This window comes from Gigantopelta aegis, chromosome 2 (genome assembly GCF_016097555.1).
Source record: "Gigantopelta aegis isolate Gae_Host chromosome 2, Gae_host_genome, whole genome shotgun sequence".
In the NCBI taxonomy this organism is placed as follows: domain Eukaryota; kingdom Metazoa; phylum Mollusca; class Gastropoda; order Neomphalida; family Peltospiridae; genus Gigantopelta; species Gigantopelta aegis.
In genome coordinates, this window is record NC_054700.1 from 36666146 (window position 1) to 36731154 (window position 65009).

General features: G+C 38.5%; 3 protein-coding genes across 4 annotated transcripts in view; 2 read left to right on the top strand and 1 right to left on the bottom strand.

Annotated features, from left to right (window-relative positions):
- LOC121384803 (protein IWS1 homolog A-like) overlaps positions 1-1204 on the top strand; it is a 12975-nt gene extending 11771 nt beyond the window's left edge. Inside the window, exon 5 of the mRNA XM_041515393.1 lies at positions 459-1204. Within this exon, the coding sequence (XP_041371327.1) occupies positions 459-1007 (549 nt within the window). The 3' untranslated portion in view covers positions 1008-1204. The remainder of the gene's footprint in view (positions 1-458) is intronic.
- A 4559-nt stretch (positions 1205-5763) lies between these two features.
- Positions 5764-16259, bottom strand: LOC121378003. Of its 2 annotated transcripts, XM_041506110.1 has the most exons (4): positions 15778-16259; positions 8937-9039; positions 8005-8353; positions 5764-6235 (listed from the first exon to the last, which is right to left on the bottom strand). In XM_041506110.1, exons 1-4 carry the CDS (start codon positions 15796-15798, stop codon positions 5998-6000), a joined length of 711 nt encoding a protein of 236 aa, XP_041362044.1. In that variant the 5' UTR covers positions 15799-16259; the 3' UTR covers positions 5764-5997. The 2 variants fall into 2 exon arrangements, with proteins under 2 accessions (XP_041362044.1, XP_041362037.1); XM_041506103.1 differs by lacking the exon at positions 15778-16259 and having other exon boundaries at positions 8937-9263.
- Positions 16260-21494: 5235 nt separating this feature from the next.
- LOC121384811 lies at positions 21495-60553 on the top strand. Its single transcript, XM_041515404.1, has 6 exons — positions 21495-21858; positions 37837-37967; positions 49406-51962; positions 52677-52891; positions 54659-54814; positions 56789-60553. Exons 1-6 carry the CDS (start codon positions 21786-21788, stop codon positions 57206-57208), a joined length of 3552 nt encoding a protein of 1183 aa, XP_041371338.1. The 5' UTR covers positions 21495-21785; the 3' UTR covers positions 57209-60553.
- The last annotated feature ends 4456 nt before the right edge of the window (positions 60554-65009 follow it).

Genomic DNA, 65009 nt, shown 5'->3' on the forward strand with positions numbered 1-65009 from the left:
TTTTTTCTTACATACGAAATTATTTGAAGACAAAATCCAGTTTGGGCTACTTACAAATATTAAGAAGACCAGAAACACATTGGATATACAGACACTGTAATTATAAACAAGAAAATATATTTAATATGTAAGTTTAATCGTAGAAATATTTTATTAGTCGGAAACATTTTACAATGCAGCAAACTCAGGAATGTCCCTTTAACAACTCAACGTAAAGGCCAAACTGTTGTGCCCCACTCACTTGGAAATCAAAACCTTTACTTTTTAGCTGTTCAGTAAAAATGCACTTCACACATTTCGTTCCTACTCTGGGTGGAAGCTGGTCCCTGGGTGCGAACCAAGTGCCTGGTGGCTTAACCACTATGGAAATCAAGGCCATTAGGTAGCGACCATATGCTATTTGGTATAATACTACTTACAACATATGTAGGTATACGTCTTATTATTTCTTTTTTCAGACGAGCGATTCAGAAATCCAGCAACCACACAGAGTGAAGAACTTGTTAAAAAGAAAATCGCGAAACAGAATCATTGAAAACCAGACATCGAGTGACAGTGATGAAGAGATCATCAAAAAAGACACTTTTAAAAAGACACAAGATTCCGCTGATCGCAACACTAACACTGTCAATGTGTCCGCGCAACAAGAGTCCAATACAGAACCTTGTTTTGAAAAGCATTCAGCGAATCATTGTGATGGCCGTGAAGACCGTAAATCTGACCACGGCTGTGGAAACCATCGTTCTGAACAAGAAGGTCAGTGTTCTGAATCCAAGACTTGCGGATCAGCAGAATCTTCCGACAGTTCATCAGACGACGACGACGACATCAAAGTGGTTAGAAAAAGACAGCTGTCGACGTCAGTGTTGGACAGCGATGAGTTCAGCTCCGAGGACAAAAGTGCTAGTGGTGGTCGGTGTCTGAGACAAATAAGAACTATCGAAAAGAGGAACCTGTTGTTTAAAAACTTGAAGGAAGCAAGAGCGAAACATTTGAAACCTACATAATGTTGAGAGCATGTCCTCCACCGAGTTGACTGCAGGTGTATCAAGCTAGTTCTTTCCATAATATGGCCACCATATTACTTAACAGACATGAACAATGGTGGAATAGTGAACAAAACTGAATTGATTTTAGTGACTGATTGTTTGTTTGCACAAATCGATCATTGATCGATTAATAATTAATTAAAATCCACGCAGGAGGTGTAGATCTTTTTATTTTAAACATTTTACATATTAAAGTTTTAAGAGTTAAAACAAACAAACAAACATAAACAACAAAATAATAACATTCCAATAGCGGGGAAGGTTGGTGCATTATTTGGTGAATTTTTTTTTTTTTTTAAAGCAAAATCCCCATAAACATCTACACGTATGTTCCGTGTTGTCACGATTTTTCAGTCGAATTAATAACTGTATTGTTAAAGGGACATTCCTGAGTTTGCTGCAATGTTTAAGATTGTATCGACTAACAGACTTTTTAACGGTCGTAATTACATATCAAATATATTTTTTCTACATAAAATATTAGTGGCTGTATACTAAACGTGTTTCTGATCGTTCTAATATTTGTACTATAAAGTTAGGTATAATTACATGTATCCCAAAAGCAAATAAACCAAAAGAATATCTTAAAAATTGGAGACCCTTAACATTATTAAACTGTATTTACAAAATGGCATCAGGTTGTATCGCTAACAGAATAAAACAGATAGTAGATTTAATAATAGATAAAGACCAAAATGGTTTCATAAAAGGAACATACATTGGAGAAAATATAAGACTAATATATGATATTATGCAGCATACCGAAACGCACAACATTTCCGGCCTACTGTTATTAATAGACTTTGAAAAAGCTTTTGATTCTATATCATGGCCATTCGTAGACCAAGTACTTGATATTTTTAATTTTAAACCATCTGTTAAAAACTGGATTAAAACGTTTTATAATAAGTCCTTTTCTAGGGTAATACAAAATGGATTCTTATCCGAACCAATTCTGTTAGAAAGGGGCTGCAGGCAGGGCGACCCGTTGTCGCCATATATCTTCATAATATGTGCTGAAATCCTTGCAATTATTATTAGAAATAATCCAACTATTAAAGGCATAAATATAGATGGTGAGGAATATCTAATATCGCAATACGCAGATGATACAAGTTTTATTTTAGATGGATCCCTCGAGTCCCTGTATAGTACACTTGCGGTATTAGATTATTATGAACATATTTCAGGTCTAAAAATAAACTACTTTAAGTCAAAAGCTATCTGGATAGGCAGTAAAAAGTTTTCTAAAGATGTTTATCACCATACACGATGGAAGTTAGAATGGGGCTCTACTCAATTCAGTTTACTTGGTATCAACTTTCCTGTCAACTTGGAAAATATTAATGAACTTAATTTTAACCCTAAGCTACTAGAAATTAAAAATTCATTGAAAAGATGGTCTATAAGAAAATTAACAGTTCTTAAAACATTAATAATACCAATTATTACATATCTTCTAATATCATTACCGAACCCAAGAGAAATGTTCTTAATAACTCTAAACACACTATTTTTTTAATTTATTTGGCAGAATAAACCTGAAAAGTTAAAACGTGATCTAATAACTCAAGACTATAAAGTAGGAGGACTCAAAATGTTAAATGTAAGTAACTTCATGATCGCTTTAAAAAGTTCGTGGATACGAAGATTGTTTGTAAGTAATTCAAAGTGGGTTTATCTCTTTAAGTCTGTTACAAACGTATCAACAAATGAATTAATAATACATGGAGATTATTTCATTACGGGAAAAGCCACCCAAATTCTAAATAAGTTTTGGAGAGATATATTACTTTGTTGGGTAAAGATAGAAAATAAACATAATCCTGAAAGTGTAAACGATATTTTATGTACGAACACCTGGCATAATAGTGAAATACTTATAGATCGAAAACCATTATATATAAAAATTATGCCAGCAAAGGTATTATTTTCATAAGTGACCTATCCGATGAACAAGGTGATATTTTGTCTTATGGTAAATTTATAAATATATATCATACAACAACAAATTTCTTGTACTATGTTTCACTGGTAAAAGCAGTAAAATCATACCTTAATAATTTAGATACTTTGAAAGATGATAGTTTCACAACAATAAATAAACCCATTCTTCCATTTAAACTAAAACTATTGTTAAAAAGCCAACGAGGATGTAAAGATATGTACGATATAATAAACTTCAAATCAGAAACGCCAAAATCACAAATTAAATACACGAATCAAGGATTTATTTTTACACCAAGTGATTGGGAACAGTACTATTTGCTACCTTTCCAATGCGTGAACGATTCAACTTTAGTATGGTTCCAATACAGATTATTTCAAAGAATTTTAGCTACTAATACATTTTTACATATGATTCGCTACGTCGATTCGAATATGTGCAATTTATGTAGTAATTATCCTGAAACCATATCACATTTATTTGTAGAGTGTAATGAGACCAAAAACTTATGGGATTCGGTACAAGCCTGGATATTAACTAAGACTGGGAATATAATTACTTTTAATAAAAATAATATCATGTTTGGTTTCATAAATAATGAAAAAGATAACTTTCTTAATTGGCTAATTATTAATATAAAATACTATATTTACTGTACAAAAATACAGAAAAAATGCTTAGAAATCACTGCCATTAAAAACATATTGCATAAAAAATTTGAAATAGAAAGATATATTATTCTATTTAAAAAATGCAATTATGAAAAATGTATTAAAGAATGGTCCCCATGGCTCAACCTCTTTAATGAGTGAGTGATAGTAATATAGAGATAATTAATATTAAGAAAATATAATGTATACATATATACATGTAGCAATAAATATTGTGACTGATTTAGTGTGTGGCCTGTTTGGAGATCGCAGAGTTTCATGTCTTATTTAATTCAAAACAACTTCTTTCCTTCTTCTTATGCCATCTATATCTGTCTTGTATTTTTCTTCTTCTTCTTCTTCTTCTTCTTCTTCTTCTTCTTCTTCTTCTTCTAAATCGTTTTCTGATTCTCATCCTTCTTATTCGATATTTTCTCTGTTCCGGTTTAAATCTCGGATCATAACAATAGTTATATTATAGATCACTGTCCATGTTCATCTGTATGCATGAATTGAACTTCACCCTGAATCAGTTTCCATTAGTTGTTGTTATTTTTAACACAGTTTGTTGCTGCTTAGATCATGGATACAAATGTAAAGCAGTGAGTCGGGGCTCCCAAACCCGACACTGCTATATGATCTGGGACAATAAATATGTATTAAAAAAAAAATAATAATAATAAAATTTAAAAAAAAAAATAAAAAAATTGTACTAGGTTAAATTTCATTTTAGTTCCTAAAATATTAGACAAAATCCAGTTTGTGCTTCTTACAAATATTAAGACGACCGGAAACACATTGAATATACAGATACTAATATTCTAAACAAGAAAATATATTTAATATGTAAGTTTAATCGTAGAAATATTTTATTAGTCGGAAACATCTTACAATGCAGCAAACTCGGGAATGTTACTTTAAAGGTACTTCGTCCTCAAAAGGAAACGTTTCATTCACGACCACTGACGATTGGAGAATGACAATCCTGTAGACGAAGCACTTGACAGTGATTCGTGAAAACAAACGACCTAAATTGTTAAAGGGATATTCCCAAGTTTGCTGCGTTGTAAGATGTTTCCGACTAATAAAACATTTCTACGATTAAACTTACATATTAAATATAGTTTCTTGTTTAGAATATCAGTGTCTTTATATTCAATATGTTTCTGGTCGTCTTAATATTTGTAAGAAGCTCAAACTGGATTTTGTCTTCAAATAATTTCTTACGTACGAAAAAAAAATATTTTAGGAAATAAAATGAAATTTAACCTACTACAAATATTAGAATGATCAGAAACACGTTTAATATACAGCCACTAATATTTTATGCAGAAAAACATATTTGGTATGTAATTACAATTGTTAAAAAGTCTCTGTTAGTTGATAACATCGTAAAAATTGCAGCAAACTCAGGAATGTCCCTTAAATATCCATTCAACTCTGCCTTGTATGGAGATACGATTTTGATTACCATAACGGTGTTGTCCTTATAATTTATCTACTCACCAATAATACGCAAAAACAATTTTTAAAGTATAAGAAGCCATAACATGCATGCCGATTGGCAATCTGTCATTAACATTCAGTACCGTATCTCTGTACGCGATTGATTCCAAAAGATGTTATGTTAGAGTCGTTAGGGTATATACCGCCATGACACATTGTTAGAGGATAGCTAATCAGACCACAATATAGGGTTCCAATTCTATCTAAAATGATTGGAACGGTGTAATTGCGAACAAGCTTCATGCTGTCAAGCCCGTCCTCGGATAGTGGCAGTCCTCTTATAGACAGTGCAGGAAGGATAAAATAGTCTTGTGTTGTGCTCGCATCGGTCATACCTACTTGACCCATTCATTTATCTTTAAGAAAGATCCTCCACCTCAGTGTGAGCACTGCCAGTGTACTCTGACGGTGCGCCACATTTTGATGGAGTGCCATTATTTCAAGGAAACAAAAAAATATATTTGGTCAAAGAAATATGATGGAATCCTTTGGATTCCATCCAGAACTTTTATTACATTTTTTACGTGATACTGACTTTTATTCTGAATTTTAATTTTATCCATCTGTGATATTTGTATTTTTTGCACAGTTCTTTACATTGTGTTGTAATTTAACTGTTCAAATTTTATATTGATGTGGTTCATCATTTAATGTTTACATTTACCATTGTTTGACGCCCAATAGCCGATGTATTTTTCGTGCTGGGGTGTCTTCTATTCTATTCCATCAGTAGGAGGAATGCCACTTTATAGAGCACAGGTGCCAAAAACCTTTTTCCAGCTTCCGTAAACAAAGACAAGAGACTCCTATAAGCTATATCATACGCTCGCTCAGTCCACTATCTTCAGAAACACCACCCATATCTAATCCCGCACGTGCGGTACGCCCTGTGCCCGTGCAGATGGAGTCTCTCCGAGGCCCACTCTGGGTTGACGGAATACTCCTTGTCGAATCCAGAAGAGTCTGTTCTTCGAAACACTCCACTGACGTTGGTCACAAAGGTGTCGTCTATGATGAAGTACGGCAGTTTCACCGACTTGTCTAGCGCCGAAACGGCAAACTTAGGCCTCCTTGGAACGTCTCTGAAAAATAAGAAAATAAAATGCAAGAAGGAAAGGAATGTAAGGAAATGTTTTATTTAACGACGCACTCGACACATTGTATTTACGGTTATATGGCGTTGGACATATGGTTAAGGACCACACAGATATTGAGAGAGGAAACCCGCTGTCCCCACTTCATGGGCTACTCTTAGCAGCAAGGGATCTTTTGTATGCACATCCCACAGACAGAATAGTACATACCACGACCTTTGTTACACCAGTTGTGGAGCACTGGCTGGAACGAGAAATAGCACAATTGGCCCACCGACGGCAAATTCAAGAAATTTGTTAAATTCGTTTTCTTTAACGACACCACTAGAGCACATTGATTTATTTTTTAAAGTTTGTTTTGTTTGACAACATCACTGGAGAATATTGATTTATTCATTGGCTATTAGATATCAAACATTTGGTAATTTTAAAGTACAGTCTTAGAGAGGAAACCCGTTACATTTGTCCATTAGTAGCCAGGAATCTTTTATATGCATCATCCCCCAGAGAGGCTAGCACATATCACGGCTTTGATATACCACTCGTGGTTCACTGGCTGGAACGAGAAATGGTCCAATGGCCCACTGACGAGTATCGATCCTATACCATCGCGCATCAAGTGAGCCCATTACCACTGGGCTACGTTCCGCCCCGATTTGGTGGTTAGTTGGTTTTGCTCTGATTTCCTAACGGAGACGTCCAAAGTGGAGCGGACACTAAAATCTGATTTCAATTAGATGGGCTGGTTGTAATTATTTATTGTAAAATGTTGGGGGGGGGGGGGGGGGGTTTAACACCTTGTACAGTAATGAGGTTTGTTATTGGAATATTTAACGAAGATGTGTTAAAAATTGGGAAGGATACAACTGACGTGGTTCACGTTTAAATGGATCCTGTGTTTGATTTTTCTTTTCGATTTTCCAATTATTGAGACAATATAATATACTCTAACGGGAAAAAAATTCCCGTGCATGCATTGCACAGGATTTGACCAGCCTCGGTGGCGTCGTGGTTTGGCCATCGGTCTACAGGCTGGTAGGTACTGGGTTCGGAACCCAGTCGAGTCATGGGATTTTTAATCCAGATACCAACTCCGAACCCTGAGTGAGTGCTCCGCAAGGCTCAATGGGTAGGTGTAAACCACTTGCACCGACCAGTGATCTATAACTGGTTCAACAAAGGCCATGGTTTGTGCTATCCTGACTGTGGGAAGTGCAAATAAAAGATCCCTTGCTGCCTGTCGTAAAAGAGTAGCCTATGAATGACCATATGTTTGACGTCCAATAGCCGATGATTAGATAAAAATCAATGTGCTCTAGTGGCGTCGTTAAATAAAACAAACTTTACTTTTGCACAGGATTTAACGTTTAACGGTAATGAAGACAAATTTATAAGGTTTTCAAGAAATTATTTTTGTTCATTCATAAATATAAGACGATTTGAACATCTGTGTAAAATTTCGACCATTTACAAACTTTACTGTTGGTTTGCGACCATTTTAATTGGCGCACAGGAACCTGTTTCCATGAGTAATCTTACTGTAACCTACATATTACTTAGAAGACAATATTAGGACCATTTTAGTCAAAGATTTAAAACAACTGGAACAAGCACAGGCATGTGGAATGACACTTTTACTTGGCGGTGGGTCGGGTTGCAGGTAAGAACGAATTCGCCCTTAAATTATTTAAGCCGAAATTAAGTTTATGCCTTGAAAAATGCTTAATCCCTACCGTAATTACAACGTTTAAACTAACTTTTTCACTTGATGCCACCAGCTGGATATGTCCGTCTTTGGGTGACATGTCGTCACGCTTCTGTCGTAGAGATGTGGGAGGGGTACCATGGTCCTGGTGAGAGCGTCAAACTTGGGGGTGTGGTTTCGCTTCGCTGGGGGTTGGGTAATGGCCGTGTGATACGGGATATCAACTGTGACTGGTCTAATTGCGTCACGTGTGCGTTCCGTGAACGATCTCGCCACAGAACGTTTAGGTTTGCAGGAAACGCTTCCATACTTCGCTGGTGTTACATTGCTTGGGCGCTCTGTGCATCTGGATTCTTCTCTATGTTTGGTTTTCGGCAGACTGTCGCGAATCTGTGCCTTGTCTATAAAACAAAGAATATGACATGCAGTAATATTTTTAATTAGTGCTATATTGCCCTCAAGTAACTGCAAAATACAGCTGTAGTCTTTATAAGATCATATATAAAAATATATAATAGTTTGTGACTAGCCCCGCCCATCCACACGAAAAGACCTGCACAAGATTATTTTACCATTTTTTTGGCAATGACCAACGGCACTCTTCAAGAACTAAGAACATTGTAGAAACGTCATCTGCCCAATGTTTTCGTTACTTTTGAGACTGGGCCAGTCATAAATAGTCATTTGCTTTGGCAAATTTTTTAATGTTGAGGGATCTACAACACGCGTTCATGCAAACTAGTACGTACCAAATCCCACCCTGCCTGCCTCTTCGTCCCCTTCCCACTCTCTGTCTATCTGTCTGCCTGTTTTCTTTTTCTTTTGTTCTTTCTTTCTTTTTCTTTCTTTCTTTCTTTCTTTCATTTTTTCTTTCTAGCTTCCTTTATTTCTGTATGTTTGCCTTTCTATCTATCCGTCCGTCTGTCAGTCCTCTGTTTACTGGTGTGTATCTGTTTGTATCTATCTCTACCTATTGCTAAATACCTCTCCTCCTCCATGGCTGGATGTATTCGCCGTCTAGCGTGTGGTCGTTACTGGGTGATATATTCAGTACTGGAAGATGCATGATTTTACCGAAATCACCTTTCTGTGGAGAGAAACAAAAGTACGTGCGCAGCATCCCGTGAGAGTAAAGAGGACCACTCGAGGAAGAGCAGTTGAAAGGTCAATTTGATAGAGATTTTAGAACATGAGTGTGCAGCTTCTGTGGCATGTTTCCAGCTATTAGAGCCTTTTTAAACGACCAAAGGAAGGAAATGTTTTACTTAACGACGGGGATCGATCCTAGGCCGACTGCGCACCAAGCGAGCGCTTTACCATTGGGCTACGTCCCGTCCCAAGGAAGGAAGGAAATGTTTTATTTGCCGACGCACTTAACACATTTTATTTACGGTTATATGGCGTCAGACATATGGTTAAGGACCACACAGATATTGAGAGAGGAAACCCGCTGTCGCCATTTCATGGGCTACTCGTTTCGATTAGCAGCAAGGGATCTTTTATATGCACCATGCCACAGGCAGGATAGCACATACCACGGCTTTTGATATACCAGTCGTGGTGCACTGGCTGGAATGAGAAATAGCCCAGTGGGCCCACCGACGGGGATCGATCCCAAACCGACCGCGCATCAAGCGAGCTCTTTACCACTGGGCTACGTCTCGCTCCTTTAAACGACCAAATCTGAACGATAAAACACCAATACGCGACCAGGGCCGTATCGCTGCACAGTGCAGAGTCGAATGCGCGTTTGGCAACATTGTGTTTGATTCCTTGATTTCTCTATCTAGTGCCTCATCTATAGGATGACAGCCACTCCCGAGGAGATCCTTTACTGGAGATTTCATCAGTCTTGCATCTCTATCTAGTGCCTCGTCTATAGGATGACAGCCACTCCCGAGGAGATCCTTTACTGGAGATTTCATCCCTCTTGCGTCTCTATCTAGTGCCTCGTCTATAGGATGACAGCCACTCCCGAGGAGATCCTTTACTGGAGATTTCATCCGTCTTGCATCTCTATCTAGTGCCTCGTCTATAGGATGACAGCCACTCCCGAGGAGATCCTTTACTGGAGATTTCATCCGTCTTGCATCTCTATCTAGTGCCCCGTCTATAGGATGACAGCCACTCCCGAGGAGATCCTTTACTGGAGATTTCATCCGTCTTGCATCTCTATCTAGTGCCCCGTCTATAGGATGACAGCCACTCCCGAGGAGATCCTTTACTGGAGATTTCATCCGTCTTGCATCTCTATCTAGTGCCCCGTCTATAGGATGACAGCCACTCCCGAGGAGATCCTTTACTGGAGATTTCATCCCTCTTGCATCTCTATCTAGTGCCCCGTCTATAGGATGACAGCCACTCCCGAGGAGATCCTTTACTGGAGATTTCATCCGTCTTGCATCTCTATCTAGTGCCCCGTCTATAGGATGACAGCCACTCCCGAGGAGATCCTTTACTGGAGATTTCATCCGTCTTGCATCTCTATCTAGTGCCCCGTCTATAGGATGACAGCCACTCCCGAGGAGATCCTTTACTGGAGATTTCATCCGTCTTGCATCTCTATCTAGTGCCCCGTCTATAGGATGACAGCCACTCCCGAGGAGATCCTTTACTGGAGATTTCATCCCTCTTGCATCTCTATCTAGTGCCTCGTCTATAGGATGACAGCCACTCCAGAGGAGATACTTTACTGGAGATTTTATCCCTCTTGCATCGCTACAAAGAGGACTGTCACTCCCAAACTAGTTTACTAAATAAAAACTAGCACCGGACAAATATCATTAGAACAAGTACATTTGTGCTATCATGAATCACTGTCTTGACAAAATGATAATAAAATTACATAATATCAAATACGCCATGCTGTTCGGCTATTGGATGTCTTAGAGAGAAAACTCGCTACATATATCCATTAGTAGTAAGGGGTGTTTTATATGTACCATTCCACAGACAAGATGGAACATACCACTGCCTTTGACATACCAGTCGTGGTTTAGTCATTCTAATATGTGCTACTAGTAGCCCAAACTGGATTTTAATAACATTAGGAAGTAAAGTGAATTTTGAGTTATTACAAATATTAAGACGATCACGGATCAGTCAAAAACGCCTTGCATATGGCCAATCAAAGTAGTAGGCTAGAAGAACTTGTCCTCTCCAAGTTTGTTGTATTTTGTGTTTGTTTGTTTGGCGGGGAGGGGGTGTTTGGGAGGTGTTGTTTTTGTTTGGGGGAGGGGGGTATGTGTGTGTGTGGTTTTTGTTTGTTGTGGGTTGGGGGGGGGGGGGAATCGGGGGTATGGAATGGCACACCTTTCATGGGGTTTCTGGAGACGATTTCATGCAGGTGCTTCAACATGTTAGCATATATACTGTACAGTATTTTCAGATTGTCGTTTGGTCTTTGGCAAGTAGTCCACCGGTAATCTTTCCTTGGAATCCCAAAATATTGAAGTTGCCCGCTATGGAACAATTTTGGTTTTCTTCACATTTGGGGCGAGATTTAGCACAGTCGGTTGAGTGCTCGTATGATGTGCTTGCGTCGCAGGATCGAGTCACCTCAATGGATCCATTCAGCTGATTGGGGTTTTTGCCTCGTTCCAAACAGTGCACTACAACTGGACAAAGGCCGTGGTATGTGCTTTCCTGTCTGTGAAAAAGTGCACATAAAAGATCCCTTGCTGCATTAGGAAAAATGTAACGTGTTTCCTCTGATGACTATGTGTCAGATTTACCAAATGTTTGACATCCAGTACTCGATGATTAATTAATCAATGTGCTCTAGAGGTCAATCTGATTAAAATCAGCTCCACTGGCCTATACTATAGCGTCTGGAAATTAAAGACCAGTGGAGCTGATTTTAATCAGATTGTCTAGAGGTGTTATAAAACAAAACAAACCTTTTTGGTTCTGTAATATTTAAAAAGGGACAGAGAAAACGGTCTAGTTTTGAGGGAGATGTTGCTTTACTTGAAAATAAATTAATCATTAATATTTAGTTCAGATACATTTGGTAACTTTCTAGAGTGTTGATCCGAATATACTGAATGCCAAAAGAAACTACACACTATTTTTTAAAATGCCATATTTTTAAAAATACTTAAAGACATTTACAAAATTTTGGTTATAAGTGGCTACTTCATACTGAATCAAACACTGAATGGTAGCCACTGAAACAAGTTGAAAAACACATCGGATATTGGAAAGTTTTAAGTGGCTAGGCTCTGTCAAATTCAGTGCAAACACACAACAGACATGTTTAAAATTCATTTGGAGTATCAAGGGACGGGACGTACCCAGTGGTAAAGCGCTCGCTTGATGCGCTGTCGGTTTGGGATCGATCTCCGTCGGCGGGCCCATTGGGCTATTTCTCGTGACAGCCAGTGCACCACAACTGGTATATCAAAGGCCGTGAAATGTGCTGTCCTATCTGTTGGGTGGTGCAGTTAAAAGATCCCTTGCTACTAATGGAAACAATGTAGCGGGTTTCCTCTCTAAGACTATAATATATGTCAAAATTACCAAATGTTTGAAATCCACTCCCGTTTGTTTTGATTAACAACACCACTAGAGCACATTGATTTATTAATCATCAGCTATTGGAATGAATGAATGAATGTTTAACGATACTCGTGCTGGGGTGTCGTTAAACATTCATTCACTCATTCCAATAGCTGATGATTAATAAATCAATGTGCTCTAGTGGTGTCGTTAATCAAAACAAACGGGAGTGTCAAATTAGTGCAAACACTGCGTGCACGCAGGTCAGCATTACCTAACAACCTCGTAACTTGCCGCATTGCAGATAGCGTTTGAACGTGAATGTCAAAATATATCAGCACATTTGGTTCAATGACTACGTTAACTTAATACGGAAAGGGGCGGGACGTAGCCCAGTGGTAAAGCGATCGCTTGATGCGCGGTCGGTTTAGGATCGATCCCCGTCAGTGGCCCCATTGGGCTATTTCTCGGTCCAGCCAGTGCTACACAACTGGTGTAACAAAGGCCGTGGTATGTACTGTCCTGTCTGTGGGATGGTGCATATAAAAGATCCCTTTCTGCTAATCAAAAAGAGTAGCCCATGAAGTGGCGACAGCGGGTTTTATCTCTATATATCTGTGTGTGTGGTCTGACACTATATAACCGTAAATAATGTGTGCTGAGCGCGTCGTTAAATAAAACATTTCCTTCCTTCCCTACTATGGTAACATCTAACATTGTTACATTGGGCTTCACGGCGGACAAACAAAAAAAAAGAGTAAAGTTTGTTTTATTTAACAACGCCACTAGAGCACATTGATTTTTTTTTTTATCTTATCATCGGCTATTGGACGTCAAACATATGGTCATTCTAATCCGCTATCGCCACATAGGCTACTCTTTTACGACAGGCAGCAAGGGATCTTTTATTTGCGCTTCCCACAGACAGGATAGCACAAACTATGCCCTTTGTTGAACCAGTTATGGATCACTGGTCGGTGCGGAGCACTCACTCAGGGTTTGAAGTCTGTATCTGGATTAAAATTCCCATGCCTCGACTAGGATCCGAACCCAGTACCTACCAGCCTGTAGACCGATGGCCTAACCACGACGCCACCGAGGCCGGTAATGGCGGACAAACACATTACTAAAGACATTGAAACGCCCGTTTAACTGAGCTATGACTATCTCCATATGAAATTGATTGAGAGTTTTCGATTTGTTAAATTGTGTTACAATTTTATGTATTTATTTATTTTTATACTCACCCACATCTTCACCCTTACGCCAGGATGAGTACGGTAACTGTTGTTTTTAGTTTTAAAATGTAATGATATTTTGTGACGTGATTTGCTTTTTAATGCAATATGGTTTCATATTATCATTGTCATGAATTTTTGTTCTCTTAAAAGAAGTAATGTAAAAAAACAAAAAAAAACAAAAAATAAAAAAAAAAATAAAAAGTGTATTGTTTCTTTTGGCGTTCAGTAGTCTATATAATATTATGTGTCAAGTTTTATTAGCGTATCTTATTCCGTTCCTTGTTGGGCTGAGACATTTTGAGTGACTCACCTCTCAAATTACAGACACTGATATCTAGACAATAAGATTCATTTGATATGTAATTGTCGTCGTTAAAAAGGCTTTGTTGTTTTGGGGGTTTGGGTGGGTTTTGTTTTTAAACATGTTAACGATGGCGACAAACGTTTTGCCGTGCTAATAAACTCAGTTCTTAACAGTCCGCAAGATTGAATTATCATATGAATCGATGTTATGCACACACACACACACACACACACACACACACACACACAACACACAACACACACACATACACACACATACACACACATACACACACACACACAAACACACAAACACACACATACACATATAACACACAACACACACACATACACACAACACACACAAACACACACACAAACACACACACACACATAAACACACAAACACATACACATACACACATACACACACACATACACATACACATACACACAACACACACATACACACACATACACACACACATACACACACAACACACACACACAAACACACACACAAACACACACACACACACATATAACACACAACACACACACACACACACATACACACACAACACACACACACAAACACACACACAAACACACACACACAAACACACACACAAACACACACACACATAAACACACAAACACACACACACACAACTCACACAAACACACACACAAACACACACACACACACAAACACACACACACACACAAATAAACTTTAATCTTAGCAAGACAATGTTTTAAAATTAAAAATATTCATTCCATCTTTGCCCTTGGTTTAGCTGAAATGTTTAATGGTGAAACCTTGGTGATTGTCATTTAAATCTTTTAAATGTGATTTCGGTCTGGGATCGATCCTTGTTGGTGGACTCATTGGGCTATTTCTCGTTGCAGCCAGTGCACCCCAACTGAACTGGTGTAACAATGGTCATGGTATGTACTATCCTGTTTGTGGATGCTGCATATAAAAGATATCTTGCTCATTGCGTGGTGAAAGCGGGTTTCCTCTCTTATTATCTGAGTGGTCATTAACCATATGTCTGATGCCATATAACCGTAGTTAAAATGTGTTGAGAGCGCCGTTAAATAAAACATTTTATCCTTTAAATGCAGGGACGGCAGAGTGTAAAAAATAGTGGTACGGCTCGAGGTCGCTAGACTCTCCTTTCAAATTCACCTGTGAAAGAGCTTTTCACAAATACAACAAATATAACACGCACACACAAATAAAAAAAAAGGGGTATGGCCATGCCGTACCTCTTTAAAAAGCCGCCACCGCTGAAATGTGATTTGGGCAGGCAGGCCGGGGAACTATTTTTGTAAATATAGTTTGAATTGAGTACTAATATAATACTTATTAATTATTACCAGAGCTGAGAAAATTATTTTAATGTACAAATTAAGCTCGTGGCCTACAAACTACATAATATATATTTCTGACATAATTGTCTTGTACCTGTAATAAAAGTTTCTATGCCTTTTTTCTTTCTTTCTTTTATTTTTTTATCAAGTAATTCACATCACCGTAATATTATACTATTACTTCTCAAAAAGAACAAAGACATATAAATGTCTCAATTGCAATCTGGGATACCTTTTTAGTGAAACGTTTAACTTTTGCAAAATAAAATATTTTAGGAACGATAAACTGTTAACTATTTACATTTACCTTAACTGATTACAGGTAAAAACAACAAACAAAAACACACGATGTGATATGACATATAAACATATACAACCTGATAATAACAAAACACACTTACCTTGTTAACCTGGCCTGCCATTAGTCTTTTGTTTTTATCTGAAAATTCAACTCTGAAATATCTCTATATTCCTCTGCAATTGCGTTTTCCCAAAATGAGAATATATTCACCTTCTAGGCAAAAAAATTATTCATATATGCAGTATATAAAAAAGCACGCTAGTTTTACTGATATCTGATCAAGTAACAGAATTCTAAGAGTACACAGATATGAAGGTTATAATTTGTTATGCTTCAGATGTCAAAGAATATAAGACCATTAAAGATGTGTAGCGTTGCGTGGTGTAAGACATGGGCGCAATTATTTCTGGCCAGCATGTTGACTATTAACAACAAAAGAACTAATTATCTTTCGCTAAAGACTACATTGTGTTATGAACTGTGTCCCGTCTTTCTCAACGTTTACTCTATGGGTGGCTGTAATCGTGTTTCTCGTTCTTTATAGTTGCCGATACTAGCGCTGTTATTGATAAGACACGCGGGTATAATCCATTCTTATTGGCTGTGCTAGCCAAAATGTGAATGACTCCGAGTAATGTGTGTGCGAGAGCGAACGAACTAACCAAAACAACAAAAACATGACCTGTTACAACAAAAAAAGCTTTTCGGCCTCTGTAGTGTCGTGGTTAAGCTATCGGACATAAGGCTGGTAGGTACAGGGTTCGCAGTCCGGTACCGGCTCCCACCCAGAGCGAGTTTTAACGACTCAATCGGTAGTTGTAAGACCACTACACCCTCTTCTCTCTCACTAACAACTAACCCTCTGTCCTGGACAGACAGCCCAGATAGCTGAGGTGTGTGCTCAGGACAGCGTGTTTGAACCTGAAGTACAAAAATAAGTTGAAAGAAGAAGAAAACCTTGGGAGCTGTGAGGAAGGCATATAGGCGCGAATTTAGTCGAGACTCAAGGAGCACGCACCCACCTCCTATTTTTGGTCGAATAATTAATTTTTGTCTTTGTATAATGTGATAAGTCTTGTGTATTAACATCTCCAAACCATATTACATTAATGTTACGCTCACACCCAGAAAAATTCCAGATTCGGGCCTGGTATTTCAAGGCCGTAGCTAGGGAAAAAAAGAAAAGAAATGTTTTATTTAACGACACACTCAACACATTTTATTTACGGTTATATGGCGTCAGACATATGGTTATGGACCACACAGATATTGAGAGAGGAAACCCGCTGTCGCCACTTCATGGGCTACTCTTTTCGATTAGCAGCAAGGGATCGTTTATATGCACCATCCCACAGATAGGGTAGTACATTCTACAGCCTTTGATATACCAGTAGTGGTGCACTGGCTGGAACGAGAAATAGCTCAATGGGCCCACAGACGGGGATCGATCCCAGGCCGTAGCTAGGATTTCTTTTGTTGGGAGGGGGGTGCGACTGAGTAGACTGAGAGTTTAAAACTCCTTAAACGGTTAAGAAGAGAATTTTCTTTAAGTTTCTATAATTTTTTCCGGCCCTGTATTTACAGAAATATATTCTTCGATACGGAATTAATATTATGATACACAATCAATGACACGTTGGGGTTTATTCTACCTGTGGAAAAGTGCGTATTAAAAAATCCCTTGCTGTAAATGGAAGAAAATGGTGCTGACTTCCTTTAAGGCTATTTTTGGAATTATCGCATGTTTAGTACCCGACAGCCGATGATGGTCCCGGTTTGTCTTGTTCCATTTTATTTTTATATGTACATTGTATAATGATTTAAGAATCAAATATTGGCCCCAAAAAAATACAGATATGAACCCAGCAAACATAAAATGATATTTGTTTTAATACAAAAAGTAATGTTTACGAATGGAATTTAAGTAAATTTGTCTGTGATGCTTTGAGAGCTCGATATGTATTCTATAATAATAACCCCCTGCAAACAGACTGAATTTAACTATTTTAGTAAATAGCTAAAGTCGATAATAAACAAAATCTTTACAACAAATTAATTACTTTTATTGTTTTGGCCCTTTTTGGTGCATTGATAAATGTGGGTTTTTTTATATAAAGAGGCAGTAAATTTTGTGCCGTCTTAAAAATAGTAGTTTGGCTTGTCTGTCTGTAGGAAGTAAATACCTATCGGTAATGACCGCATGTACATGCATGTATCAGGGCCGTACCCTGATCAAAATCCGGGGGGGGGGGGGCACTACTTTTTATAAACAAATGAAACATTATACAAATTAAACCCTGAGAAGTGTATGCTATTTTCTGGAGTAAAAAAAAAAGGTGAGATTCTCAGAGGGAGCAACTGCCCCTCTGCCCCCCCCCCCCCCCCGGAGAGTATATGTATATTGATCATTTGCTTTTTGATATATTATTTGTTATATTTTATGTTGTATACATGTTACGCGCCACTCATTGTTACGGGTAGGTCAACACTAGAACAAATAAACTATTTCGATTTTGATTTTTTAATATTTTAAGACTTTATAATTATCGCATGTTTAGTATCCGACAGCCGATGATTAAACCAACGTACTCTAGCAGGTGCGTGTGCCGAGGGGGGGGGGGGTTGAACCCACCCCTCCTGCTCCCAACGAATGGGTTTTTTTTTAATGGTGTTTCTTTTCGGGGGGGGGGGGGGGGGGGTCGGAAAAGCATGGCCCGATTCCCCCTAAAAACTTCGCTTGTCAGTCTAGAGTCCCCCTTCTCCCCCACTACCACCCCCACCCCCACCCCCCGCACAACTCCCTGCACACGCACCTGCCAAGAGGTGTCATTAAACAAAATAAATTAATTTTTTACATGGTCTCAGTGTCAATGTCACCATAAACGGGGACGTAACTCTTGAATGACTAATCGAAAACAATCCACAGCATAGCTATGTTGTTTCATAGGAAATCATGTGGGCCTTTTCTTTCTTTTGAACGGAGTGCAACGGCGAATTGCCTAAAATATGTTGTTGTTGAGTTTGGGGGGGGGGGGGGGTGTTTTTTTTTTTTTTTTTGTTTTTGTTTTTTTAAATTAATATAAAAGATCCCTTGCTACTAATGGAAAACTTTAGTGGGTTTTCTCTCTAAGACTATATGTCAAAATGACCAAATGTATCACATTCAATAGCCGATGATTAATAAATCAGCGTGCTCTAGTGGTGTCATTAAACAAAACAAACTGTATAATACCTCAAATTTGTATATGTTCTAAAGTGAAACGAGTGTTTGATTTTGTATTGAGGTTTACGTGTTTTATTAAACATGAGACTTTATTCTGAATAATTCAATTTTGTATGTATAGACTCTATTGCCAAACCCTGCGCGCCTTTCCAGTATTTGATTAAACTGAGGCATATCATCTTTCAGTACATTAACAGTAAAAACTTCATGTCGCCTCTCCCCTGCGCGTGCTGTAACCTCACCGTGGTGCAGGGGTGTAACATTCTCTTTGAGAATGGCCAATATAGCACAAATTGAAATTTAGAGTAAAATTCGGTGTCCGTAAAATTCTGTGATATTTGTATTTGTATTTTTGGCACAGTTCTTTACACTGTTTTTGTTTAAACCTTGATTTTTTATATTGATGTTGATCATCACTTTATTTATTTGCATTACCATAGTTTGACACCCAATAGCCGATGTATTTTTCGTGCTGGGGTGTCGTTAAACATTCATTCATTCATTCATTCATTCATTCATTCATGTCGCCTCAGGATTCCTGTATTAAATTGATTACCGTACTTCCTATTATTAATACTAAACGATCGTAGATGTAATTGGTTAAATAATATCTTTTTATATATGTGATTGAGAATGCACAAAGGCGCGTTTTAAAGGTGCAGTATAACCTTAATTTCCATCATATAATATATTTTACTAATTCAAAAATACAAACATAACCAGAGGCGGATCTGGGAGATACACGTAAGTTGAAACAAGAACTCGAGTCGAAATATATAAAATTCTGGTCAGATACTATTCAAAACAATGATTCTAAACTCAGAACATACAGTCTATTTAAATCAGAATTTAAATTAGAAAACTACTTGCTTTACACACCAAACTTCGAACAACGCAGACAATTTACCAAAATGAGAATCAGTGCGCACAATCTTCATACTGAACTTGGAAGATTCTGTAAACCTAAAAATCTAATTGAACATAGGACTTGTTTTGTTTGTAATTCTCAAGCTGTGGAAGATGAAAAACATTTTATTTTAGACTGCCCTATTTATTATGTTGAACGGCAACAACTATTTGATAAGTTAAACTCCTTTTCCGACTTCTCTACTCTAAATAGCAATTTACAATTTATATTTATCATGTCATACAATAATGGTGACATTGAATTCTCAACCATGTATTAACATTTATTGACGGTTTATTTCTAAACGTAAAGTTCTTGTTCTAGCTATCAGTGGGGCAGTAATTTAATTTAATTATTTCCAAGTACTTTAACAATTTATTTTTATAATATACTTATAATATACAAATATAATACAAACTTTGTTTCTCCGTCTGGCATGTACATTAATATTGTATTATTATTAATTCTTGTTGTTGTTATAGATGGTGTATGGTTGGGGTTTTTTAAATCTCTTTGCTGACACCAACTCGTTTGGTAATATGCAATAAATTGAATTGAATTGAATTGAATTGGTCCACGGAACCGGTATGTGCTGTCTTGTCTGTGGGAAAACTTAAAGTTTGTTCAACAACACCACTAGAGCATGTGTCTTGATGATTATCGGCTATTGGGTCAGTAGTCTAATTCTAACACGCAGTTTAAAGAAGAAACCGGCTACTTTTTACGTGCCTTATCTTCAAAAGGTTCACACACACACACACACACACACATGCACACACACACACGCACGCACGCACGCACGCATGCACGAACGCACGCACGCACGCATCACCACCACCACCACCCCGGTCCAATCTCTGAATATCAGGGATCGACCCCAGTCCTGGGACGTAATTTTTCCCATTAGCAGCAATGAATCTTGTATGCACTTTCTCACAAACAGGACTGCACATAACATGTAGTTGTGGGGCACTGGGCCCCGTTCCACGAAGCAATCTTAGCCCTAAGATTACCGTAAGCGCATAGCTACCCTATTGACTAAAGTTGATCTTAGGGCTAAGATCGCTTCGTGGAACGTGGCCCTGGTTAGGAAGGGGAAAAACAGTGGGTGTGTCGATGTGGTTCGATCCTTAGACCCAAGCACGCCAGGCAAGTCTTGTTCCCATCAGCAAAACCCGCCTGTCTCTGGGAAAGTGCGTAATTTATAAAGACTTCTTGTTGAGAATGTAAAATGTAGCGATGAAGGGTAGGAATCAAGCGGTTGTTCCCAGAACAATATAAGAAGTGCCCTTATTTTCTAACTAGAAAAGACCGTATTTTAAGGAGCCCTAAATAATGGGGGAAGGAGCTGGCGAAAGTCGACACCTGCGCCCATGACAGGCGTGTGCTACAACAGCTTGCTCTGAATGTGCACCTAAAACTATGACCTGATCTGACCTGTGCCCTAATTCAATTTGTATCCCCCCCCCCCCACCGTTATTTTTTAAATTAGGTTTATAAATTTCAAAGAAATCTATGCCTGTCGCGTTAAAAGAAGAGACAGAAAAAATTATACTCTATTCTAAATGCTTGTCTATCAAAAAATATACCCGAGAATCATATCATTACCGTTTTGAACTCAAATACAAGGAGACGGTTATTATTTAATTATGTGAACGGAAACTCCCGAGAACTACCGAGTTGTTTGACAGGTGAAATCAAACAGAAAGCGAGTAGAGATTTTGCAGACAGGGTCGAGTTGCCAATTAGGCCACGGAAATTCAAAACAGCGGACAGACTGTGTGTATGTAGATCATACCCCATTGTGCCCCGGGTTTATGATGAGTGGGTGTCTCGAACAATTCACTCGACATTAGTCGCTTATCTGGGATGGTCTTCAGGTGTGCTGTTTTAAAAAGCTAAATCGTGGATTTTTCGACTTCAACTTCTACTAGTAATGGCAGACGTAGATTCGGGCCGAGCTTGATGTTCTACGAAGATGTCAATCCGGCGACCGGGGGACTTGTTCCCGAGAATCGAGTTAGGCGGACAACAACTCTCCAATTCTTCAGGTAACTAAGTTAGAATCAGGTCGAGTCTTTGAAATGTCAAGGGGGTTTCAACATCCCTGCCGCTGGTGACTTTAAAAAGGGCTGTACCGAACTTGCACTTACTTACACCCGATATCATCTGTTGTCAACTCGGTTGATAGAAGATGTATCGACTATCAAGAGACATGTTAATATTTTCACATTTATTTATAAAGTAAATTCAAATTGTTGAATCCCATACATAATATGGTATAATATCCGCCTGGGTCTCCCCCCCCCCCCCCCTTTATTATTTTTAATTAGGGTTACGGGAGGGGGGGGGGGGGGGGGGGCGAGTGGATATTTTTTCCGAGAGAGGATACCCGCTGTCACCACTTCATGGGCTACTCTTTTCAATTAGCAGCAAGGGATCTTTTATATGCATCATCCCACAGACAGGATAGTACATACCATGGCATTTGTTACACCAGTTGTGGAGCACTGGCTGGAACGAAAATTAGCCCAATGGGTCCACCAACGGGGATCGATCCTAGATCGACCACACATCAAGAGAACACTTTATTACTGGGCTACATCCTGCCCCGTATCAGGAGGCAAACCCAGTACCTACCAGCCTTATGTCTGATGGTTTAACCACTAAACCATTGAGGCCGGTATCGCTTCACTGGAGGTAGAGTTATAAATACTTTTGACAGACCGAATCCAGTTCCAAGAGGTAACTGTTGATACACGGTTTGCTGGATGCCACTGAACATACAATTTGTATGTTATTATGACCCAGCTGGGAACTGACACTCATTACAAATTTATGCCAACATGTACTAAGCTTGGAATACTACCACAAAGTGTATGTACTCCCAGTATTTAGCGTGTATAATCTAATTTATATTCTGTGAGGCGATGAATCAGGGCACCCCAACCCTGGCATTGTCAAAATGAGCTGGGGACAATTTAAAAAAAAAAGAAAAAAAAAGAAGTTTGGAATCAAACATAGCTGAAGTTGATGTATCCACAGCTGTTAGTAGTGACAGTATGCATCATTTTGCATCAAAGTGTTTTTGGGTATTTGATGCGTCAGTGGCATTTATTTGTATATACACCGGCCTCGGTGGCGTCGTGGCAGGCCATCGGTCTACAGGCTGGTAGGTACTGGGTTCGGATCCCAGTCGAGGCATGGGATTTTTAATCCAGATACCGACTCCAAACCCTGAGTGAGTGCTCCGCAAGGCTCAATGGGTAGGTGTAAACCACTTGCACCGACCAGTGATCCATAACTGGTTCAACAAAGACCATGGTTTGTGCTATCCTGCCTGTGGGAAGCGCAAATAAAAGATCCCTTGCTGCCTGTCGAAAAAAGAGTAGCCTATGTGGCGACAGCAGGTTTCCTCTTCAAAACAGTGTCAAAACCTATTATAGATTATATAAGAATTTTTCATCATTTTTTGCAAGTTTATCAATGTTTAACGGTCACAAATTGTATAAAATCGTGTAGCATAGCAAAGTGATTTTATATTAAATTTGTGACTGTTATATATCAATAAATTTGTAAAAAATGACAAACAATTCATATAATTACAAACAGCACAACTTATTTATTTAAAACTACACATAATTCATAAATCAATTTCTAACGTTCTTCACATGATCTGCTTTACGTAATGACGTCCCCTTTGACGTAATGACGTCATTTTCTGAGGTGTTTAGTTTAAAATCCTTCACTACTCTACACAATTTTATGCAGTTTGTGACAGTTGTACATCAATATTTTCATTAAAGAGATATTCCTGAGTTTGCTGCATTGTAAGATGTTTCCTACTAATACAATATTTCTACGATTAAACTTATATATCAAATATATTTTCTTGTTTAAAATATCAGTGTCTGTATATTCAATGTGTTTCTGGTCGTAAGAAGCCCAAACTGGATTTTGTCTTCCAATAATTTTGTACGTACGAAAAAAACATATTTTAGGAAATAAAATGAAATTTAACCTAGTTCAAATACTAGAATGACCAGAAATATGTTTAATATACAGCCACTAATATTTTATGCAGAAAAATATATTTGATATGTAATTACAATCGTTAGTAAGTCTCTGTTAGTCGATAACATCTTAAAAATTGCATCAAACTCAGGAATGTCCCTTTAGAAAAATGACAAACAGATTTTATATAATTACAATGACAAGAGCTTGATCAAGCAAATGTTCTCCTTTTTAACAAAGGACTCTTAGGCTCTGCTAGACAGCAAAGCATCCTCTTTGCAAGTCTTTTTGCATTGCACTGCGATATCGCAAAGTTGTCAGAGTTCAGTGAATTAAGTCCCAGGGGCCCATTTCACTAAACATCTTAAGTTTACATCTGCGACTAGCAGTTATACTAGGCTTACATTTACATGTGTTTGACATATATTTCACGAAGAAATTTACATCACTATAGAAGATGGAGCATTTTAAGGACAAAAGAAAATGAAATGTGTATTTTTAACTATATTTGTTGTACTATAATAGTAAACAAAATTGTGGTTTAGTCGTAGATTTACGTTTACGTGCAAAACTAGGTTTACGATGTTTTGTGAAATTGGACCCAGGTTCTTATTTCAAATAAGTTGTATATATATTATAATAATTCAAAGTATTAAAGGAAAAAAAAGAAAGAAAGAAATGTTTTATTTAACGACGCACTCAACACATTTTATTTACAGTTATATGGCGTTAGACATATGGTTAAGGACCACACATATATTGAGAGGAAACCCGCTGTCGCCACTACATGGCCTACTCTTTCCGATTAGCAGCAAGGGATCTTTTATTTGTGCTTCCCACAGGCAGGATAGCACAAACCATGGCCTTTGTTTAACCAGTTATGGATCACTGGTCGGTGCAAGTGGTTTACACCTACCCATTGAGCCTTGCGGAGCACTCACTCAGGGTTTGGAGTCAGTATCTGGATTAAAAATCCCATGCCTCGACTGGGATCCGAACCCAGTACCTACCAGCCTGTAGACTGATGGCCTAACCACTACGCCACCGAGGCCAGTAAAAGGAAAAATAAATAAATAATAATAATAAAAAAATAAGGAAAAAAAATACAAGCAGTTAAAAATGCAGGATATGTCTCATTGAAAGCTTCCTGTTAGCAGCTCAGAGGGCAGAATTGTCTGACCCCTACTTGCAGTGACAGGAAGTTAAAAAGACTCACAGAGATGATTAGTATGTACCAGTACATCTGATTGCCTGGTGCATGATTGATCCTTGTTGGTGGACCAATTGGCTTCTTTCTTGTTGCGCACAGTCCTCTGCAGCTGGTGGCTTGGGACGTAGCCCAGTGGTAAAGCATTTGCTTGATGTGCGGTCGGTCTAGGATCGATTCCTGTCGGTGGACCCATTAGGCTATTTGTCGTTCCAGCCAGTGCTCCACAACTGGTGGCGTGGGACGTATCCCAGTGGTAAAGTGTTCACTTGATGTGTGGTCGGTCCAGGATCGATCCTCGTTGGGTTATTTCTTGTTCCAGCCAGTGCTCCACAACTGGTGTAACAAAGGCCGTGGTATGTACTGTTCTGTCTGTGGGATGGTGCATATAAAAGATCCCTTGCTGCTAATCAAAAAGAGTAGCCCATGAAGTGGCAACAATAGGTTTCCTCTCTCAATATGTGTGGTCCTTAATCATGTGTCTGATGCCATATAACTGAAAATAAAATGTGTCGAGTGCATCATTAAATAATAAAATAAAAAACCCCACACATTTCCGCAACTGGTGTAACAAATGCTATTGTATGTACTCAGGCCTCACTCTGGTACTAGCTCGCCAAGTTCACCAATTCTGAATTTTAAAAACAATTGGCTACTTTTATTTTAATTTGGCAAATAAATTGCATGTAATAATTGTTATTTTATTAGAAAATACCTGGTTCTTTTTGCAATTTTTGAAGTTTAAAAGCGATGATTTGGCAAAAATGTCTGATCATCTAGAGTTAGCCCTGGTCCTACCTGTGGGATGGTTCATATAAAATATACCTTGCCGCTATAGTAATCAACGATAACCCATAATGTGGTAGGAGTGGGTCTTGTTACAATGTGCCGGCCTTGGTGGCGTCGTGGTTAGGCCATCGATCTACAGGCTGGTAGGTACTGGGTTCGGATCCCAGTCGAGGCATGGGATTTTTAATCCAGATACCGACTCCAAACCCTGAGTGAGTGCTCCGCAAGGCTCAATGGGTAGGTGTAAACCACTTGCACCGACCAGTGATCCATAACTGGTTCAACAAAGGCCATGGTTTGTGCTATCCTGCCTGTGGGAAGCACAAATAAAAGATCCCTTGCTGCCAATCGGAAGAGTAGCCCATGTAGTGGCGACAGCGGGTTTCCTCTCAAAATCTGTGTGGTCCTTAACCATATGTCTGACGCCATATAACCATAAATAAAATGTGTTGAGTGCATCATTAAATAAAATAGTTCTTTCTTTCTTTCTGTTACAATGTATCTGTGTGGTTTTTGACCCATGTGTCCCATGCCAGATGTGACAGTAAATAAAAAATGTTTGAGTACATCATTAAATAAAGCATTTTTTAAAAACATTCATTCATCCATTAATTAATTAATTTGTTCATTCATTCATTCATTCAGTCAGTCAGTCAGTCAGTTATTTCCATCTTCTTTGGAAACCACATGCATTGCATTAGTGTGCATGGACGTAGCTAGGATTTTTTGTATAATGGGGGGGGGGGGGGGGGGGGGGGCAACTGAGTAATTAATAGTCTAAAACTCCTTACTTAAACAGTTAAGAAGAGAATTTTCTTTTAAGTTTCTATAATTTTTCCGAATTATTTTTTGGTGGAGGGGGCAACTGCCCCTTGCCGCCCGCCCCCCCCCCCCCCCTCCCCAGCTAGCTACGACCCTGGTGTGCATATTGACAGATCACAAAATAAATAGTGGGAGCCATCAGAACCTGCATCCATATTATCAGGAAGTTAACTGTTTTACTGACATTCAGTCCCACATTACATCTTTGTATTTTATACAGACATCACTATGGTAGAAGTGGAATAAAAGTGGTCTATAATACTGAAAAGTTTCTTCTTTTCATCTATATGTATGTGGACATGCGCGTGCACACACACATACACACACGCACACATACACCTACACACCCAAACACATTCACACACGCACACATACACCTACACACCCAAACACATATTCACATATGTACACCTACACACACAAACACACATTCACACACACAAACACACATTCACACACGTACTCACACATACTCACACACTCACACACATACACATACACCCACACATACACATACACCCACACATACACCCACACACACACATATACACTCACACACAAACACACATATACCCTCACACACACATACACACATGTACACCCCCCACACACACACACATATACCCCACACACCCACCCACCCATACACACACACACGTACACCACACACACACATACACCCCCACAAAACACCCACACACATACTCACACATACGTACACACACACATGTACACACACACACACACACACACGTACACCTCACACACACGCACACACACACACACACACAAAACACACATGTACACACACATTCACACAAATGCACATATATACAAACACCTGAGGTGCTTCAGTCATATAGGATCTAAATGCCCCACCCTCATATTTCTGATTTGTGTTCCATTCCATACCATGATTGGTATATCGAAGGTCATGATATGTGCTATCCTTGTGGTATAGTGCTGCGCATATAAGAGATTACTTGCTGTTAATAGAAAAAAGTAGCAGTTTTCTCTAAAACTCTTATCAAAACTATCAAATGTTTAACATCCAATAGCCGATGATGAATATATATATAATGTGCTCTAGTGGTGTCGTTAAACAAAACAAACTTTAAAAACACACCTACAGTGTGACATCAGGATTAAGATGGTGAAATCATACAATTAGAACCTTTCAGAGCCATGTTGTGTACACATTATGTGACATACCACCACTTGTACATTCCTTTCTGTTGTATGCATATGTATGAGGTCAGCCGTAATCGTTTGATAATTACCCATGTGTCATGGGGTGGGAGTTGTAAATAGGTGACAAGAATAAAGGTTGTGTGTAAATCTGATGTATACATTATGCAATATAAAATATATTATATACCTTACTACACAAATGACAAGAATAAAGGTTGTGTGTGAATCTGATGTATACATTATGTAATATAAAATATATTGTATACCTTACTACACAAAAGTCAGGACTGAAAGATTTTTAAAAATGTTTTGTAAATACCGTATGATTTAAATGTACTATTGGATGTCAAACATTTGGTAATGTTTTACACGTAGTCTTAGAACAAATAAAAACAAGTTATTAGTAGCAAAGGATTTTTTTGTATGCACTTTCCCACAGACAGGATAGCACATATCATGGCCTTTAAAACTGGCTGCAATGCACTGAGGTGGTTCAATTCTTCAACACATGCACCTACTGACTGAGCGGAAAGAGTCCAACCCATATCCCTCTATATTAAAGGCTCTAAACACTAATCCTAATCCTATCCCTAACCATTGAAAGGGGGATATGGATCGAACTGAGCTAGTTCCACATGTACTAACAAATCAGGTGCAATCAATCTGACATGTTCTGCTAAGTAACTATACTAACACACCATGTGAAATTAATCTTAACATATTTTAAGCTCAATATTGTTATCAAGGTGTGATAAGGATCATAAGGCACACCCACTGTTGGTACAGTTTTTAACCTTGGTCAGCTCATACAATATACAGGTATGTTTGTGTACTCTAGGCTGGGATACACATGCACAGGTAAAGGGGCACAGCTTTCGATAAGACCATTAAGTATGGATCACTGGTTGTAAACAGAAACGAGCTGAATTCAGCCGAAGTTAACCCAGTGAAGATTCGATGACCTCCTTATGAATTATGAGCAACCTCTAGCAGTCACTATAACATGAACTGGTTTCCCACGAGTGAGAGTGAATGAATGAACGTTTAACAACACACCCCAGCATGAAAAATATGCATCGGCTATTGGGTGTCAGACAGAGGTAGGTGCATGTATGTGAATGTGATTCAGTGTGCAATTTTGGTTTAAAAAATTTAAATGTCATTAGGACTGCCTGTTTACAAATCTTGAGAGCCCGCCACCAACTCAGCGAACCCTCCCACGTGTCTTCAGTAAAAGAATTGTTTTATTTAACGATGCACTCAACACATTTTATTTATGGTTATATGGCATCAAACATATGTTTAAGGACCACACATATAATGAGAGAGGAAACCCGCTGTCGCCACTTCGTGGCTACTCTTTTTGATTAGCAGCAAGGGATCTTTTATATGCACCATCCCACAGACAGGGTAGTACATACCACGGCCTTTGATATGTTGACTATGTCATTTCAAAGAATCAGTGTAATTTGTACAAATGTGGGCTCGTATGCTAGCCAAGCTAGAGAGTCCTATATGATTTTTGCGAGCTTCAGGCTCCCGGACTCTCCTCAAAATTGTACACTGTGATTATTTACATTTAAAATGAAAATTATGTAATTATGTAAAAACACAGTGTAAAGAGCTGTAGGGGGGAATATATTGCAATACAAATGTCAAGGTTGAAATGAAAATGTTTCAATAATCTTAAAATTAATTCCCACCACGAGTGAATGCAAATTGTATGCCTAGTCTACCGACAACTATGCATAAACTAATTTCCTGCCCCGAGTCAGACCACCGATCTTATCGGAGGCCGGACTCGGGATAGGCGTGCCCGAAACCATAGAGGTATATGGGCACATTGAAAACGTATCTAAGTCTATAAGCATAAACTAAAGCCCACCTTACACTAGCAGAGCATGTCAGCAGCAAGAAATCATAATCAATGAATTACCCTTTACATAGTCACACTAGTACATGGGGTGGGATGTAGCCCAGTGGTAAAGTGCTCGCTTGATGTGCAGTCGATCTAGGATTGATCCCCCCATCAGTGGGCCCATTTGGCTATTTCTCTTTCCAGCCAGTGCACCACGACTGGTATATCAAGGCTGTGGTATGTGCTGCTAATGGAAAAATGTAGCAGGTTTCCTCTCTAAGAATATATGTCAGAATTACCAATTGTTTTACATCCAATAGCCAATGATTAAAAAAATAATGTGCTCTAGTGGCGTCATTATGAAACAAACAAACAAACTTTTAACTGAAGTTGAACTGTTTTATTTATAGAACAAATATCTACAGTGGAAATTGAGTTGGTGGGAAGGAATCTACATGTTGTTTCTGCATAACAATGCCCATGTCTGTATGACACTTACGCAGTTGTTTTTCTGAGCTCTGACATTGAGTGCACAGTTTGTTTATTCTAATCATTTGGAAAGTGTTTACATCCATCTTCAGCGATATTGGTATTGACCGATGAGCTCAAACATTGTAGATCAAACATTGTTATCGTGGCACTAACAAGAAGTCAGTAAAGTACATGTGTGGTGGGGTTGTCACCTACCCACCCTTTGTGTACACACACTGACGGTACGGGGTCAGAATTGTATTGGCACTCCACACAAATATGATTGTGATAAAATAAATGAAAGAAGCTCATGAAAATTGAAAAAAATTCACTCAAGACATAAAGCTTGTTTAATATATATATATATATAAAATTTATAATTCATAATACAAATGTAACAATTAATTTAGTAGATTGTCGTAATGAATCTAAAATGTTCAAAATACATAGCTAATTTTAATAGATGTACTAAAACAGATTGGCTTCAAACTGAATAAATTTAAATAAATTAAGAAAACTAAATTAATAAACATATTTGTGTTTCTTTTGTTCTTCAGTATATATAGATAATAACTAGTTAATGACATCGGATATCTGCTTTATCCTGTAAAGGTAAGAATGAGAAATTAGCCTCACGGAATTTCTCATTCGTCCTGAACAGGATAAAGCAGATATCCCACGTCATTAACTAGTTATCTTTATCCTGCAGACCATAAAAATTAAGGGGAAAAGCTATTATTTCTGCTATTTCAGCCACATTGTACAATGACCTAGAGGTCAAATGAGCGATTTTTGTAATGTAGCTATGCGTGTGACGTCAGACATAGCTACATTACAAAAATCACTCATTTGACCTCTAGGTCATTGTACAATGTGGCTGAAATAGTAGAAATACACGTGATGTCACATGAGTGACGTCAAAAGTCATATCCTGCTACATTACAAAAATTACTTTGCTTTATCTTTTATCATATTTTGTCAATAGAAATGGTGGTTGCATGATAAATACTTATTCAATATTGCCAAGCATTAGGCATGAAGGCACATATGTTGGTGAAAAAAGGTGTTGGTCACTGTACTCTAAGCAAGATAAATAACAAGACTAACAACAGCGGGGGACTGGAATATGAGCTTAGATTTTGTAGCACATAAAAGAATACATTTAGATGAACATCAAGTGGCAGCTTTCATCTGCGAGTGAGAGGCCAGCATCTTTTATCTCTGTGCCAAGCCTGTTAGGTAGCCCCTACAGGTCTTTAAACTGTCTGAGGTGTGTAGGACAGGTATCTGTTGTTTAACCTGTTTATAGGTGTCTGAGTTATTTGTTGACAGTTCTTATGGTCATCCATCTGTCTTCAGGATCCGCCCATTTCCTGACAAAAAGAAAGTTTAAGAAAGTCTTCACTGATTTATATTTTCTCTCATGCAAAGATTTAGAAGAAACCACAGGAAAACTACAAATTTAAACTATTTGTATCACATAAGTTATAGGTACAGAAGAATAGTTAGTGTTGTTACTATTATTATATTTTTATTATTAAATTGGGGACACAGGGACGCAAAATGTCTGTGCTAAGACCTAGAATTTGGAGGGGTGGAACAAATAGGCCAGTGGCAAAATGCTCACTTGATGCATGGTCGGTCTAGGATCGATCCCCGCCAATGAGCCCATTGGTATAGTTTTTGTTCCAGCCAGTGCACCACAACTGGTGTAACAAAATGAATGAATGAATGAATGAATGTTTAACGACACCCCAGCACGAAAAATACATCGGCTATTGGGTGTCAAACTATGGTAATGCAAATAAATAAAGTGATGATCAACATCAATATAAAAATTCAAGACTTAAACAAAAACAGTGTAAAGAACTGTGCAAAAACACAAATATCACAGAATTTTACGGATACTGAATTTTACTCAAAACTTCAATTTTGTGCTGTATTGGCCATTCTCAAAGAGAATGTTACACCCCTGCACCACGGTGAGGTTACAGCACACGCAGGGGTGGTGTAACAAAGGCTGTGGTACATGTAATACTGTATGTACCTTTCTGTCTGTGGAATGCTACATATGAAAGATCCCTTGCTGCTAATCGGAAAGAGTAGCCGATTGCCTGACAGTAGCAACTTTTTGTGTTTTTTTTTTTCTTCTTCAAATTTGCAAACTTGCAGTGCACTGCAAAAATACGTACACGGACAATGTGTTTTGTGAACTAGGTCCCATTCACTAAACTCTCGCAACATTACAATCTCACGGTGTAATTAAAAAAGACTTGCATGGGTGATGCAAAGTTGCTTAAGATCTAGCTTTGTGTAACTGAGCCCCTGGCTGTGCAGTAGAGAAGGAAGGAAATGTTTTATTTAACAACGCACTGAACACATTTTATTTACGGTTATATGGCGTTGGACATATGGTAAAGGACCACACAGATATTGAGAAAGGAAACCCGCTGTCGCCACTTTATGGGCTACTCTTTTCGATTGGCAGCAAGGGATTTTTTATATGCACCATTCCACAGACAGGATAGTACATACCACGGCCTTTGTTACACTAGTTGTGGAGCACTGGCTAGAATGAGAAATAGCCCAATGGGTCCACCGACGGGGATCGATCCTACACCAACCACGCATCAAATGAACGCTTTACCACTGGGCTACGTACCACACCTGGCTGTGCAGTAGAGATGTCTGCTTATGCAGGTTTGACAGCACAAGTAAATATGGACCCAGCAGGTTGTTTGAAAAAGCTCACAAGAACAAACATTCTGGTATTGTGTAGTATAGTGACAACCAGTCTCTGGTTTTTCCAGTTTGGCTGCATGCTTATCTATGTCTATGTATCCATGTGATGGTCGCCAGGCTGTTGATGTATGTTGTCTTAGTGAAACTTAATAAACAGGAACAGTTACATTGTCTGAGGGGGTGGGTGGGACTTGGCCCAGTGGTAAAGTGCTCGGTTGATGCACGGTGATTATTTAATCAATCTGTTCTGGTGGTGTCGTTGAACAATTTTTTTGGTTGTGAAACCTAATAAACAGGGACATACAGTGTCTGAAAGACAATTTATATACAGTGAAACCCATCTAAACTGGACACCCATGGGACCACGTAAAACATCTGGTTTTAAGAAGGAAGGAAATGTTTTATTTAACGACACACTCAACACATTTTATTTACAGTTAGATGGCGTCGGATATATGGTTAAGGACCACACAGATATTGAGGGAGGAAACCGGCTGTTGCCATTATATGGTCTACTCTTTTCGATTTGCAGCAAGGGATCTTTTATATGCACCATCCCATAGACAGGACAGCACATACGACAGCCTTTGATGTACCAGTCGTGGTGCACTGGCTGGAGCGAGAAATAGCCCAATGGGGCCCACTGACAGGGATCGATCCCGAACTGACCGCTCATCAAGCGAGCGCTTTACCACAAGGCTACATCTTGTTTCAAGAGGTATCAGGTTTAAGCTGAGATTCCTTTTGTACGGTTGCGTTTGCAGCTCCATATGTATGCATTTATACAGCCTTTTGGTGCTAATCTACACGTGGGGGAAAATTACACATGGGATTCCCCTAAAATTACCGCACAGCAAAACGGATGAAACGCCCCACGGAGCGATTGAAATAAGCGCTTGCAGTTTCGGATAACTAAACGCAAACGGACCGCACTAATGGAATCACTCTCACCTGGAACAAGCTGGCTTGATTAAGCCGCACCGCAAACACAACTGGACAAAAGGAATCTCAGCTTTACTTCAGAAAGGTTCTGTTCTGTAATGGGAGCAGGATATAGCCCAGTGGTAAAGCTCTCACTTGATGTGTGGTTGGTCTAGGATCAATCACTGTCGGTGGGCCCATTGAGCTATTTCTCATTCCAGCCAGTGCACCACCACTGGTATATCAAAGGCTGTGGTATGTGCTATCCTGTCTGTGTGATGGGTTTCCTCTGATAACTGCGTGTCAGAATTACCAAATGTTTGACATACAATAGCCAATGATTAATTAATCAATGTTCTCTAGTGGTGTCGTTAAACAGAAATGAAGTTTTTTCTGAAACCTATTAAACAGAAACAGTTATACAGTGTCTGAGAGATAATTTATATACCGTGAAACCCCTCTAAACTGGACACCCTTTGCACCAAGTAAAAAGTCTTGTTTTAAGAGGTACCTGTATGAGGTTCTGTTCTGTAATAATGGACAAAGAAACAGAGAAAAAGGTCTAGTTTGAGTGTGAACAAATATTTGAGAAAGTCACTAACCTTCATGGAAGCGTTGACTAGTGTCTTGTGTATTATAGGGTGTATACTACCAAATCAAATCCTATAGACAACAATAGTAATATATGTGGCTAAAATTCCTACCTACAGCGGATCAATCGACATAAATGCCATGGATATAAATACTACCACCCCTCAGCTGCTCATTTCTGAGATAATGGGTAGTGTCTATGACTACCCTAGTTCTGCACAAAATTTGAGTACTTTTTTTCACAGGTATCCCATACATGTTTCAAGCACAAGACTACTTGGCAGTGGTACTAGATGAAATAAAATTGCATACATTTTTTGCCCAGATGAAACAGGTTTTTTTTACAACCAACACACTCACATTTATCACCAATCACAGGATTTGTGGTGTTCACTTCTCGATCAAAAGTTTGGTACACCTCGAACTTTGACCCAGCCAGAAGTTATTTGGTTCAGTACTACCTATAGTAATATAGTGAATAATTCCCACTAGCCCAGACCAGAAATTCTCATACGGGGACCAAGGGAACCCTGGTTTTCAGGGAGATATGGTTTACCGAGGGTCCAGTTTTTAGGGGTTTTACTGTACTTACATATTTGTTCATGTACATGTGTGTTGTACATGGGCAGATCCAGGATGTGTGTGTTCCTTTGAAGTGCCCCTTTTTAATAGTGTTTTGTTTTTGTTAAAAAAAAATAATCATCCACAATATCCACAACACAATAATGCCCTGGAAAATACATCTCTGAGCTTCTGTTTTTCTTTTCTTTTTTCTGGGGAGCATTTTCCCACCCATCCTCTATAGATCTAGCTCTTTTTACATTGGGTACTTCGCTCATTTTCCTTTGAGAAATTCAAATTTCCCTTTTTAGAATCCCCCCTTTACAAAATCCTAGATCCACCCCTGCAATCCATTTTATTAGTAAAGTCAGAACACTTCAAATACTTAAAAAATGACTGGTATTAAGTAACTAGTAATTAAAGTGTTATTGTTATGTTAAACTGAAAGTAATACCAGTAATTAGTATTTTCTGGCATTACAGACATGAATATGGTTGAGAACCAAACAACACTTGTGATTGCATGTGCATGGTTGACTGCAAACAATGCTTTATATTCATTGATGTACAGTTTTAGAATGGATCGATACTGGAAGGAAATGTTTTATTTAACAACGCACTCAGCACATTTTATTTACGGTATATATGGCGTCAGACATATGGTTACGGACCACACAGATATTGAGAGAGGAAACCCGCTGTCGCCACTTCATGGACTACTCTTTTCAATTAGCAACAAGGGATCTTTTATATGCACCATCCCACAGACAGGATAGTACATACCACAGCCTTTGCTACACCAGTTGTGGAGGACCGATACAGTGTTAAGCTAGCTATAATACTAACACGTCGTTGTCTTGATGTCTGTTGTGTGACTTTTAAAAAAAATTGAATTATGTCCAAAAGATTATGGTGACTTCAAATTTTCAACTGGCCTCTGTGGCGTAGTGGTTAGGCCATCGGTCTACAGGCTGGTAGGTACTGGTTTCGGATCCAGATACCGACTCCAAAACCCTGGGTAGGTGTAAACCACTTGCACCGACCAGTGATCCATAACTGGTTCAACAAAGGCCATGGTTTGTGCTATCCTACCTGTGGGAAGCGCAAATAAAAGATCCCTTGCTGCTAATAGGAAAGAGTAGCCGATGTAGTGGTGACAGCGGGTTTCCTCTCAAATTATGTGTGGTCCTTAACCATATGTCTGACACCATATAACCGTAAATAAAATGTGTTGAGTGCGTCGTTAAATAAAACATTTTTTTTTTTTTTTTTAAATTTTCTCTACAGCTAATAGCTTGGCAACTTGAGCTGATTTTCGGTTTAAAAAAACAGTTCCATTTTACTGGCTAGTTTATGGCCTGGCTGGGGGGTTTAGTTAAAAGACCAGCTGTCGATTGCTAAACACCACACCAAATATATCACAATAAATCTTGTACAGTAAGCCAGTTCCTTGTATAATTTTCTTGTAGTTTATTCACATTACAGTATATAGGTGTAGGTTATGATGACAAACACACACTAATTAATTAACTGAATTGGCAAGCAGTGTTCCAGGTGGCTAATACACCATTATATCAGGAATATATGGAATTATGGAGCAGGAATATCAGTGTACTATCATTAATACTGCATGTTATTATCTATATGGTTTACAGTAAATGGTTACATAAATATTGCATTTTCCCACGCTGTCTATACATTATCATAACACTACATTGACTATTGTCATGGCAGCTAGCTGCAAGCTTGTGGCAGTTTGGGTTTTTGAAATGAACTTCATTTAATGTCTTTATAACTGACCTCAATGTCATTGCATGTTAATAACATCAACCTTGAAGTGATTCCATTCATACACAACGTTTGTTATAAATTACAGCGTGGGGATAATAAATAAATTATCACATTTGCTTAAGTGCCACACAACATTTATGCAACTCGTTTTGGAATTGTTTTATACCCGAGCGAGATGTAGCCCAGTGGTAAAGCGCTTGCTTGATGCACGGTCGGTCTGGGATTGATCCCTGTTTATGGGCCCATTGTTCTAGCCAATGCCCTACAGCTGGTATATCAAAGGCCGTGGTATGTGCTATCCTGTGTGGGATGGTGCATACAAAAGATCCCTTGCTACTAATGACAAAATTTAGCAGGTTTCCTCTCTAAACTATATGACAAAATTACCAAATTTTTGACATCCAATAGCTGATGATTAATAAATCAATGTGCTCTAGTGTTGTTAAAAAAAACCCCAAAAAAACCCACCTTTTTTGTTTTATACCCCTCGCTCTCACTCGGGCAATAAAATAATTCCCAAGATCATTCCATGCAGTAATCTATATTTACATGTTCAAACATTGGACACTGCTACTACATGCTCTATCAAAACATTTATTAGCATCATTTCTAGTCATTTGAAAATTGATTAGCAACTATTGTTTAATGTTTTAACATTGTGTAGCAATCTCTGAAACTTGTGGTTTGGATAAAAGTGCATATAAAAAATCCCTACGAGACAGAATTACCAAATGTTTGAACAACCATTAACCGATGATTAATATATCAGTGTGCTCTAGTGGTGTCATTAAACAAAACAAATTTGTTTACTTTGTGTTTTGGATAGTGAAGCGATACTGAACAAAAAAATTTAAGGAATATATGCACAAACATTTCTTTTCAGAATTGTAAAAATTACCAAATGTTTGACATCCAATAGTCATTGATCAATGTGCTGTAATGGTGTCATTAAAAAAAAAAAACTTTAACCATTATATATTGGCAAAACCCAAACAAACTTTCTCTCTTTTTTTTTTTTTGAAATAAGTGTTTGTAAATTTTTACATTATTTGTATGTTGTTGTTTTTTTCAGTTAATTTTCAAAATGTTGAAGATTTCAAGCAACTGATAGTGAAATGTAAAGAAACCATCACTGACGATGGAACGTATGAAGAAAAAATTGTCACGGATAGTCGATCATTGAAGGATGACGTCAATGGAAATGTAAGTTCTTGTAAAAATATATCTATAGTTGCTAAAATTAGAGCAAGCTCAGTTTGTAGATAGTGATATTGCTGGGGGTTTTTTTTAAGTGGAGTCTTTGAATTGTTTACTGATGAAAAGAACCATGAGAACTCATGGTATTTGATTCACTATAGAGTAATATTACATCTATAAAATACAGGTGGTATGAGACATAGCCCAGTGATAAAGCACTCGCCAGATGCATGTCATTGGTCCCAATGGGTTATTTCTCATTACAGCCAGTGCACCAAGACTGGAATATCAAAGGTCATGGTATGTGCTATCCTGTCTTGTGGGATAGTGCATGTAAAAGATCCCTTGCTACTAATGGAAAAAAATGTAGTGGGTTTCCTCACTAAAACTACCACATTTGATATCCAATAACTGATGAGCTCTAGTGGTGTTGTTAAACAAAACAAACTTTATGTTTTCGAATTGTATACTAATTGAAAGAAATATTTGAACGCGTATTTGATTTACTATTATATTAGGTATGTCTGTATAAAAGACAGATATGTCCATGGTGGCTCTATTCTTTGATTAGGTTCCCCCATCCCATCCCCTCTATTGTACCATGACTGGTATATCAAAGGCCATGGTATGTGCTGTCCTGTTTTGGGGAAAGTGCATATAAAAGATCCCTTGCTGCTAACCAAAAAAAACTTGGTAAATTTCCTCTAAGACTACATTGTCAGAATAGTAAACTATTTGACATCGATTAGCTGATAATTAATTAATCAATGTTCTCTAGTGGTATCATTTAAACAAAACAAACTTACTCTGGACCAAGTTTCACAACAACCACAGATGGATATATGAACAAAATTATGAACTGAGAAAGAATTAAAGCAACATTGTTTTTCTTTCTTTCTCAAACTGGACATCAAATAAAGAGATAATTAGTATACAAATGTACTACATTTGTACATGCAAAACAATCTGCATTTGACCACTTGATGTCTTAATGTTTATTATATGTGTCTACTGGATATGGTAAAGGTAATCAAGCAGTCTGAAAAAAAAAGAAGAGAAACCTCTATTTTTATAATAACTATTTATTTTAAAGCATTTTCCTGCAGTTCAATTATTATTATTATATCATTCATAAGTTTAAACAGTAAGTAGTTTAGAAATAGTTTGATTGAAAAAGAATGGTTTTTCCCCATAAGCATGCAGGCTTTCATCTTTGTAGAAGAGGAGGAGGATTTTTGCCCGAATTAAAATGAAAATGTCAGAATCTGGATAACAACGTTTATTCCTATTTGCATTTATACCAAACAGTCACAAAGGTTTCCAAATGAATCGCCACACATTTTTACAACTAATATTGTGACTAGAATGATGGAAATACATAATGAAATGATTTGAAGTCAACTCCTTTTGCCAGAACGTCTCCCTTGGGTTTTTTTCCGAATGCAAAGATGTTCTCCAGCCCTTGGGGATGGTGTTGTGGGTAAGGCCAGTTGACCTTCCTGAACCCACATCTCGTACACAAATGGTTTCATCTGTATATTTTTTACAGTGAATTGCAATGAGACTGTAAAACGTGGACCACTGATTCCATGTTGTTAACAAGAGTGTGTACATGCAGATGTCAAATAAACACTGCAGGTAGCAGCTGCAGTAAACCGGCCAATCAAAATAGCTGACTTATGGAGACATCCATGTGCATGTGGTTGAACATACTTCAGTCTGATATAAAGTTTAACTGTAAATGTCACGTGGATTATGAAAAACCTGTTAATAAGATACACCTCTACTTGTAGACATGGAATAAAACCACGGTCAGGATCAGCGTTAAAATAGTCAATCAAAATAGTGAGCATACATGTATAGCGACACTGTCCTTGTTGACTATAAAGTGTTATTATTTCAGTACATGTATTACACAGGCTGTAAAGTGTGCATTATGGCCAACTTGTTATTGCTTTGAGCTTCAGCAAGGCTTGAGCAGTGAATGGGTGAAATCAAAGTGTGAAGCTAACTTTTAATATTACACAGCCTGCTGACGCCATGTGAATTATAACCAACTTCTTCTTGTTTGCTTTGTTCTCGAGCTAGCAAGACTTGAGCAGTGAATGGGTGAAATCAAATTGTGAAGCTCACTTTTATGTTTTACATTAACCTATATATACTCTTCAAAAAAAGAAACGCAAAAGGGTACAAATGGGTTATAACTCCGATTTTATGTTTCCTACTGGTTCATGCTTTGTGAATATAAGGTCATTGCATGTCCCAAACACATTCCCACGGTTACATTCGATAAAACGCAGCTACTGTAAAATAAAGTTTCAAAATGTGAATATTCGCAAAAACGCAGCCATGTGCAAACCATGTCACCACTGCACGTGCGTTGTCTGCACGTGCAACATGAACACCGACAGTATAAAAGTGCAGGGTGTTCGCTTGCCTGGCCTCTGTATCTGGCCGACAGTTGACAATCCAGGACATGCCACGTCTCAGTGAACCGCAGAGAAACAATGCCATCGGCCGACTAGACGCAGGCGAATCCAGAACAGCCGTTGCCAGGGCATTCCATGTGTCCCCAAGCACCATCTCCAGACTGTGGGACCGTTACCAGCAACATGGATCAACACGTGACCTCCCTAGATCCGGTCGACCACGGGTCACTACCCCCGGGCAGGACCGCTACATCCGGGTACGCCACCTTCGGGAACGATTGACTACTGCCACCTCCACAGCCGCAGCAATACCAGGTTTGCGCAGGATATCCGACCAGACCGTACGGAACCGCCTACGTGAGGTAGGAATTCGTGCCAGACGTCCAGTTCGAGGTGTCATCTTAACACCACAACACCGTCGACTCCGACTGCAGTGGTGCCAGATTCATCGACAATGGCCTCAACTGCGATGGAGACAGGTGTGGTTCAGTGACGAGTCCCGATTTCTGCTCCGACGTCATGATGGAAGATGTTGCGTGTATAGGCGTTGTGGTGAACGTTATGCGGCAAACTGCGTGCAGGAAGTGGACAGATTCGGCGGGGGTAGTGTCATGGTGTGGGCAGCCATCTCACACACTGGCAGAACTGACCTGGTCCACGTGCAGGGCAACCTGAATGCACAGGGCTACATTGACCAGATCCTCCGGCCACACATCGTTCCAGTTATGGCCAACGCCAACGCAGTGTTCCAACATGACAACGCCAGGCCTCACACAGCACGTCTCACAACGGCTTTCCTACAGAACAACAACATTAATGTCCTTCCTTGGCCATCGATATCACCGGATTTGAACCCAATTGAGCATCTATGGGACGAGTTGGACCGACGCCTCCGACAGCGACAACCACAGCCCCAGACCCTGCCCGAGCTGGCAGCAGCCTTGCAGGCCGAGTGGGCCACCATCCCCCGGGACGTCATCCGTACTCTGGTTGCTTGAATGGGCAGGCGGTGCCAGGCAGTTGTCAACACACGCAGAGGCCACACCCGGTATTGACTCCAGATGACCTTGACCTTGGTGGTGTGCCCTATCACTTACTCACAATGGACTAGAGTGAATTGTGAACAATCCTGCAACATTTGGTAATTATCGGACTCACCATTCAATAATTAAATCAATTCTCCAAATGTTACGACAATGTGGTTTTGCATTTCTTCTTTTGAAGAGTATATTATTATTATTGTCCTCACCAGCAGAGGAAAAGGTGGAACGGCTAGATCCATGCATACAGGCCTCTTTTTAGTTACAGATGAGGTCTGGATGTTAGAACCTTATTTTTTGTTTGTTTTGTTTAACAACACCACTAGAGCACATTGGTGTATCAATCATTGGCTATTGGATGTCAAAAGTTTGGTAATTTTGACATATAGTCTTACAGAGGAAACCCGCTATATTTTTCCATTAATAGCAAGGGATCTTTTATATGCACCATCCCACAGACAGGATGGCACATACCACAGCCTTTGATATACCAGTCATGGTGCATTGGCTGGAATGACCACGACTGGTACATGATATCAAAGGCTGTGGTATGTACTACCCTGTCTGTGGTGCATATAAAAGATCCCTTGCTGCTAATTGAAAAGAGTAGCCCATGAAGTGGCGACAGTGGGTTTCCTCTCAATATCTGTGTGGTCCTTAACCATATGTCTGATGCCATATAACTGTAAATAAAATGTGTTGAGTGCGTCGTTAAATAAAACATTTCTTTCTTTCTTGCTGGAATGAGAAATAGAACCATATATATACCGGTATATATATATATATGTATCAAAATAAGTGTAGTGTTTGGTATCTCATGTACAGGTTACCGCAAAATATCAAATGTCTTCACAGACTGACTCAGAATGATCTTTGTTATTCATTTATACAACTGTTTCTGTTGAAACCCGGGAAGCGCAAATAAAAGATCCCTTGCTGCCTGTCATAAAAGAGTAGCCTATGTGGTGACAGCGGGTTTCCTCTAAAAACAGTGTCAGAATGACCATATGTTTGATAAGATAAAAAATCAATGTGCTCTAGTGGCGTCTTTAAATAAAACAAACTTTACTTTTTTTTACTGTTGAAACCCATACATATGTGTGGTATGTGTATCTTATATTTAAATAACACACAGCTTATCAACATTTGAATTTATGGAGAATGAAGTACCATTCTCAATTTCCTTGACCTGTGAAATATCTCACCATTACACACACACACCCCTATTTTTAGGGTTAGGGTTAGTAAAATATCTTACCATTACCCCCAATTGTTAGATTAGTCAAATATTTGACCATTACACACACACACACACACACACACACACACACACACACACACACACACACACACATCATTGTTAGGATAGTAAAATATTGATTATACAAGAAAGTTGATCGGGTGGGCTCTATGGATGTAATGGAAAATGTTAACTGTAATTGTTCCTATAGTTTAAATAATGGAATTGATGTAAATATGCTGGGGTTTGGGTTTGCTTTCATGTGCACATAAAGAAAACAGATACTGAATAGCTAATAAAGGTAAAATGTGTAGCTTCTATAATGAAGAAAATGACAACAGGTGAATAGTCTTAATAATTCAAATTCAAAGTTCATGTAATTCTTATTATATGATCAAAAGTTGTACAGTTGGTGCATACCTATTATAATTGATGATCAATCATGAAATTCCAACTAATTTCCAACACTAATTTGAACAAAAACGTAAACGTAAACTATAAAAATTACTTTTATAATAAAAGTTATATGATATAGGTTTTCAGTTTCTTAAAGGGACAGACCCTAGTTTTTAAACACTACAGCATATTTTTCACTATTAGAGCCGTTAATGATCATTGAAATCAAACATTACTTGTATTCTTTAGATTATCCATTTCCGTAGAACCAAAGTGTTTTTGGTCATCCTGGTCTTTCTAATACCAAAAATTGCATTTTTCGTATTTTTAAAAATGCATGTGCATCTGAGAAGTAGTGGTTTATTGATTCTAGTTCTGGTCTATTTTTAAGGATATTTCCTGTTTTAATGTCACAGACGTTACAGGTTTGTAAATTAACTAAACTTAGTGTCCATTTTGTACAGGTTAAAACTAGGGTCTGCATCTTTAAAGACCATTCCAGCTTTTATTATCCAGCGAGTATCGTATCCCTTCATTGAGCTACATGTAACTGTAAATGTTTGTTTCTGTTTGCAGGATTCTTTTTTGGGGGATAGGTTGTAGGAGGAAATTAGATGCAGTAAATGTTAAGTTTGTTTTGTTTAACGACACCACTAGAAAACATTGATTAATTAACGATTGGCCATTGGATGTCAAACATTTGGTAATTTTTGACATGAAGTCTTAGAAAGGAAACCAGCTACATTTTTTTCATTAGTAAGGAATCTTTTATATGCACAGACAGGATAACACATGCCACGGCCTTTGATATACCAGTTGTGGTGCACTGGCTGGAACAAGAAATAGCCCAATGGGCCCACCGACGGGGATCGCTCCCAAACCGGCTGCGCATCATGCAAGTGCTTTACCACTGGGGTACATCCCGCCCTGGAGTAAAAGAATGAATAAATGAATGTTTAATGACACCCCAGCACGAAAAATATGTCAGCTATTGGGTGTCAAATTATGGTAAATGCAACAAAAACAAAAAAACTAAGTGCAGTAAAAGAGACACTCTGGAGTTGTATTTATGTTAGGTTGAAAAGTAAATTCCGAGTTGAAGTTCAAAACATGCTTGGCCTGAAAGATGTTGAGAGTATTGTATATATGTAGTCATGCTGAGTATATGGGTCTAGGTATATTTGCTTTAGGTGTGTGTGTGTGTGTGTGTGTATTTGTGCTTGTGCATTTCTCAGTATGATTATGTGTGCAAGACTGTTCACAGATGTGCATAACAGCAGTGAAGTGTCCAATGGTGAGCAGAGTGTGTACATGTATATACATATACAGTTTAGATGTACTTTTGCATGCATAAAATCTGTTTTTACATTGATAGAAGCGATCTTTAAATGCTGTACGTATAAATGCATACATAGTTTAGTTACAGCAGAATTCTTGAATATATTTTTAAAGTTTTATTTTATATTTAATCTTTGTGTATGGACATTTTGATACAGGGCTCGAACTTAATGACGACACCAACAGCAATTGCCATCATTGAGATATAAATTACCGTATTTTAGGAGTATGACCAATGGCACCTTTGTATAGCAAAATGTATACACCTTGTGTACATTATCTGCCAGTGTATAATATTTGTAATTTTGAAATATGTGTACATACAGCAAAATCTTCTAATTAAGTCTTGATTGTTTGCTGCAAAAAGACACTTTTAAAAAAAACTGCTGTAGGCAGCCATCAGTGGGTTGCTTCATCCATGGCAAATTTTGTTTTAATTATTGTGGGAGACCAATTCTTATGTTCGAGCCCTGCTGATACAGTGAAACTCCTCTAAACCGGACACCCTCCGGACCAAGTAAAAAGTCTGGTTTTAAGAGGTATCCAGTTTAGAGAGGTTCTCTTATATACAGATATTTAAAAACAGACCATAAAAAAAACATCCGGTTTTGAGGGAATTCGGGTTTACAGAGGGTCCGGTTTTGAGAGGTTTCAGTGTACATTGGATATTCAGATTTATAGATTAGTTTTAATTCTGGGTAAATATGAAGATATTCTTCAAAATGCACATACAGACTGTATAAACTATGTGTGTATAACTCCACATATAAACACATGTGCCATATACATGTACACTGTATTTATTAGAAGGTTTATTAGAAATTCTACTGATTCATCTTGATCTGAGCCCGTTTCAGTGATATAATTTGTTAGCTATATATCAGTGAGGCTTTAAGAATGAGAAATAAGGCAAGAGCTTTCTAATTGCTTGACGTCTTCACCGAAATAATGATGTCTTTAGGTATGCAGGTTTATGGTGGGAGTTATGGACTAAATACTGCTCTCCAAGGTATAAAAATGATTGTCAGCAAAGCAGCAATGTAATAAAAGACCACGGCAGGTTCATTAATCTGAATATCTGTGTAGCCTGTTGTGGTTAATAATGTCCACTAATAATGGCTTGAGGACTCACAAGTGTTTTTGTAAAAGGAAAAGTGCGATAGTGTGTCAGACATGCAAATTACTGTTGTCATAATTGACTGACACTTTAAGAAGTTAGTTTGTTTTACAACGCCACGAGAGCACATAGATTTATTAATTATTGGCTGTTTGGTAATTTTTGACACAAAGTCTTATAGAAAAAACACTACATTTTTCTGTCAGCAGCAAGGGATCTTTTATATGTACTTTCTCACAGACAGGACAGCACATACATTCTGTCATAATCCAGTTACTGGGATGGAAAACCCCCAATAAAATTAGAGAATACAATGTAGGTCCACCAAGGCGAATGTTCTTCCAATAGCTAGATCCCTCCTGACACTTAAAAGTTAATGCTATATCGTTTTTGTGTTTCTTTTTATAATAAAACCCCTCTAAACCATACACCCATAGGACCAAGTTAAAAGTCCAGTTGTAAGGGGTATCTGATTTAGAAAGGTTCTGTTCAGTACTGATGTTTAAAAAGGAACCATGAAAAACATTAATTTTTCAGGAAATTCTGATTTACCGGGAGTCCATAGTTTGGAGGGAATTCTGGTTTACTGAGAGTCTAGTTTGGAGGGAATTCTGGTTTACTGAGAGTCTAGTTTGGAGGGAATTCTGGTTTACTGAGAGTCTATAGTTTGGAGGGAATTCTGGTTTACTGAGAGTCTATAGTTTGGAGGGAATTCTGGTTTACTGAGAGTCTATAGTTTGGAGGGAATTCTGGTTTACTGAGAGTCTAGTTTGGAGGGAATTCTGGTTTACTGAGAGTCTATAGTTTGGAGGGAATTCTGGTTTACTGAGAATCTATAGTTTGGAGGGAATTCTGGTTTACTGAGAATCTATAGTTAGGAGGGAATTCTGGTTTACCGAGAGTTTAGTTCTGAGGGAATTCTGGTTTACTGAGGGCCAGTTCTGAGGGAATTCTGGTTTACTGGGAGTCTAGTTTGGAGGGAATTCTGGTTTACTGGGAGTCTAGTTCTGAGGGAATTCTGGTTTACTAAGAGTCTAGTTCTGAGGGAATTCTGGTTTACCGAGAGTCTAGTTCTGAGGGAATTCTGGTTTACTGAGGGCCAGTTCTGAGGGAATTCTGGTTTACCAAGAGTCTAGTTCTGAGGGAATTCTGGTTTACGGAGGGCCAGTTCTGAGGGAATTCTGGTTTACTGGGAGTCTAGTTTGGAGGGAATTCTGGTTTACTGAGAGTCTAGTTTGGAGGGAATTCTGGTTTACTGAGGGCCATTTCTGAGGGAATTCTGGTTTACCGAGAGTCAAGTTCTGAGGGAATTCTGGTTTACCGAGAGTCTAGTTTGGAGGGAATTCTGGTTTACTGAGAATCTAGTTTGGAGGGAATTCTGGTTTACCGAGAGTCTAGTTTGGAGGGAATTCTGGTTTACCGAGAGTCTAGTTCTGAGGGAATTCTGGTTTACCGAGAGTCTAGTTTGGAGAGAATTCTGGTTTACCGAGAGTCTAGTTTGGAGGGAATTCTGGTTTACCGAGAGTCTAGTTCTGAGGGAATTCTGGTTTACCGAGAGTAATTTCAGGGCTTCTAGAATTTTTATAAAATCCACTAGCCATGGGATCAGCGATTTTACAAATGTACTAGCCACAATTAAAAATTCACTAGCCCTACTTTACTTTAAGTTAATACAATTTTACTAAATAATAGTAATAATCAAATATAATACCCAAAGAGGGAAATAGAGCTCAAAAACACTAACATTGGGAGGTGGGGTGGGGCAGGATATTCATATTTACAAAATAGACTTAACTGCAACATTTAACCAAAAATAATTCACTAGCCGTCATGGCATGGCAATAGTAGTTATTTACTAGCCCAACACTGAATATCAATTGCCATCGGAGTAGGGCTACCATAATCTAGAAGCCCTGAGTTTGAAGGGAATTTTGGTTTACTGAGGGCCAGTTTTAAGGGAATTCTGGTTTACTGAGTCTAGTTTTGAAGGAATTCTGGTTTACTGAGGGCCAGTTCTGAGGGAATTCTGGTTTACCAAGAGTCTAGTTTGGAGGGAATTCTGGTTTACCGAGAGTCTAGTTTGGAGGGGATTCTGGTTTACCGAAAGTCTAGTTTGGAGGGAATTCTGGTTTACCGCGAGTCTAGTTTGGAGGGAATTCTAGTTTACAGAGAGTCTAGTTTGGAGGGAATTCTGGTTTACCGGGAGTCTAGTTTGGAGGGAATTCTGGTTTACTGGGAGTCTAGTTTGGAGGAAATTCTGGTTTACTGAGGGCCAGTTCTGAGGGCTTTCACTATATTATACATGTTTTAAAAAAAGGAACAATCATTTGGCCAAACCTCGAAATCAAGAGGAGGTAGCAGTTATTTTTATTTTTTCAATCTTATTGTAGCAAATTTATGAAGCTTGTTTATCTTAGACATAGGTGTTTATAAACATTGTAAATATATGAAGTTACACAGAGGCGTAGCCAGAAAACGTTTGGCGGGGCCTCCTCCCTTGAACATTTTGAAACTAAGGACGCCTGTAGATGCATTCTGAGCCTTTTCTGAGGCTTTTTTTAAATATTTTTTCGAGTCAATTTTAAGAGGATATTTTATAGAACAATTACAGACAGCCTCAACTTATTCCCAGATTTTTTTGCATTACGTACATGTGTACTGTGTGTAATGGGCACTACGCCTTTGATACATGTGTGTAAGGCATAAACAGGCTTTGTAAAATCAGCCTATTATGTTTATTTTCTGTGATAAGAAATAAACTAAGCAAATACACCAAAATAAACACATACATTGTTACTTCTATGATCCAAGCCTCAGCTGCTTTCTCAGAGGGCCTGTATCTATATATAACAATAAAAGAAAACATGTCTGTCTACAAACTATTACAACCTACAGTTCTTTGTTTTGGGCATTTTGCCCATAAACCCACTGTCCAGTACAATACGGATATATACCTATACATGTATGTAGGTGTGTTGTTTTACAGACATGTTCTGTGTCCCAAGCATGTACTGACCGAGTATAACAAATGAGATGACGTCACGACTGGTTATTACTAATCCTTTGGTGTTTCTTATTTACAAAGCTAAGTGTCCATTATGGTGGCTACATGTATCATAAATGTTCTTGTTTGACACACATGTATATCAAAATGTATTAATTAACAAAACTGAAATGTCATTTTCTTTCTTATATTTGTATTTCATAATAATAATATGTAATAATGTTTATAATATTTTTATGGAATACATTTTTGACAACCAAGAACCTGCTGTCCTGTTTGTGGGATGGTGCATATAAAAGAAAACTATAGCATGTTTTCTCTGAATTAAGACTACATGTAAAAACAATTACCAAATGTTTGACATCCAATAACCGATGATTAATAAATCAATGTGCTCTAGTGGTGTCGTTAAACAAAACAAACTTTTGACTTTGAAAGTCCATTGACTTAAGTGCATTATCAACCTGGACATAAATAATGACATTGACACAACACGCTATTAATGTATGCCAACAATAAATCTTTAAACAATTTGTAGCCAGGACAGGATCTAGCTCAGTCTATTTATAGAGAACTCGCCTGAGGTGCTGCATCATAGAATCAAACCACCTCATTGGACCCATTTTCTAATAGTTTTTTTTTCTTTTCAAAAGCAATAGTATGTGCTGTCCTGTCAGTGGAAAAATGCATATAAAAGATCACCTATTGATAATGGGAAAATGTAGCTGACTTCCTCTAAGTCAATGTATCAAAAATTACCAAATGTTTGATAACCAATAGCCAATATGATTAATATTTAATCAATGTGCTTCAGCGGTGTAGGCTAATTGAACAACAACAACAAAAACCTTTAACTTTTAAAACCATATTTTTATTTCAGATGATAACAGTGGACGAGGATGAAGAAGAGGAGGAGGACCCAGAAGCTGGGCTGGACACGTCACAGCTGCTCGTGAGAGCCCAGAAGAACTTGGAATACCTCGACCTCGCTGAGGCTGAGAGACTCTTCCTGAAGACTTACAAACACTTACAGGACAAACCAGAGGCCAATGACCACACGCTGATCGACATCCACTTTGGTCTGGCCGAGGTGTGCACGAGGAAGAGCAGAACGAGTCGACACAGCCCTCTGGAGTGGCTGTGGCTGTGCATCCATGCCACCACACTGCTGCAGGAAGCCATCGAGATGTGTGCCACAGAGATGGTCAACGAGAAGGACAACAAGAGGCACGAGTATTACAAAGGACAGAGGGTGTGGGCAGAGAACCGTTGCCATGGGTTACGGGACGTCATTGCGCGGACCATCCACACGTGGCTCAAGCAGAACTGGGAGGTGATTGACCCCGCCAGTGCGCACAACACACTGGGTCAGATGCCATCGGCGCCATACAGGTTTTCCGTGTCCAACCTGCTGGGGATAGTTCCGCGACAGTATCAGTCTCAGTACCTCAGCCAAGCCTTCAGTATGGAGAGTCTCCACGACACTCCCCTGTCCCAGCTGGTGAACGCCGGCAATGCTAACTGGTTCAAAAGGATCTTGTTCTACTGCCACAGGAGGCTGAGCAGCAATAATGTGAAGGAGATAATGGAGGAGACATTAAATCATAAAGTAACAGGCTCAGACATTGGCTCCTCTGACCCTCAGATTGAAAGTTTAGAGTCCTTAGCTACTAGTGACACTGGAAACTACTCTGATATAGATGTTGATGACAAGGCAAAATTAGATAGTCCTGTGAAGGAACATTCATTAGCGTTTGAGCTTGCTGCAGGCAAAGTAGATACGAGTGGCTGGTCTTTCTTTTTGGAAGAAAGGAAGACATTTGAAGTGGAAGGTATAACGGAGCTTGTGTCTCAAGCTCCAGCACGTTTGTCAGAAGAGTCAGAAGAATCAGAAGAGCAGCTGGATTGTCCAGCAGACTCTGAATCTGAGCCATCTGCTGTTGTGGATGAGGTCAAAGTGTTGACATCACCTGTGCTGGAACGCCCCATCAAACTGACCATAGCTAAAGTCTTCCACAAGGTGGTTTCGAGGCTTCTGGAGGAGAACGAATTCCAGAAAGCCGAGCTGCTCACGGAGGAAGTGCTGGAGATAGTTGACAACATACAGGATGGTACAGTGAGAATGCTGCGTTTCAGTGCTCAGCTAATGCAGAACATTGGGCTGTTGTGTCTGCGGCAGGGAGACATGTGTAAAGGCATGATCAATCTTGAGAATGCTCTCGGCATATTCCGTGACCTGCAGGATCATGAGGCTCACCGAGAGGTGTCTTTGGTGCTTATCGATATTGGTAATGCTTATGTCTTTGATGTGCTTAGTGAGGACGCTTTGCATAATGAAATAATTAATGCTGTGCGAGAATTTTTCGAAAGAGAAGCGTCGGATGACACAGAGAGTGGGGAATCTAGTCCAGAAAATATGAGGTCACAGGAACTGCCGACCCCAGCAAAAAATGTGACAGTTATAAACGAAGCGATACGGTGCTACCGAGAGAGTCTGAGTGTCCTGGAGAACAGTGACGAAAAACAGATACATCTCGTTGCCAAGGCAGTCATGAAACTTGGCGACTGCCATTTTGTTCTGAAGGAATACCCCGAAGCTCTGGACTGTTATGAGCGAGCAATGCAATACTTCCGGGCATCAATGATTCACGGGAAGGAGTCGCTGTCGATGAATGCCCATGTGCTGTGCATGCTTGGCGTGTCCACGTTCATGCTACATGTGTATCCTCGTTCAGCACACGTGTTTGAGCTCGCCCTAATGATGGTGCGGCAGTTGCAGCGCTCCCACGGAGTGACCCACGACTCTTTTCTCCGAGCTCTGCTCCATTCCTTGCTGGGCATCAGCTACTACAAGATGAAAACCTACCACAAGTGTGTGTCCATGTGCTATCAGGCTTTCGAAATCTTCTGGAACCTGTACGAGGAGTCCATGCCAAATCTGACTCGGGAGAAATTCTGGATCATCTGTCAGAACTTGTACATTCTTGGAAACTCTTACAATGTTCTCAATCTTCAGCACAAGGCCATCAAATACCTCAATGTTGGACGTGAGCTGATGAAGATGTCAAAGGTCAGAGAGAAGCGTCAGTTCATGAGGATTCTTCAGATTCTTGGCGACTGTTACTTTGCACAGTATGATTACAAGACTGCTCTGGTTTACTACAATGAGGCTCTTGAATTTGGTGACCATGCAGCAGATGACTTGGCTCATGCGATAGAACAGCAGACCATCTCGGACATTGAGGCAGACATTGCCCTGAATCGGGCATCCGAGGACATGGCCCTCCACAACCAGTTGCTGAGTCGCTCGGCGGATGCCCACATTAGCATGAAGCAGTACCAGAATGCTGTGCACTACCTGGAACAGGCTAGAGACATCCAGGATGTTCTGGAGGATGATATCAAAGGAGATCTTGTCAGCACACTCTACACACTAGGTAAGTTCAGTAATTATAATTGTTAGCAGGCATGGATTCAGGGGTTTGTGAAAGAGGAATACTGGACATGTGAGTTTTTATAGGCTTTTATTTATTTTATTGTGTTTATGTTGTCAAAAAAAGGGAGGGCATGCACCCCTCTGTGACTCCACATGGATCAACACCTGGTTAGAAGTGGCAGACTAAAGTGTAATACAAAAACATGGAACTTTATATGCTATAAATATTTAAAAAATATTTTGACCTGTAGCTCTGTCTGTATCAAGGGGATCTTGTTTGTATAATCAACAGTCTTGGTAAGTTCATTAATTATGTAACCAGTATTTGCCAGGAAAGGTGAGTGATCATTTGCACTTCCCTCAACAATCACCTGGGAAGTTTTAAGAAAGCAGCATTTTTTAAATACATTTTATTTAAAACTGTATGTAATTGCTAACCTAGCACCATATCACGAGAGTGGTCTTCAGCTCTCCGGGATTTTTCTCATAGCAAAGAATGTATAACTGCTAGATGTATCAGACCAATACGTAAGTGATAATAATTATAGACTGAAGACAGTTAAGCCACACCTGGATTATTTCGAGACAATCACAATATCCAACACATTTTATAGACCAGCCATTGGGTCACTGTTGCCAGGTTTTATATCATGAAGTTACTTGTTTTGTGTACATGTATATGTATGTATCTCATTGGGGGTTTTTCTGGTAACAGGTCAGATGCACTCGATAGCTGGAGACGTGGACAAAGCCATCGACTCATACAAAGAGAGTCTGGAGGTGTACCGGGAACTGCATGACGGGGGACTTGGGCCAGAGATGTGCACATCACTCGGTAACCTAGCAACCATGTGCTATGTGAAGGCTTGCATCTGCGAGTCAATTGACCAGGAGCTGGAGATGATTCTTGCTGCAGAGCAGTACTTCCAGGTAATTTTTCACGCATAAGTCTAGCCCATTTCTGGTTACTAATCAGCATCTTCAAGGTACTTTCTCGTGTAGTCCTAGTCCACTTCCAGTTACTACTCAACATCTTGAAAGAAATACTTCACAGTAATTTCTCACACATATTCCTATCCCATTTCCAGTTACTACTCATCATCATCATAGCAGTACTTCCAGGTAATTTCTCACATGCAATCCTAGCCCATTTCCAGTTACTATTCATCATCATCACAGCAGTACTTCCAGGTAATTTCTCACTCGTAAACCTAGCCCATTTCCAGTTACTATTCATCATCATCAGAGCAGTACTTCCAGATAATTTCTCACTCATAATCCTAGCCCATTTCCAGTTACTATTCATCATCATCAGAGCAGTACTTCCAGATAATTTCTCACTCATAATCCTAGCCCATTTCCAGTTACTACTCATCATCATCAGAGCAGTACTTCCAGGTAATTTCTCACATGCAATCCTAGCCCATTTCCAGTTACTATTCATCATCATCACAGCAGTACTTCCAGGTAATTTCTCACTCATAATCCTAGCCCATTTCCAGTTACTACTCATCATCATCAGAGCAGTACTTCCAGGTAATTTCTTACATGCAATCCTAGCCCATTTCCAGTTACTATTCATCATCATCACAGCAGTACTTCCAGGTAATTTCTCACTCATAATCCTAGCCCATTTCCAGTTACTACTCATCATCATCAGAGCAGTACTTCCTAGTAATTTCTCACTCATAATCCTAGCCCATTTCCAGTTACTATTCATCATCATCAGAGCAATACTTCCCAGGTAATTTCTCACATGTAATCCTAGCCCATTTCCAGTTACTATTCATCATCATCACAGCAGTACTTCCAGGTAATTTCTCACTCATAATCCTAGCCCATTTCCAGTTACTACTCATCATCATCAGAGCAGTACTTCCAGGTAATTTCTCACATGCAATCCTAGCCCATTTCCAGTTACTATTCATCATCATCACAGCAGTACTTCCAGGTAATTTCTCACTCGTAAACCTAGCCCATTTCCAGTTACTATTCATCATCATCAGAGCAGTACTTCCAGGTAATTTCTCACTCGTAAACCTAGCCCATTTCCAGTTACTATTCATCATCATCAGAGCAATACTTCCAGGTAATTTCTCACTCGTAAACCTAGCCCATTTCCAGTTACTATTCATCATCATCAGAGCAGTACTTCCAGGTAATTTCTCACTCGTAAACCTAGCCCATTTCCAGTTACTATTCATCATCATCAGAGCAGTACTTCCAGGTAATTTCTCACTCGTAAACCTAGCCCATTTCCAGTTACTACTCATCATCATCAGAGCAGTACTTCCAGGTAATTTCTCACATGTAATCCTAGCCCATTTCCAGTTACTATTCATCATCATCAGAGCAGTACTTCCAGATAATTTCTCACTCATAATCCTAGCCCATTTCCAGTTACTACTCATCATCATCAGAGCAGTACTTCCAGGTAATTTCTCACATGTAATCCTAGCCCATTTCCAGTTACTATTCATCATCATCAGAGCAGTACTTCCAGGTAATTTCTCACATGTAATCCTAGCCCATTTCCAGTTACTATTCATCATCATCAGAGCAATACTTCCCAGGTAATTTCTCACATGTAATCCTAGCCCATTTCCAGTTACTATTCATCGAGGTAATTTCTCACATGTAATCCTAGCTCATTTCTAGTTAGTGTGTTGAACACAATTTGTGTATCTCAATTTCCAGGATGCAATAGCAATAGAGATTCAACAGAGCGTTTGTGTCAAATATGCCAACTTCCTGTACAGTCAGGGTAACTATGATGATGCCATCATGTACCTGGAGGATTCCTTGAAGCGGGGTGTGGATCCAGAAGATATTGTGTTTGGAGGTCTTGAGAAGGTACAGTTACTTGGGGTTTTGTCTCTTTTTATTCATGTATATTTTGCATTAAGTTCTTGAGAGAGAACTGTTTTCCTTATTATTCTTGTCTAGTTAGTGGTTCATAAGACCCAGGGTTTACAAAATCTAGTATAGACTCTGCTTAGGAATCTAAGACACTAATGTGATACAAACTTCATTCAGATTAGACAGATTAATGATTTGTTGCATTAAACACCAGACTGTTAGGTTGAATAGGATGTAGACAAATAAGCAATGTACTGATCACTTAAGATGTTAATAATAAGAGCAGTCATGTCCATGCCTCTTGTGCCTGTAACTTGAAACTGGAAATACATTATGACACGTAACAGTTTTCAAATATAAGCTTGCTTTATCTAAATACTGTTTACACAGAACGATATTGACTCAGCCTGTTGAGTAGTTTAATGCTTTGACAGGCAGTTGCTATAATTTATGCTGTAATCATACTGAAGACATAATGATCTTTTGGGCTGCGGGAAGTAGCTCAGTGGTAGAGTACTCATTTAAGGTATGATGGGTCATAGGATCAGTGTCCTTGATATTTATTTTTCCCATCCCTAACAGGGACCTATACATCAAAGGATTCAGTATGTACTGTCTCGTTAATGGGAAAGTGCATATAAAAGATTCCTTGCTACATTTCGTTAAGATTAGCCTATGTGATGATAGCAGATTTCATTCCTCTATGTCTGGGGTGGGACATAGCCCAGTGGTAAAGTCTTCGCTTGATGGTCTAGGATTAATCCCCATTGGTGGACCCATTGGGCTATTTCTCGTTCCAACCAGTGCACCATGACTAGAATATCAAAGGCTGGGTGATGTGCTATCCTGTCTGTGAGATGTAATGAGTTTCCTCTCTAAGACATATTTAAAAATTACCAAATGTTTGACATCCAATATTTGATGGTTAGTAAATCAATGTGCTCTAGTGGTGTCGTTAAACAAAACAAACTGTTTCCTTTACCTATTTCTCATTGTCTCTGTCTCTCACTCTTACAACCAAGTGTCAAAATAACCTTATTATGTTAGATACCAAACAGCCAGCTAAGCCATAGCTTAAAATGCTCTGAAGTGTCATTAAACAAATATTCCATTATTTTTCCTTCGTGCCAGGAGTAGGAGCCAGGGGAGACATGCCTGAATATTGGAAGGGTATAGTCATGCAAAATAAGTTTGAACTGAACCTTCCTTTCATTGGTCTTTTCATTGTGTTCCATTTCCTAATGTCATTCTACCAGATCCTCTGCAGGATGAAATTGATGCCCTGGGAGAATTAATCATGTCATCCAAGTGTCAAAATAAACCTTATGTTGGACACCAAACAGCCATAGTTAACATTCTCTGTCATTTAATTAACAAACAGTTCATTCCTGTCCCTTTCTTTCTTGATCTTTTCATTTTGTTCCATTTCCATTTCCTACGGTCATGCTGCCATATCCTCTGCAGGATGAAGTTGATCCCCAGGGAGAAGTAATCATGCTATCCAAATGTTAAAATAAACCAAACAACCATAGTTAATATTCTTTGAAGTGTCATTTAGGAGATAACCATGTGGAGTTTTTAGATTTGCGGGTGTTATTGTCTATTTGATCCTGCAAATGTTATTTTTGACTGAAGGCGTTAGCCAGAGATAAAAAAAACTCAATATGGTTATGTCCATTGTAAACTGAATCGTTTTTCTACAGAACTGACTGTATATTTGGTATTTCTTGAAAAAAATACCTGGCTACAATCAAACTGTAGACCCTTGAATCGTCAACTTCACCTGTTCCAATTGCTAATGACGTCACCTTTAATGATGTCATTAGCTTTCCGGGTGTTATTGTCTATTTGATCCCGAAAAAATAATGTAATTAACCAATCACAATACAGAACACACTCACCGTCAGTTTAGAATTAACAAAATTCCATTCCTTTCATTGTTTTTAAAAAACAATTCCCTTTTCTAAGGTCACTCTACCAGACCCTCTGCAGGATGAAGTTGATGCCCAGGAAGAAGTAATCATGCCGTCCACGAGTCTGGCCCGCCTCATCCTCATCCTCTCCCACAAGATGATGCACCGCACTAAGGAAGCCAGCAATGCCCTGCTCGATCTCATGGAGGAAGTCTACGACTCCGACATTCCTTTCCTCTGGTCCGTGCTCGGCTACGCCATGATGGAGATGCAGCTGTTTGAGGAGGCGGCGAACATGTTTGCTACCGCCCACGCCATGGACCCCTTCTACAACCTGGCTCTTGACAACTACTGCATGTGTCTGTGCATCATGGCGCTCAAGAGTTTTCAGAATGCGTTTGCAGCATTCTTCATCCATTACAAGATCTGGTATGAGAATCCAAGCATTCCAGACTTTGCAAAATCTAAAGTTTAAACAATATTTATCATGATCACGTACACGGTTTGGAGGTCGGACAACAGGAGTTAGCCAACCAAAAGGTCTCTCTCTCTCTATTTTACAAATACAACATTCCGGAATTCACAAAATCTTTAAACAATATTTATCATTGTCACATATGCTATTTGGAGATTGGACAACAAGAGTAAGCCTATATAAAAGTCTCTTTCTATATTTTACAATCACAAAATTCTGGAATTAGCAAAATCTAATGACATGCACATGGTTTAAACAATATTTATCACTGTCACATATGCAATTTGGAGATTGGACAACAAGAGTAAGCCTATATAAAAGTCTCTTTCTATATTTTACAATCACAAAATTCTGGAATTAGCAAAATCTAATGACATGCACATGGTTTAAACAATATTTAGCATTGTCAAATACGTGGTTTGGAGGTGGACAACAGGAGTAAGCAACATAAAGGTCTCTATCTCTATATATTTTACAAATACAAAAGTTTTGAGATGCATGTGATCTAATACCACATCCAAGCAGTCTAGAATGTGTGAGGTCTATGGAGCAGTTTAGATTTAATTCCATTTAATAACTTGGTGGTTATATGTGTTAATGAGCTTGATATGATTTAATGAATTATTAGATCTAAACCATTTGATATCTATTAGAACGCACGCATTCCACACCTTGTTAAATCTAATGAGTAACCACGTGTTTTAACACTTTGATACGTCTAAGCCTTTTGATCATCTGCCAGGAGAACCTAGAAGTATTGTAGAATTTGTGAAATCAAAAGAGCTGTCCAGGACTTGAAACACTCGATCATTACATCTGCAGACCTCTTAAGGGGAGCCATCACTCGCACTCCCCGTCACTCCCCTGAGAATAGATCAAGGAGAGTAATTTTAGCTCCCCTCAGCTTGTGAATTCAGTGGCATAGCATGGGTTCCCAGCGCCCGTGGCAAGGCAAGTATTGCACCCCCTAACCAGTGGACCGTTAGCACTCCCTGAGTCCCTTCCACCAGTCCAGAATTTTGCACCCAGGGCCACTGTGTGAATTCATATGGTATCAATATGGTAATGTCTCAAATGGCTCCCCATAATCTATGTTATTTACCTATTAATAACTCCTCAATTCTTGTCACATGGAGGTCTGCAGGCTATGCAGAATGCTTGTGAGTTGCACTTATAATTGAGGTTTTTGACTTAAAAACAAATAATTGTGAAAGTACAGCAGATAAAACGGGCATTAAAAGACAGAAATCAGGTCAAACCTTGTTTAAAAACATTTCTTTTGTCCATCAAACATGGATTACGTTGTTCATTAAATCAGCTGGGATGATGATTTACATTCCAGAATTTGCATAACTAAACTATTTTAATACTGTTGATTGTTACATCTTGTAGGAGGAATTCAGCATTCCAGCATTTCCAGGTATTAATATATTAACAGTTTCTTAATATTGTTTGATTTGCAAGATTTGTCGAACTAAGCATTCCATAACAGTTATAAATGTTAATATTAACAATTTACAACTTGTTTGTTTTCTGCTTTGAAAACTTCAATGTAAATATTCCAGTATCTGTAAATATCAATGTTCCTTAGTGTATGCATTCCAACTTTTTAAGTTACCTCTTATTTGTCATGTTTTTAGCATGACTAGGGCATTCTTAAATTTCTAGACATTAGATACCTGTGTACATTTAAAAGCTTTTTGTTAATTTTATCTGGGACAGACCATCTCCATTTTATGTCAACATGTTATGCTACACTTCTAAATGTGTGTACCGGGTATTCATTATATCAGATAGAAGACACTGGAATATGTTTGTCACCGTGTCTAGGTATATCATTATATTATACCTTTAACCTTCTCATTCATTTCATCTGGGGTAAGAACCAGTGCATCAGTTATTTGAATAAGCAGTTTGAACATGCATCAGTTAACTTAACATGTGCACCATGCAGATAGTGTGTTCCACATGAACAGTTTTATTTAGATACTGCCTGTCCCATTAGCAGATGTAGACTGAACTGGTGGAGTGGGAGGAGTGGGGTGGGGGGAGGGGGGTGTTTGAGGGCAGTGATAAAAAGGTTGTTAAATTTCTGACATAGGTTGTTTTGGGGTTTTTGCATGTTTAGATCACTGTTTACCAAGATAGTGGAAATATTTCACTTTTTTTGTCCCATCATTCCTTCCCTGATTTAAGTTCAAGGGGATGGAAAACACCCAAAGCATGCAAACTGAATCACTGGTGTAGCCCAGACTTTATATTGTCGGGGCCACCCACATTTTCGGGTGGGCAGTGACATTGTCCGAGTCATGTTATGGGGTGACAGGAAAATACAGAACGTGGAAGAAAAAGAGGTGTGGGGGGGGGGGGGGGGGGGGGGGAGTTTATTGCCCCAATGCCCCTCACTGGCTATGCCAGTGAACTGAATGAATTAATGTTTAAAACACTCCGTCACAAAGAATACATCAGCTATTGAGTGTCAAACAAAGGTGATAACCAAATCAATATAAAAATTCTAAAGTTAAATTAAAACGGTGTCGAGATCTGTGCAAAAATAATATCATGGGTAAATAAATTGAAAATTTGGAATAAAATACAGTCCCTATTTAGAATTTCAACAAAAGTTCAGTGGAATTGAAACTATTCCACAATATTTCTTCTACCAAACACATATTTTTTTTATGTTTACTCAAGATGATTGCATTCCACCAAAATGTTTCATACCATCAGAATACACTGACAGTGCTCACACTGATGTGGAGGTGTCATATTCAGAATAAATATAATGAGTCAAGTATGTATGACGGATGTGAGTTCAACAAGACTATTTCACCCTTCCTGCACTGCCTATAGGAGGACTGCCATTCATCCAAATTTAGTTTTACTACTAGTAATTGTTATGTCAAAGGACTTCTACTGACCATTGTAGTAGACCTAGCAGAAGCAAGAGACAGTTCACAAACATGAATAATAATATGGTAGCTAGAAAATAATTTTCACCTGCTGTTTGGTTAGATTTGTTGACTTAATTAATTATGTATGTAAAATCTGTTGTTTTCATCACAGGTAACTTTGAAACTTTACTTATAATATGCAACTTGAAAATGAACCTGTGTTGTGTATGTCTGTTGATTACAGTAATGTATTGTTAAGTTTTCACCTGAAACTTTTTAAATGATTGTGACAAACATTTCCTACATTTCCAGTTAACCCCGGTTTAATTTTTAGATCTTGTTTATATATTATAATATTTTAATTGGCTTTTCAACTGCTTAGGTACATGTGCTTCCAATGGCAGAAAATTTTATATTTTTTTACCTGAAAATAAAGGTAGGGTTAATCATACATAGGCATGCTTGTTGATATATTGCAAGATTTGTTGCTGTATATTGTGATATTGTTTGTGTTCCTTTTAAATCTCATTTACCGTATCCACTTGTGTTGTGGAAATTCAATTCATCAGTGTTATACACTAATGGATATATTGTTGATAGTGTTGTTCAAACTTCCACATGCAAAAGGAATGGCATTCATTTAAAGACACATTAAACCGATTAAAATGTTCAGGCAGTGTTATGACAAGACCACCACTGCTGGCTATTTAACATAAAAAAATGTCCAAGCCAGTTCCCTTCTGCAAAGAATATGCAATTTTGATATTTGATTTATTTTCTCAGAATCATGGGTATGCAAGACCATATCTAACTTTGTTTTTTATTTGTTTTGGTTTAGTTTTCTAAAGGGTTGAGTGGGTTGGGGATAAGCAGTATAGTTGTTTTAAAGATTGTGGAGGAAACCTGTAGCAAAATTATTCTTAGGGGAATATGAAGAATGTTTTTTTTTTTTTTTTTTACTAAATTTGTAGATCTATACAAACATTGGCTTTCATTACTTTACAAAAAAAAGAAAGAAAGAAAGAAGAAAAAAAGTACCAGGTTCTTAGGTTATAAATATGGTCTGGAAAGTTTCTATTACTCTAGCTATGGCCCAGCATTGGTCTCTGTAATTTGTCATTGCAATATGCATTTAAAGTACCACACACACACTGTGGATACACAGACTGATCACAGGGGCCTAGTATGATCTGGACTGGTGGGGGGGGGGGGGGGGGGGGGGGTTCGAATATGAACCAAGTGGACCCTTTTTCTATTTTGTTTTTGCACCATCAGACACTCAATATGTATAAACCTGTATGTTTTAGTTCTGAAAGCAGACCATTTGCTTCAGCAGGGGGAGGGAGAGGTTGTTCGGACCCCCCCCCCCAGCCTACACTCCTGGGTCATTTGTAGATAGCTCTTGATTTTAAGGTTTTCTTCTCTTGATTCAGCTGCAGACGGGGAATATCGCACAAATTACTTCACTATTCAAGGGAGTTAACTTGTCAGTGGGAAAACATACTAAAGCGTGGGACAAGTACTTGTATTAATATGATTTGCCAAAAATAACACATGGCGTTACAATGGATACAATTAATTACAATTCAGCAGGGTTTCTGCCAGAGGGTAAAATGGGTATGGTGCCATACCCACATTTTTTGCAGATGTTTTATTTTTTAAGTTAACCTTTTGAAAAAATTAATTACTCTTATTATTACTGTATTATTTTCTTAACCCTAACCCTAAACTTAACCCATTTTCTTTCTGGGGGAGGCCCCCCATACCTCTTGTTTACTGTAGTTGCATGAATTCAATTCCATAGCGCCATACCCAAAAATTTCTTTCTGACAGAAACACTGAATTATATACATTACATGTATATTAGTTCTGAAATGTAATGTGAATAACAACCTTACAGCATATAAGGTGGGGGTGATGGGATGCCGGGAGTTAGGGCATTCTTTGGGGCTATATGCGTAGGCGGTTCGGCCTTAGGTTTTGAGTAGGGCCGGCCTCACCTGGTCACACCAATGTTTAAAATATGACTGACAGCCCCTTTCCTCTTAACCTCCCATGGGCTTAATGAATATTGTTTAAGAATTATTATTAATATTAGACCAGCCCATCTAAATTTGCGCCGAAAATATATTATATTAATAATTTATATAGGATAGTAATGTTGATAAGTTTCTTTAAGGGTGCAGCCAAACTTTTTTAACCCCAATTTCCCCCTTTTTATACTTTTGGCGTTAATTTTCAAAATTTCCCCTATTTGTTAGGTTATCCCTGTCCCGAGTCAGACTCCCGATCCTATCGGAGGCCGGACTCGGGATAGGCGTGTTCGAAACCTTAGTGGTATATGGACACGTTAAACAAGTTACTAAGCTAAGCTAAGCTACAGCATATAAGTATAAGACAGTAACAGTGTGGTCACAGAACTCTTACAATTATGAACTGTCCACCAGTATTGAACACCATCAATATACTGTATATCCTCTTGGTAGTTACTGTAAATACTTGATCACTGTCTGGGTTTAGAACAGTAACCAGAGCTTGAATAGTATTTAGATGAACATTGGTTCTGAAAAATAAAATTATAGCCAGTCGTGAATACTGGTATGAGTGTCTTTTGGTATTTTTATATACACTGTGGGAGCTAGGATTGTTTTTTTGGGGGGTGGGAACTCAAAGTATGTTAGTCATGTTTTAGGCAAATAAAAAGGGTGGTGAGAAAAAGAAAAAAAGAGGTATGAATAGGGGGTGGGGGTGGGGGAGGGGGCATGGCCAGTACTCCAGTGAATCATCCATCTGACAAAACAGAAAACCCTTGGCTGGTAATCAAGTATGTATGGCAGACTTCGTCAGCACAATTTAGTCACCTACGATGCAGATCATCTGTACTCTATTAATACATCATGATTACATATAAACTCCAAAAGGATATTGGAGCTGATAGTAGTAGTCATTCAGAAAGCCATTACATGTGTTCACAATGACTCCTATTGTGGAGGTTTTAGGGAACGATAATTGAACAGATTTCAGATTGAAGACAGATAAAATACAACCAAATTGGTCTGGTCTGTGGGTGTATTACACCTTCCCAGGCTGTAAGAAATTATGACATGCTTCAGTGATTCTGTATGATGGATGGCAATCTCTTCGGCTATATTATCTATACTGAACAATAAAATAAATGCAGATCTAGACTTAAAATAGTTTAATTCATTTAAAATTATTCAGTTTGAATTCCATTTGTTTTTGGGTGTATTAAAATTACCAATGTCTTGTAAGCATTTTAGGCCCATTTTGTATTATTACTGATTTAATTTTATCATGAAACAAAAATTGTATATTAAAATATTCATATTTATTTTATTGTCCAATATAATACTGTCAGTGGATTCTGTGGTGAAGAAGACAGATTTCAAGGATTAAATAATGTAAGATTAAATTACAAGTACTTCTACAGGTACTTAAGTATGTCTGTAATGATGCAGTCTGGGGTTTTTTAAAACTCACTTTTATTGTGTAGTGGTATACAGCCATCAAGGTTACGTCTGGTAGGTACATGTACTGGGTTTACATCTCAGAACCAGTACAAGAATGGATCCCGGGTGAGCTTTCGGGTCTTAACCTCTTGCTTACCAATTTATTTTTTACTCATTTTAAAGTGTTTTTATCTGTAAGTGCAAAATGTTCTGGGTTTTTGTTATTCTCATGTATAAGTAGTTTTGGACACACACACACACAAATGCTAGAACATGCCTGCAGTACAAGCCAAGAAGTATTACATGGCTAATCAATCAAACATTTGATGCATGCTGACATTAACTGAAGGTTCAAACACATCTGCCTGGGACATGTTTTCAAGACCGTGGGATGCATAGCTAATTTGGGAGATAGTCAAACCTGTTTTGTCAGCCACCTGTAATATATAGCCACCTGTGTTAGGAGACCACATTTTTATTCTTCCAAATCATCTAATACACGTAGAATAAATTGACCTGTATTAAGTAGTCGCCTGTATTAACAGGGACATTTTCATTCTCCTAAATCTTTGTTTAGCATATGCTGATCTATATTAACTAGCCATATGCGTTAAAGAGTTTCTTTTGTTTATTGACACCACTAGAGCACATTGATTTATTAATTATCGGCTATTGGATGTCAAACATTTGGTAATTTTGACATATAGTCTTAGAGAGGAAACATGCTACATTTTTTCATTAGTAGCAAGGGATCTTTTATATGCACCATCCCAAAGACAGGCTATCACATACCACAGCTTTTGATATACCAGTCATGGTGCAACCCTGCATTAAGAAGCCACATTTTTATTCTCCCAAATTATTTAATGTAATATAAACTGACCTGTATTAAGAAGTCACCTGTTTTAAGAGAGCACTCTTTGGTGGGTGCTTGATACAATTTTGACTGTACATGTTCAGTCAGGAAACCGTATTTTAAAATTTAGGAACCAAATATTTTATCTGTGTCTATTTAGTTTGATGTATATGCATTACAATGAAAAATATTACGTTTACTAGTAAGATTCTATATTTTTTATCGAAAATAAATTACAAAATTAAAAATGTTGAATATGAAAAACCAACATTTTTATGGTACTCCTGTTTATGAAGGTATACAATTCCTGAGAAAGCACCCAGACATTGTTAACATATTTTGACAAATACTGTTTATAGCATTGTACATGTACTAATGCATTGTGCTTATTATACTCGGATATGTGATATTAATAACCTACTTATAATATTTAAAGCAAAGAATTATGTACTATTTTTATGACATTCTACTTGTATGTTTTGCTTTCGCTCATATTTCTGTTGTTTACATTGTTATTCTTACTGTCTTTCAGTGTGTTTTATACATAAAAGAAAAAGAAAAAATCTACAAAAAAACTAAGC

Excerpts from the sequence above, each read along its gene's own strand:
- LOC121378003 (XM_041506103.1), bottom strand. The coding sequence starts at position 9,072 with ATGCTGCGCACGTACTTTTGTTTCTCTCCACAGAAAGGTGATTTCGGT. Across the intron at positions 8,354-8,936 it reads CCAGCCATGGAGGAGGAGAG|ACAAGGCACAGATTCGCGAC; the intron begins GTATTTAGCAAT and ends TTTGTTTTATAG. Across the intron at positions 6,236-8,004 it reads TGGTGGCATCAAGTGAAAAA|AGACGTTCCAAGGAGGCCTA; the intron begins GTTAGTTTAAAC and ends CTTATTTTTCAG.
- LOC121384811 (XM_041515404.1), top strand. The coding sequence starts at position 21,786 with ATGTCAATCCGGCGACCGGGGGACTTGTTCCCGAGAATCGAGTTAGGC. Across the intron at positions 52,892-54,658 it reads CTGCAGAGCAGTACTTCCAG|GATGCAATAGCAATAGAGAT; the intron begins GTAATTTTTCAC and ends CTCAATTTCCAG. Across the intron at positions 54,815-56,788 it reads TGTTTGGAGGTCTTGAGAAG|GTCACTCTACCAGACCCTCT; the intron begins GTACAGTTACTT and ends CCCTTTTCTAAG.